The following is a 72,005-nucleotide window of genomic DNA, read 5'->3' as shown; positions in this document are numbered from 1 at the left end:
TGCCTGAGATCTCTTTTCTAAGTCCAGACCTTTTCTGCTAACATCTCCTTTCCCTATAGCCAATACCAAGGGAGTCTATCATGTGAATCTGATGACCTCTCAGGTCCTTTCCTCCTTTGAGACTCTCAAAGTCTTTGTTGGGGCTGGTAGAGAGACTGAAGAAGCACTCCTGCCCCCCCCTAAAACAACGAGGCCGGTGAAGGCACTCCAAGCCCCCGGCTCTTATCAATAATATAAAAGACTCACAATATAAACAAACAGCTAAAAGCAAACATTCCTTTGATTTCCATTTCTTGGCTACCACAAAAAGAGCCGCTATAAATATCCTTGTACATATGGGTCCTTTTCCCGCTTGTGTGATTTCTTTGGGATACAACCCTAGAAGTGGTATTGCTGGGTCAAAGGGTATGAACATTTTTATAGCCCTTTGGGCATAGTTCCAAATTGCTCTCCAAAATGGCTGGATCAGCTCACAACTCCACCAGCAATGTAACAATGTTCCAATTTTCCCACATCCTCTCCAGCATTTGTCATCCTCCTGTTTTGTTATTTTAGCCAATCTGACAGGAGAGATGTGGCATCTAAGAGTTGTTTTGATTTGCATTTCTCTAATCAATAGAGATCCAGATCATTTTTTCATATGCCTATAGATAGCTTTAATTTCTTCCTATGAAAACTGCCTGTTCATATCCTTTGACCATTTCTCAACTGGGGAATGGCTTGTATTCCTATATATTTGGCTCAGTTCCCTGTATATTTTAGAAATGAGGCCTTTATCAGAGAAACTAGTTGCAAAGATTTTCTCCCAATTTTCTGCTTCCCTCCTAATTCTTGTTGCATTGGCTTTTTTGTATAAAAACCTTTCAATTTAACATAATCAAAATTATCTATTTTGCATTTTGTAATGCTCTCTATCTCTTGTTGGGTCATGAATTCTTTACTTTTCCGTAAATCTGATAAGTAAACTATTCCTTGCTTTCCCAAATTACTTATAGTATCAGATTTTACTCCTAAATCATGAACCCATTTTGACTCTATTTTGGTGTATGGTGTGAGATATTGGTCTATGCCCAGTTTCTGCCCTACCATTTTCCAACTTTCCCAACAGTTTTTGTGAAATAGTGAATTATTAGCCCAGAAGCTGGCCTCTTTGGGTTTATCAAACAGTAGATTGCTAAACTTGTTGATTTCTCCTACTTGTGTACCTATCATATTCCACTGATCCACACCCCTATTTCTTAACCAGTACCAGGCAGTTTTGATGACTGCTGCTCTGTAGTACAGTTTAATATCTGGTATGGCAAGGCCACCTTCTCTAGCATTTCTTTTCATTACTACCCTAGATATTCTAGACCTCTTGTTTTTCCAGATGAATTTTGTTATTATTTTATCCAGCTCAGTAAAATAATTTTTTGGTAGTTCGATTGGTATGGCACTGAATAGATAGATTAATTTAGGTAAAATTGTCATTTTTATTATATTAGCTCAGCCTAACCATGAGCAACTCAATGGCTGAACAAGCTGTGATATATGAAGGTAATGGAATACTATTGTGCCATAAGAAATGGGGATGATATGGACTTCATAACAATCTGGAAAAACCTACACGATATAATGCTGAGTAAGCGGAGCAGAGCCAGGAGAACATTGTACACAACCACAGATATATGGATTCTGTGAGGACCAACCCTGACATACTTCGCTCTTCTCAGCAATGTAAGGTGCAAGGACAACTCCAGGGGACTCATGATGGAGAATGCTATCTTCATCCAGAGAAAGAACTGTGAAGTTTGAATGCAGATTGAGGCACACTTCATGCTCGCCTTTTTTCTTCTGTTTTTGTTTTTGTGTTTTTTTTTTTTGGTTCTGTCTCTTCTTTCTCATGATTCAATTCCATTGGTCATAATTCTTCTCCACAACTAGACTAGTGTATAAATTAATTCAATGCGAAGTTATACATGGTAGTTATATGAGAGATTCCGTGCCGTCTTGGGGAGGGAGGGGGAGGGAGGGGGGAAAATCTGGATCTCAAAATTACGTAGAACCGTGTGTTGTAAACTAAAAATTTAAAAAAAAAATTTTAAAAAAAAGCAAACATTCCCATTTCCTTACCCTCCCAACTTTTCTGTCCCGTCTCTAAGACATTCTCTAGTTTTCCTTAAGGCTTGAATAGGCCCTGAGACTTCTTTACCTACAGACCATCCCTGTGCCTAGAAAGAGGAAGCTCCCACCACCCCATCCCACCCAGGCTGACTCAGCTCTCTCTCCTCCCAAAAAGTCTCACAACACCTAGAATTCCATCTCCTCTGGAAACCATTTTTAAAATTATAAGAAGAGGTGATAAACCTTCCCTCCCCTAAGTACTCCTTTTTTCTTTCAAATAGGAAATTCAAAAGATTACCTTCCCTCAAACTCTACAACTCTTTGACTACTCTTCCACAATTATTTCCTATGTTTATTCAGCATTAATTCACTACAGCATTCTGGCTATGTGTCTTTGCATATGTGTCTCCTACTGGCACCCTTGAAGGTAAGCCTTGGGCATGTTTCTGTCAGACAGAGAACCTCTTGTTATCAAGTCTAGGCAGCTCTATCAGACTAGGCAATCCTGAGGACAGTCTTGTTCAGGCAGGGATTGCCTGCAATCAGGGTCTGGTGGACTGGATGGTCAACAGTCTGTAGCATTCTTGTCTTACAGGGGGCCCTAAGTGCAGGTTCTGGAGTCTGCCAAGGTCTCTTTGTCAAATTTATAGTACTTTAAACAATATATAATTTTAGTTCAAGCCCCTCATTTAGGGGAAATTGAGACCCAGAGAGGAGAACGTACTTGCTTAAGTTCACCTATTTAAGCCCATGCTAGAGCCAAGACTAGAATCATAACTGACATTTATATATTGCTGTAAAGTTTTCAAAAAACCTAATATAAATTTTGTCATCCCCCCACAATCTTGTGATGATGATGCTACAGATGGTATTGGCTACGTTTTTCAGATGAGGAAACCAAGGCTTATAGAGGTTAAGGAACTTGGATAGTTGTGTCATAGGCAGGATTTGAACCCAGGTCTTTCTGATTATCTCTTTCCAATGCTTACTACACAAGGCTACCTTTCCAGGTCTCTGTCTATTGACTCGGTGCTTTTCACTACCTTGCTCTGCCTTTTTAGGGAAACTCTATACTTCTTTCTAGCTTATCTGGGGTACAAAAAAATTCCCTTTCCCCCTTAGTTCTGCCAAATCAAATGTGGAATACTATCAGGGGACTTTTTTGTGGGGTGAGGAAGTGAGGAGAACCAACAGGTTAAAAACAGTATTTACACAGCAGAAACCTTATCACAAAACAGCCAAGTCTTGACACAGGAGTTAGACTAGACTTGGAGAGTCATGGAGATTTATCAGCATCAAACAAAAAAACTTGGTTAAAAAATAAATAAATACAAGGTAATTTCCTGAGGTTGCAGGTGGAAGGGGGAAGGGTAGAGCACTAGGCAATAGCTGGTGAAGTCCAGAAAGGTTTTATAGGAAATGACTCTCAGGCTCAGCTTTGAAGGAAGCTAGGGGATGCTAAGAGACAGAGGTAAATAGTGTTAACTTCCATATACAAACTGCCATATACAAAAGCACAGAGGCAGGAGATGGAACATGGAGGGTGGAAAATAACAAGTAAACAAGTTTGGATGAAAGGTAGAGATCATAAAAGGGAGAAAGGTATAATAAGCCTAGAAAGGTGGATTGAAGACACAGGGTAAAAGGCTGTAAACACCAAATGAAAGAGTTTCTATTTTATCTAAGGGGCAATGTAGCAGCACTAGAATTTTCTGAGTGGGGGAAGGACTAATGATTTGAGAATAGCACTCTGATAGCTGTGCGGATGGTGGGTTGGAATGCGGGTGAAATGAAGCTGCGGAGGCCAGTCAGGAAACTACTGCGATAGTCCGGGTGAGAAGTGATGAAAACACAAAATAACCCTGGGATTAAGTAATGAAGATGAACACACAAAGTAACCCTGAACTATGCCGGTGGTGGTTTGAGCAGAGAGAAATGGGCCAATACCTGAGCATTGGTCATACAACATAAGAAGTCTGAATGGCAGGGGCCCATAGGAGTAGAACTTACAAAATTTGGCAAATGGTTGGATATAAGTTAGGAGGCAAAAGGAAGAGTTAAGCATAATTTCTAGGTTGCAAACTTTAGTGATTAGATATTGGTGCCCTGAGCAGCAGTGAAGCTAGGAAGAGTAGTCAGTTTAAAGGGAAAGATCATGAATTCTCTTCACTCCTTGTGGCAGAAACATTGGCCTCTATATAACTCTCTTAACATTATACCTAGGTTTCTCTTTTGCCCACATCATGTCCTACCTTAAATTATGAGTTTTTGTACTCTTTTCTTGTTCTCCAGGTTTCTTTCCAATGCCCCCCCCATCCCAGGGTTATCTTGTGTCTGCCCTTAATGTGCCTCATATATACTTATGTATGTACGCATTGTTTCCTCTTATGGAAAGTAAGCTCTACTCCTCCCCTGACCCAAGCGACGACCTCCGCCTTTCTTGAAGGAATGAGATATGGTGGGAGTCAGAGGACCTGTGCTGAACTTGTTAACTCTGTTATATTTTGGCCAGTGTGACCTCATATTCCCCATCTGGGTTTTTTTTTCTTTTTCCCTTGTCTGTAAAATGAAGAGATTGGACTCATTTTCCCCTTAGGGCCCTACCAGTTCTGGGATCATGTGATAATCTATCATGGATCCCATTCTGATTTATGGTAGTAATGAGAAGCAAGTTGCTTCTTTTCTCTTTTCTTCTAATTTCCCTTCCCTAATTTCAGTGAGTTCTCTCTGTCACCAGATCTCCCCTGAGTGTATTGTGACATGTTTCTTCAGCACATCCTTCTCCTCAAGTTTTAGTGGACTCAAAAGTCAATACGTATCAATTGTGTTACGTGTATTCCCATCCCACAGCTCCCAACTCCATGTAGGGGGTTAGGTTCCTCTGACTACAGGTGATTCAGATGCCCTGGCATTTGACCTTGAGGAAGACAGAAGGTGAATAGTGAACAGCTGAAGATTATCTGGAGCAAGAGAGAGAGAGAGAGAGAGAGAGAGAGAGAGAGAGAGAGAGTGTGTGTGTGTGTGTGTGTGTGTGTGTACTTGAGAAGATTAGTGTCTTCATTTTCAGTTACATGAAAAGGGGGCAAAGAGAACCTGGTCCTGTGATTACCTCTTTCCTTCCTCTTCATCAGGTTTCTTATTTCTCACCTGGGGATAGGAGCCTCCCTAACTTAATGGAAAAGGCTTCAGAGCTCAGAGACACGAAAGCTCCCAAGCTGCCAGGAGCTGTGTGATAGCAGAGTTAGTGACAAGCTGTGGCATCCAGGGAAAGAGTTCTGTCCTCTTCCTCTGCTCCAGCAAGATCCCTAGAAATACAGAGAGATCTAGTCAGTCTGACAGGGAAAAGCACGGGAGGTCACTCTGTCTTTGTGCAAGAGTCAGGGCTTTGGACTAGGGAATTAACCTTGAGCAGGAGTGGGAAACCTGTAGCCTTGAGGACACATGTGGACCTCTAGGTCCTCAAGTGCAGCCCTTTGACCAAATCCAAACTTTACTGAACAAATCCCCTTAATAAAAGGATTTGTTCTGTAAAGCTTGGACTCAGTCAAAAAGCCATACCCAAGGATCTAGGAGGCCATGTGTGGCCTCCAGGCTACAGGTTCCCCACCCCTGACCTAGGGGTATGAAACAGAGAGGAAACATTAATGCGCCTTCTTAAAACTAAATACTTCCCATCATATTGAGCTGAGGCATTTTACATGTGATGGAAGAATGAAAGTGGGCTTTATTACTAAAGGTGAGGAACAAAAGCTCTTAGTGTTCCAACTGTTACCTATCTAGAATCCATGACTGTTTTTTCCACTTCTATTCAAAAGGGGATTCTCTTGATCACTTATTAGGGCCTTCTGCCTTCTCCTTTCAAGTATTTCCCAGGGCTTCTATCTCCTCTAGGGGGTCCTTATACCTATGCCCTAGGTATTTGATTTTCCCATCTCCCCATTATTTGTTCGCTCTCAAGAATACATGGGCAGGCTAGTTTCAGAAAGACAAATAGTTGAATTAAGAATGCTGAGCTAAAAGTCCTCTATTTATCAAGGGTTGTGTCAGCAGATTGCCAGTACTATTCTGCCCCCTTACAGATTAGAGGTTCTGGAGTTTGATGAGGCCTCAGTAAAAGAGAGCTACCCCTATATCCCTCCAAAAATGCAATGTCTCAAGGTTACTTTCATGCCAAGCATTGCCACTCCAGCCAAAATTTCTGCCAGGTGGCCTGAACCTCAGGAGTGAACTCTTTGCAGTACAATCACCAGCACATTTCCTAGGAATTGTGGAAGAGACAAGAGTGTCACAGGGGCCATGTGAGCAAAGTTCTATAGTCATTCCGAATTTAGGAGGAAAACATTCATATCCCACCCACTTCTCTCAAATCTGCTTACAGCTGTTTGTGTGTGTGTGTGTGTGTGTGTGTGTTTGTTTCATCTCACATTTATAAATCCCAGATGTTAGAGTAGCCATTGGATCACAATCTCTTTTCTTTTTTACATAAGGTATTCCCAGACTTGTACCCTGCCATCATAATCCTGCTGCTTTTCCCTTTCTGCAAACTTCTGCCCTATTTCTCACATAGACTTATAAAATCTTAGAGTTGGATGGAACCTCAGAAATTAGCTAGTCCAACTACCCAGCCATTTGTCATCAGGTTGCTACTTTAAGACTTCAAGTGGTAAGTAACCCAGCTCAACCCATTGCTGGTCAGCCCAGAACTTCAGAATATTCTTCCTGCTGTTGATTCTACATCTGCTTGCCTGTAAATTTCTCCTCTTTGGTTCAAGTCCTGCTATATGGGTCTCCTTTCCTCACAGCCTCCTAGATCTTCCCATATTGATAAGTCTAAGCTCTCTCTCATCTTTGCCTGAAGGCCCCTAAAGAGCTATGATACTGATACCAGGAGCCCCTTAGAAGGGCAGCCATATCTACTTGAGCTTTTTTCCCCCAATAATAAGAAGAAACATCTATAGGCCTCACCCTGAAGTTCTCAGTTTAACAAAGGCACCCTTGAGGTTGTTTGGGTTCTTATTAGAACCCTCTTACCATGGACATTAGGATTGTTTATGATAGCTTTGGTAGTGGACAGATCATTGAACGACTGAAAAAGATTCTGGGTCCAAAGGCAGACAATCAGAAATATGTTATTACTAAACAGTGATTGGACCATGCCCACTTTCCCCTGCTATTTTACCTTTACCTGGGTACTGGTCACAGACACTTATGAGGCCAAGTCATCAGGGCCTAGAATTTCTACACCCAACTTGTCTCAAACATTTTTCATTAAAGATTTCCTAACAACCTAGTTGAAGCATGGTGCAAACTTTGTAAGTTTGTTCTTGAGCAGCAGCGCATCAGTGGCAAAGGGATATAAGTATGAGTAGTGTGTGTGTATGTCTGTGTGTAGAGAGAGAGAGAGATGTACATGTATGAGTGTACATGAGTTTGGACTGCAGAGCCTTATATAATCCTTGAGGGATTATAGGGCTCTTCTTACCTTTTATTTCTGCCCAAGGGTCCTTATCTTCAGGATCCTGAAGACCAATGATTTTGCCTAAGGCATAGGTTATGTGAGATAGGACTAGAGCAAAGCAAGGAAGATGTCTAGGATTGCTTAGAAGGGGCTCTTTAGATGTGTGTCACCATATCAAAACCAGATATTTTTAGTTCAAATAAAAATATTAAAGAAATAAATATTTCTATAAAATCCTTTCCAAACTTATCTGAAAAAGAACACTTGATCAAAATTTTTTTAAAAAATTGGATTTTAGTGGAGGAAGCTGTTTCTAGAGAAATTTGATTAAGGACTGAAACAGTTTCCTTCCTTCAGGTAATTCTTGAAAGGTCTGTATCATAGAGGAAAAAAAATATTTCCTACTATTTTCATTTCTACTAAATAGGAACTCTTAATATCCTTTATATTTCTATGGAAACTCCCAGCTTTATCTGCTATACACCTCCTTCCTCCTCACCTAGAATTTGGGGATGCTTCTTGTGAGCAAATGATACCCTCCCTTCTTATTTCTCATCACTCTTCACATAGTGAGTCATTGATAAAAGCAGCGCTGTGCTGAGGCCCCATCTCTTAAGTGTGACTGAAGTTGATAAACTAATTTCACTTGTGTGCATATAGAATCTATAAAGAACCTTTCATAGGAAAAAGGGAAATAGCTTGCTCTTTCTTTCTTTCTTTCTTTCTTCCTTTGGTTCATCATATTGGTGTCTGGTTTAGTGTGAACACCTGATTGGTCTTAATCCCTACTCAAAACTCACAAACTCAAGCCCACAAACTCACATTTCAGCAATCCACCCACCTCAGCCTCCCCTAAGAGCAAGAATTAAGAGGCGTTCATCAAAACACCTGGTGGAACTAGCCCTAGAAAACCCAGCTCTGTTATGGATGGTTCTTACAATGTGTGTGGTTAACCTAGTGCTGTGTTCTGAAGCAGGCAACAAGGAAAGTGTTGGATGTAGAAGATGTACAAGTTATATTGTGAATACAGATTACCTTTAGAGACAGATCTTGCTAGTTTCTTGCTTTGGTTTGAATAACATAGCTCATTTTCTCCAGCCCAGTCTGTTTGTTCTCATACCAATATCCAATGTGTCTCTTAGGTTTCTCTCTCTCCCTCTCTCTCTCTCTCTCTCTCTCTCTCTCTCTCTCTCTCTCTCTCTCTCTCTCTCTCTCTCTCTCTCTCTCTCCCTTTTTCTCTCTCTCTCTCTCCCCTCCCTCTCTTTGTCTTTTTCTGCCTCACTGTCTATTCCTTGTCTGTCTCTTTCTGCCTATGTCTCGCTGTCTCTTTATCTCTCTCTCAATCTCCTCCCCATCTTCTTTCCTCTTCCCTGCTTCCCATTCCCCTTTTCCTCCTTCTCTGTGGTCTAGTACAATGTGTGTCTACACTTTGATGAAATGAGACCAGCATAAGTGTGTGTGTGTGGATGTGCATGTATAGGTATATATAAATATATATGTGTGTATATATGTATACTCACATATACATATATATATATATACTTTTAATATATATTGCTTTATATTATCGATTTTTCAAAAGCACAAAATCATTTTGCACATAATAGCAATTCTTTTCTTCAATTTAATTGTCAAAAGATCTGATGTTTATATAAATATTTACTCCTCTGGAGGTAATTGCAATCCCTCTATTCATTCTAACTGCTTTTAGGAGTTCCTATGGCCAAAGATATCTTTTACTTTACAGAATCACAAAATGTCACCTCTTGAAGAGAACTCAGAGACCACCAATCCAAAGTATGTTTCATAATCTCCACTATATGTCAGTAAAGAGTCATCCAGGTTCCCCTAGAAGTTTTCTTTCTTCCCTCTTGATGGGGGGGAGGGAGGGAGGGAGAGAGAGAGAGAAGGAAAGAGGTCTCCTCTATCTCCAAATTCTGTCTTCAGGGGTTTTTAATCTTTTTGTGTGTCATGGACACTTTAGATGTCTGGTGAAGTCTATGGACCCTTTCTCAGAATAATGTTTTTAAATGAATAACATAAAATGCATAAGATTACAAAGAAAACTAATTTTATTGAATACAATTATCAAGATATTTTTTTTAAAAAACTAATTCAGGGACCCCAGATTAGGAATTCCTAATCTGTTTTACTTTGAGACAATTGTAATTATTAGCTGAAATTTTTTCCTTATATTTAGCTGAAATATTTCTCTCTGCTACTTTTGTACTTTTCCTTATAGAACCAAAGAGACAAAGGCTGAATCCTTTTGCATAGAAAAGCCCTTTTACATTAGAAAGCAATTGTCATATTCTCTGAACAATTCTCTTATCCAGCTTAAACATCTCCAGAGAATTCCACTGATCCTCAGGAGGTCGCTGCTATTCTAACTCTCTTGGTTTTCCACTAATGAATATAATCTAATTGGTATATGAATTGGTATATGAATATAATCTAATCTTAGCAGCAAAACCCTAAAATGTATCCTCTCCATTTTCACTACCCAGATTTGTACACTGACTCCCAGAAAGCAAGCTCCCTCACTATGAATACTTACCTCTGTCAAAACAAAACAAAAACTGCAGGTTACTTATTTTTCAGGTTGAACAGAAATTGCCTAAGGAGATAGTGAACTGGAAAATGATGACTGATAGCTAATATCTTCTGACATCCATCACCATCAAACTACTGGTGAAAAGATGAAGCCTTTATAACCAAACCACCTCATTAAATTACTGTAGGGATGGTGTGAACAGAGGAGTTTTACTCAGCAGGAAAGAAACAGGACTGAATAGAATGAGAGGACAAATTGTCCAAAGCATTTTGTCTAGTTATCTTCCCATTAACCCATGCAACCAACCTTTATTAAGTGCCTCCTATTAACAAGGAACAGCAGAATTTCCTTGGGATAAATGCTCAAAATAAACATTGTCCCTGCCCTCAAGGATACTGAGGAAATGAATAACCAGTAGGTAAGTACAGAAATGAAAATTTGTGGAGGAGTAAACAAACAGATAATGAGAAGACGATGTCCAGTTTGGGGAACCATAGTTAATGATGGATTATTGTTTGTGGCCCCTGTTTTGAGCCACAGTATTAGAGAGGAGTCTGATTAGCTTCCTCCCTTCTCCTCATTCCCTTTCTCTAGTGTTACTGAGCCTTCCTCCTGATCTCCTCCTATCTACAGGTCTTCCCTCTCTTAACACTGTTTATCTTGAGGTCCTTTAGGCTCCCTACTCCCTTGTAAAGATTTAAATGGTTAACAGAATTAGAAGGAGTCAACAGTGTGTCATAGACTTTCACTGCATAGTTCTCAGCTTTTGTTAAGGTTAGGGCATCAGGCCTGGCAGATATTAAGACACTGATAGTACCTGTGTGCATAGCTTGTTCCCATGGACCACAGTCATGGAGTGAATAGGGGCAAGTTGTGGAGGCTTCTCTGGGCTGAGTGAATTTGTGTGTAAGTGTGTGTGTGTATGTGTGTATGTGTGTGTGTGTTTGTCTTTAACAAAAACTTGACACTTTACAGGATCAAAGAATTATGCAATATCCAAGTTGGAAGGGGCCTCAGAGGTCACCTAATCCAACCTCTACCTGAACATGGATCCCTTCCAGAGCAAGTGGTCAACTAGCCTTCAGTTACAGAGTTTCTTCAAGGAGAATCCCCTATCTGCCGAGGCAGGCCACTCTACCTTGGACTGATCTCCTTGTTAATTGTTACCCAAATCTCATTGTCATTCCTTCAAATGAACCAGAATCTTCTCTGTAATTTGTACCCATTGCTTCTTTCTGTATTTTCTGAGACCAAGCATAAAACATAATCCTTTTCCTTTAATGGCCCTTCAGAATACTTGTAGACAGTAATCTTATCTGTACTGAGTCTTCCCTTCTCCTAAGTTCTCCCCAGTTCTTTCAACCAATCTTCAGACAGCATGCTCTCCCATCCCTTCATTATTTTGTTAAGCCTCCCCTCCAGTTGCTCCAAATTGTCCTCTTCAGATGCTTCAGACTCCCACTGTTCTCCCTAAAATGTGGCAAACTCTTATCTAAACACAATCTTCCAACTGTATACATTCGTAGCTCTAGAGGTAGTGTAATCGAATCTGAGAACTACAGAATTTCCTAGTTAGAAGAGTCTTCAACCCATAGTGAAATAAAAGAAAATCCCTGCCCCAGAATCCCTGAGAAGTCCAACTTCTGCTTGAAGAACTCTAATGAATGGTGACTCCCCTACTGCCAGAAGTAATTCATTCTACTTATGGACAGATCTCCTTGTTAGGAAAAAAAATGTTTTCACATCAAGACAGAAATTTCATTTTTGAAACTTCCACCCATTTTTCTGAGTCTTCCGCTTGGAATCACCCAGAACAAGACTAATGTCTCTTCCACATGATAGCCTTTCAAATACAGGAAGACAATTACCCTTCCTTCACCTACTTCTGGTCCAGTTTTCTTTGGAAGACCTAAGTTCAAATCTGGCCTCAGACGCTTGATAATTGTGTGTCCCTGGGCAATTCACTTAACCTCTATGCTTCAGTTTCTTCAACTGTAAAATGAGGATAATAATATTAGCACCTCCCTCACAGGGTTGTTGTGAGTATTAAATGAGATAAGATTTGTAAAATGTTTAGCACAGTACCTGTTTTATTAATCCAAGTTTAAGACTTTAAATTTATCTCTATTATATTTCATCTTATTAGATTCAACTCAGTTCTCTAGGGTCTTAAGACTTTTTAATCCCCACTCTGTCATCCTTTGAGTTGTCTCTACCAAGTTATAAACCAGTGTCAAGCATAGCTCACTGGGACATTCCACTGGATTCTTCCTCCCAAGGTGACTTTAAACCATTGATGTTTGCCCTTGGGATCCAAGCATTTTTCCAGGTCTGAATTCATCTATTTGTTCTAATAGACATTTCTCTATCTTTTCCATACAAATCACATGAAATTATTTGTTAAATCCTTAGCTAAGATCTAGGTACCAATCTCTACAGCATTCTGCTGGTCTAAGACTTTAGCAACCCTGTCAAAAAAGGAAATAGGAAATGAGGAAACTTTGCAATGAACTTTTCTAGATGAAATTGTGCTTGCTCTCTGTGATGAACTCTTCCATTTCTCTATTTTGACTGACCATTTATTTAATCCATAATACAATTTTCCCAAGCAGGAAATGAAGTGAAATTTACTGACATTTAGGTCATTTCCCTCTTTCGGATGTCAAAACAGTATTTACCATTCTCCAGTCTGTTGGTACTTCTGTTCTCAGTTATCTTTGAAGTATCACTGATATTAGCTCAGTACTTACATTCTAGATCTTTAAGCAGTGGAAAATATGATTCATGTGGACCTGAATTCAATAAGAAGTGATAAGAAAGAAGTAAAAAGATCTTAAAGGTATAAGGTGACCCCAAGCAGCATCAGGAGATTGGAAAGTAGGAGAAAGTCATAGAAAGGAAGCAGTAAAGAAGACCCATTTTTAAAAATAGGCCAAAAAAAGACATTTGACATATTTCTTGAAGAGGAAATAGTTGTATGCTCTGTGGAAAAGCAGTTCCTTATTCCCGAAGGAATGAGAAAGTGGATACATGTGTGGTTTAAGCTGAAAGATACTCAAGTAAAAGGCTGAAGAAGAAAAGAGTAGTTTCCTGCTGAAGCTACTGAGGCAACTATTTGTCCACATGATGACAATATTAAAATAGTCTGTTACCTTCCCAGAACATGATCCAGGGCATCAGGGCTGTCCAACCTTAGATTTTATTGAAACAATAGACTATGTATTTTGATTGGCCATTTTAGTGAGAGCTCTGTGGTAACTGGGTTTCATTTACTAAAGCATATATGTAAATTTCTATGCTTCTAGGCGGATGCATAAATCACGCTGTGGCAGCGTGCGGCGCACAGGTTGCATTTTGGACAGCCCCACAATACATGTTAGAAAATTGATGATTACTACTCATGTCAGTGTTCCCTGGGTTTACAACATACTCCAGAATGAACCTAGAAAATATCACTAAAATTTGTGAGATCTTGGAAAACAAAATGAAACTGAAAGATAAAGAATGTGCATTTTCATCAGTTTTGCACATAACAGGCAAGGGATACAAAAAAGTATATTTAAGAACTGAACATCTATTTAAGAAGGCAGTATCTGAAAATGACCTTTGAATTCTGCACCACAGTTTAGATTAATAGTTATTCTTTTCTTAACCTAATGAAGGTGTCTTTCCTCATAGGCCACAATCTCCTGTAGCTTAAATCCTTGCCCCAGGAACAAGAGGCCAATTAGATCAACTTTGGAAAGAAATAGTGAACATTTGCTTAACCCAACAATTCCACTTTCATCCCATTCTCCTCTTTCAGGAGATAAAAAGAGATATAAATGAACCCTGGCATACTTAAAAAAAGAATATATTAATAGGCTCCTGGCTAGGGGTGGAATTTTCATAATGAAGGCTGGTAAAAATGTATTTTCCTAATGTCAAAAATTTAATCAAACTAATTTTAAACTGAAAATAGAGGATACAAATTATGAATATACAGCAATCTATGTAGAATTTAGTTTCTACAATACAAGAAGATCAATTGAGATACCCAGAAATCAACAGAAGACAAGATGCAAAGAAAAAGACAGCAATAAAAGTCATGGTCTCAAAAGTCTAAATATTAATATATAAAATTATGCAACAAATATGATGAACTAGAAGCCCTAATGCAAGAAATTATCACTGAGAGTTGGTGGGATGTAACTCATGACTGAACTATGATTTGAGTTAATCTGTTTTATTAAAAAAATTCAGTATAGTTAAAAATGAGGCATGGTTATATTTCTATATTAGAAGATATACCCATGTGACAAGTCAAGAAAAGGTGGAGGGAGCATGATGAGAAACATTTAGATGAAGAGCAATGGAGGCAAAAACTGAAGGGTTTTTTTATGAAAACATATTAGAGAATACCTAAACACAAAGAAAAAACTTTAGGAAACAGCACAAAGTAGGGGTGGTGGATTTCAATTATTGAGATATCTCCTGGAACTCTCTCTTTGCCAAAAGCAATTCAATTTCTTAAACTACTTTAATAAAAATTTCCTACTTCAAAAAGTGTAGGAACTGTGAAGGAGGCAATCTTTTCTGATTCATACCCTTAGAGAGCAAAAAAAATGCTTATGTTAAAATTACAGAAAGTGGGAGAAGTGATCACTCCTCTGGACTTTGTGAAATAAACAAATAAAGCAGGCCACAGTCCAACAAGAACCCTAGATTTTCAGAGAACAGATTTCAAAGGGTTCTGGGAGAAAGTTAATAGGATAATATCAGTTGAGATAGAATAAAATGACCTAAAAAATGAAATGTCTCTCTCATCTAAAGACACAAAGAAAATTCTGATATGGGAGAAATTGGGGGAGGTGCCTAAAGAAATGGTATTCAGAGATCTCAAATTTAAAGTTGGAAGAGATATGCAGAGAAGGTGAAAGGAAAGGGATTAGAGTATAGAAGGAAAGTAATAGAAGTGGGTATAGTACAATTAGCAGTCAAGACTGCTGATAATTGGAATAAGCTGAGGAAAAGAAAGGGAAGGGAAGGGAAGGGAAGGGGAGGGGAGGGGAGGGGAGGGGAGGGGAGGGGAGGAGAAGTAAGGGAAAGGAAGAGAAGGCAAGGATGATTGAAGTTATACTAGGGAAATGTTGATTAACAATGAAAGGAACCATTGACCATGGTGCATCAGTTGATGATAATTGACAACAGAGAGAAATCAGAGCTTCTGAATTATTTTCCCTTTCTATTTTCTTTTACAAAAAGAATGGGGATGTGAACTAAAAAAGACAGAAGAAAAAAAGTTTCAATAGAGTTTTTGTTGCTTTTTTTCCCCCTGTAATGCCAAATAAACTACAACCTCAGATACTGAAAGAATGGGCAGATATGATGATCAGTGATAATTATAAGATTGTGGAGAAAGAATGCATGACCAACAAGATGACTAAACAGCTGGTTTTAACAGCCCTCAGAAATAAAAAAAGAACTTCAGAAAAAGATACAGAGTAGTTAACAGTTGAATCCACAAAACTAGAAGGAAGAAACTCCATACAATGTAAAATTCTAATAGAATAACACTGGATAAGTAAAGAGAGCTCCCTCTAAGCATTGACCCCTTCTTTCATACTCCCCATCCTGCTAATTACAAGTAAACAAACATGTTTATGACTCAGGATCTGCGTATTGGGAATCAAAATGGGCTCTTAGCACTTATTCAACCAAGTGCCCTTGAAGATTTTGGCATTTGTTTCCTTGATTAAATTAGGAGTCCTTGATGACCTCAAGGAATGGGTTTGAGTGACCTGTTTGTGACATCAGAGGTTTTTAGACCATGTGAGTTTAAGTCGCATTTTTGTGACGATTTTAGGTCACGTGGGTCCTAAGGGGAGTTGCTAACTCTGGAGCCAATAGTAAGAGCCTAAATTCTGATTGCTCAGATGACGTTTGATGATGACTAAAGAGTGCATAAAAGGGATAGACAGAGCTATTTCCTTAGGGCTCTCGCTCTTGGTGGTACGCTGATGTGGAGACTCCAGGCAGCTGTAGTTAAGAGCCCTCTAGCTTGTAAACCCAGATGTTCGGACTTTGTTAAACTCTGGTAACTATGAATCGAGATTTGACTCAGACGAGGACTGTCTGTTGATGTTTGTATTTTGTATTTGCTCTGAAGTTCATGGTGCTGGCTTTTTCCCCTGAATTAAGTGAATGATATTTGTATACTGGATTAAAGTAAGATTGTTAACCCCTTAACGTTGCTTTCCTTAGTAAAGCAGATCAAAAGAACTTGGGCTTGCAGCATTCTGTGAGCTGGTTGCTGTTGGTTTTACACCCCCACAGCAGCGACTAGGTGGATTGTTGAAACAATCTGCCACAGCCATCTCTGCCCAGTCCCCCATGATGAATGTGGAACTTATTCATCCTGAAACACCACTCCACACATGCATGTGACAAATATTGATTCTACTTCTTCAAGAAAAGAAAGGGAAAAAACAACTGGAAGAGAGAGAGGGATAATGGGAATGTGAATTCAGGTGAAAGGTGTGGATGCTGCAGAACTACTGAATAGAAAAATAATTTTTGCAGTCAAAGGAATGAGCACTGCAAATCCTTGGCAGGGCAGTCCTCCATTCTACCCAGGGTTGACCACAGATGAGGGCTCCACAGACTGATTTTCAGATTACCAAAAGCCAGGAAGTTGATAACAACAAGAAAATCCAGTCTTTGGGAAATGGGGTAGCAGTGAAAGAAAGATAAGAAGGAAATCAGTGGAAGATAGTAAGGAGGGAAACCAGAGACAAGGGGCTAGAAATAAGAAATACTGCAAAATAAAGATTTCAAAAGAAAAAATGAATAAAAACATAGATCACAATCAGAAAAAAATAACAGAAAATATGAAAAAGCCAAAAGGAAAAAAGGAAAAAATTAAGTCCTAGCACAGTGAAAGAATATTAAGATGTGAAAAAAATTGAACTAAGATCACTTGTTGAAAAAGACAATTCAGCAGACTCACCAGAGATCTTGGAATAGTAGCTAGAAACTCCATTAAGATTCCCAGGAGAAATAAAGCTTCTCAAAGAGGAAATTAGAAATGAATTTAGGCCAGAAACTAGAACTCTCAATGCACAAAAAAAATACACCAACAGAACAGTAGGAAAAATTGAATACAAAATGGTTAGTCTCACCAAAGTATCTTTGGTCAATAGTGTAATGGGAGACAGAGACAAAGACAAAGAAAAACAGAAACAGAGAGAAAGAGAGTAACAAATTTGAAATTTAAATATACAAGAGTAGAAGAAATTTTTGCAGAAAAAAAGCAAAAGGCAAAAGATTAAAACAAACAAATTCTATACAAACCAAAAGAGTTGATATTGAAGATAGGATGCGTAATAACATAAGGATAAGTCTCCAAGAAGAAAATGACAAATCAAAAAAACTTTAATGGCATACTACAATAAATAATTATGTTGAGAAAACTTCCCATTATTTCTGAATACTAACAATGTAGCTATTATCAACAGAGCCAGTACTTAGTACAGTGTCTGTCATATCGTAGATACTTTAAAAAAAAGTTTATTGATTGATCATTTGCATAGAATACAAAAATTACCGTTAGAAGAAACAAAAGAACACACTCCAAATTTGAATGTATAATTGGTTAAGTTCTACAATTAATCACAGATATTCATATATGAATGAAAACCTATTTAATAACCCATGATTTTTCAAATCACAAAAAATCTGAGAAAATAAAGGTATGATATACTCCCAAGGAGTCGAAGCTATAACACAAAATAATATATTCTAAAAACCTAAACTTATTCATAAACAAAATCAGATGACAAAGGAAAGGAATTTGAGACATTCCTCCAAGTTCCCCAGCCAGCAAAACATAAGAAAACTAAATATATTCCTTTAACAAGAAAATACTAGGTAATGAAATTAGTTTTCTTATATTTATATGCTATTGATTTTTTAAAGGACTGACATAGAGTATGAAAGAAAGAAGACAAAGGGATCATCAAGGAGAAAATGGAACCCAAGGGAGTAAAAAATTAAAGAGAATTTAAAGAACCTGGAAAAAGAAAGGTTGAACAATTGAAGAGAATTTAAAGAACTTGGAGAGAGAATGGTTGAACTGTTGATTTAAAACCCGTGGACCAAATGCTCTAGTCCCCATAACTGAACAAACGTCTTTTGTGGGAAGGGATAACAGAGTGGGAAATTGCTTGAACAGAATGTGGGAGCAGGTAAGTGACAGAAGGGAATGGGTGATAGACTCCCAAAAGGCCAAAGGTGAATAGTGAAGGAATGGTGATTTCTAATGTTTCCATGAATAATGGAAGCTGTGATCATACAGGATAAAAGCAATGGAAGGAAGTACTGGAAACTGAGAGTGGAGGAAAAGGAGATTCTTACCCAAAAATAAAAAGAAAAAAGGTCCTATAAAAGGACATTCCCATGGGACAGTGAACACACTGTGCATATGTAGGGAATAGGGAGATCAAATGAAACCGTAAGTGGCAAGAAACTCATTGAAGTCAGGTACTGTGTCTGAATTACCCTCAATGCCAATGACAAATGAACAAATGAGTTACCATATTGTCTTGGGAAGCTTTTCTCCTGATCTTCTTGTTCTCTAATTTCTCGCACTGTAAAATGATGTGAGGATGATGGTGAAGGAGAGCTCTTTAGGGAAGCAGGAAGAACAGAACTTTCAAGAGCTGTTTGGAGAGGACAGCTCAGACCAGCTATTGTTATATGATTCCTAGAGCCTAGTCTCTGCCTCTTCCTGGTACCGCCCCCCTCCTCTCCCAACCTCTTTATACCCTTCATTTCCTCCCTTCCGGTTACAGATTTCTGTAGAATATTTACTTACACCATAAACCAATTAAGAAAAAAGTAGGCATAATTTAGAGAGAGGACTCAGTCTCTGGCACAGGACAGATTGAAAGTGGAGGGTCCATTCTTTCTGGATGTCCTAAGAGTGTCTGCTCCCTTATTTCTGGACCTGATTTGTCCTCATATATGTCATTCTTCACCCCAACAAACTGATTCTCTCTTCTTCCCCATCCCAAACTATCTTCCTCAAGAAAGCACCCCTACCTGTATATTCCATAAATCCTAGGATCATGGCATTTTAAAATAGAAATAAATTTGAAATTATTAACCCCCCCCATCAGACACATTTTACAGATGAGAAAACTGAGGCCCAGAATCTGGAAATGACATGTCCAAGTTCACATAGGTAGGGCTTAGGTAGCAAAGCTAGGATTCAACCAAAGTCCTCTGAATGAAAATTAGTGCTTTCTAGTACACTATAGCCTATCTCCCCCTTTTCCGTACAACCATATAGTCAGGTCATTCTGCCCATTTTGCCTTCAAATTATCTTTAAAAACTTTTCCTTCATTTCCATTTCTGTAGTCACCACCTTCCTTACCTCTCACCTGATGTATTGTAACAGTTACCAGTAACATCCCATTACCATGGAAATAATGGCAGAATTAGACTCAAACAATCTCAGTCCAAGTCCTAGCTTTTCCACTCAATTCCTATCTGTGTGACTCTGAGCCTGTTTCCTTCCTGTAACATTAAGGTGTTGAACTTTTAAGGTCATTTCCAATTTTAGATCCCATGATCCTATGCTAGAAAGCATTTGCATTAGATCTCAAGGGTCTCCTCCGCTAATCTTTCATAAGATTCCAAAAACAACATTCTTGTTGCATCATAACCCCTACTCAACCACCTTGCTTGGTTCTTCATTCATCTGCAGTGAAACACAAACAAGATACCCCATCTCTTGGTTCTAGGCATTTATTCTACCTGTCCCTCACAAATACTCTCACTTTTCAACTCTATCTACTGACTTCCCTGGCTTCCTTTAAGTCCCAACTATAATCTCATCTTTTACAGGAAGCCTTTCCCAACAGCTCTAAATTCTAATTCCTTCCCTCTGTAAATTATTGTCATTTTATCCTGTATATAGCTTGCTCTGTATATTTTTTTTTGCATATTGTCTCCCTCCCCTCCCAATTAGGTTGTAAGCTCTTCAAGGGAAAGGACTGTCTTTTGCCTCTTTTTGTATCCCCAGCACTTAGTACAGTGCCTGACACATAGTAGATGCTTAACAAATGTTTACTGATTGATTAATTTGCAAATTCTTCCTCCTAGCATTAAAAATCTCTCACAATTTGCCCACATCCAATTTGCCCAACCTTATTTCCCAGTACTTCCAAGGTCTCTCTTCCAAACAGACCTTTGTCCCCTGTATCCCTTAGATACAACAGATTTGTTTCTCACCTTTGAATAGGTATGAAGGAAGGGGTAAGACAAAGGACTTTTCAGATTACTGTCTTCTCCTCCCATCCCCATCTATGTCACCATCTGCTAGTAAAGATGACTAAGAATAAGAGACAATGACAATGGATTGCCATGCTAAAAGCACTTTATTGGTCAAGGGCTGGGACTACAAGGCAGTATGTACACCATTGCTCCCCTCCCCACATTTGCCCACAGACCCCCATCACAGACATGTCTATCTTTAGTGGTACTTGTGGGCCAAGGCACTGGCCACGCCAGCCACCAGCTTTTGCCAAGCAGCATGCACTTCAGGGGTAAACTCCTTGCCAAAATGAACGGCCATAACAACAACCAGTACATTCCCAAGGAGCTGTAGGAGAGAGAGAGAAAGAGGAAATCAGGGACCTTGTAAGGAGAAAGCTGTAGCCAGAACACCTGGGAAATCTACCCATGTTCTCCTCCCCATGTCCAGAACTGTCCCTAGGTCACCTGTCATGGAGTAGGATATCATAGTTCTTCCCCTCTAAAGGAACCTACCTCTTCCTCTCCAGCTCCTCCTGTCCCCAGGCTCACATAAGTATCCCATGATCCTCATGCCCAGCTCCATTTCTGCCCTAGTCTATTTTCTTGGGATTCTCTTGTCTTCCTCTTCCTACTTCAAAACATTTTCTCTCTGCCCCCACACCCTGCCTCCTAACCCTAAACCTGCTTCTCATAGCACAGAGTTCATAACACTAAGATAAGGCCCCTGGCAAGTCTAACTCACAGACTTGAAAAAAGCTAATTGAGAGTTGGAGGGGGAGGTTGGAATGGAAAGGAAAAGAGACAATGGTCAGTGAGAAGAAAAAGATAAGGAAAGTGAGAAGAGGAAGGGGTGAAAAAAATGAGAATGAAGATAAAAGAAGAAAAACAATAATACTATATTCACAACACTCCACAGAAACAAATAGAATTCCAGATTTATACAAGGGATATAGAGGAAGTCTAGTCCAACCCCCTGTTTTATAGCTGAGGAAAATGAAACTCAGAGGCGTTGAATGACTTTCATAAGATCACGGAGCTAGTGAAGAGAGACTGCATTTGAACCCAACACTCCTCGCTCCAAAATCAAAGCTTAGTTGTTAATGCAAACAATATGACTCCCGATTTCAAAAGGGCATAAACTGAGTCTTAGCAATGTCTTAGCAAGCTTAAGAGATGGTGAGGGTGCCATTGGGACTGACCAGAGTTGGGGCATAGAGTAAGGATGGAAGATTATGACAGAGAAGCCAAGATCCACAAAAAGCAAAAACTAAAAGAAAAGCAATTAAATCAGAACCCCAAGTCACCCCACTTTGCAAAAGCAAAAAGGCTAGTTGGGAACTAGGTATCCACTGAAGAGTATGAATGTGTGGAAGCAAAGATGGTTATAGGGAGAGAGAAAAGGGGGGAGCTGAAGACAAAATGAAAAAGAATTATCAATAGAGAGAAAGTTGAAAGGAGGGCAAGAGAAGTATTGGGAGAGGGAGAGAAAAAGGAGAGAAAGAAAGACTGAAAAAGAAACAAGGGCAAGAAAAAGGAGTGTGTGAACAAAGGAGGGGTGCAGAGAGCTGTTAAGGTATAGAAAGGAAAGGAAGTAAAGCTATAGATGGAAAACAGATCCCCTGAAATATTTGAGGTCATCAATGACAAACTTAGAAGTATCCTGCTTTATTCTGGCCCTGGCCCTTTTGAGCACTCAGTCACTTCAGGACCCTTTATAAGGCTTAGTCCAACTATCACTAGCTTGCTAAACCATGGAGCCCATGACTTACCCTGAAGTTCTCAGGGTCCACATGCAATTTGTCACAGTGCAGCTCACTTAGCTTGGAGAAGGTAGCCTTGAGGTTGTCCAGGTTCTTAACAGCCTCACCCAAGGAGGTCAGCACCTTCTTGCCATGGGCCTTGACCTTGGGGTTCCCCAGGATAGCAGACGGAGAAGACAGGTTGCCAAAGGAATCAAAGAATCTCTGGGTCCAGGGGTAGACAACCAGCAGCCTGTAGAAGAAGGGGGAAATGAGTCCAAATGTGTAGGAGAGCCATCCAGAAGCTATCAGATTCCCTTAGGGCCGGTCTGTGGCCCTTAGGCTTAACTTCAATTCTTGTCCCTGGTACTTACCTGCCTAAAGCTTCCCCACCAATCTCTTCCACATTGACCTTGCCCCACAGGCTGGTGATGGCGGTCTTCTCCTCAGCTGTGAAATGCACCATGATGTTGGTCTTTGTGAGTTTGCTTGTTAACACTGATGTGTGTCAAAAGCAGGTTGATGTGGCAACAGGTCCTCTGCTGCCTTTTATTTCCAGTCCTTGGCCCCCTGGCCTCTTGCTCTCCCCCAGACCTCTGAAGCTATTGGTCAGAATCCATGGGGGTGGAGCAAATGACAAGAGTGGTCGTTATCAGTACTGGACACTTGGTCAGTTTCTTTGTCTTTGCAGACCTGTAGGGGTCTCCTCTCCACCTCGGACACTAATTCTTTAATGGAAATAATAGTGTCCTCATATCAGTGGAATAGATTAGGTACACAAGACACAATAGTAAATGATGATAGTAATCTACTATTTGATAAACCCAAAGACTCCAGCTTCTGGATTAAGAATTCACTATTTGACAAAAACATCTGGGAAAACTGGGAAATAGTATGGCAGAAACTTTGCATAGACCAACATCTCACACAGTATACCAAGATAAGGTCAAAATGGGAACATGATTAAGACATAAAGGGTGATACCATAAGCAAATTAGGAGAGCAAGGAATAGTTTACCTGTCAGATCTACAGAGAAGGAAAGAATTTATGACCAAACAAGAGATAGAGAACATCATGAAATGAGAAATAGATAATTTTGATTCCATCAAATTAAAAGGTTTTACACAAATAAAACCAACACAACCAAGATTAGAAAGAAAGCAGAAAGAGGGGAAACAACTTGTACAGCAAGTGTTTCTGATAAAGCCCTCATTTCTCAAATATATAGAGAGCTGAGTCTCTGAGAATACAAGTCATTCCCCAATGTGTAAATGGTCAAAGAATATGAACAGGTGGTTTTCAGATGAAGGAATTAAAGCTATCTATAGTCATATAAAATGCTCTAAATCACTATTGATTAGAGAAATGCAAATTAAAACAACTCTGAGCCACATCATACCTATCAGATTGGCTAATATGAAAGAAAATGAAATGATAAAAAGATGTGGGAAAATTGGGACACTAATGCATTGTTGGTGCAGTTATGAACTGATCCAACCATTCTGGAGAGCAATTTGGACTTATGTCCAAAGAGCTATAAAACCTTTTGATCCAGCAATAACACCACTAGGTCTGTATCTCAAAGAGATCATAAAAAAGGAAAAGGATCCGCATGTACAAAAATAATTATAGCAGCTCTTTTTGTGGTGGCAAAGTGTTGGAAATTAAGGAGATGCTCATCATTTGGGGAGTAGCTAAACAAGTTGTGGTGTATGCGGTATATGAATGTAAAGTGCTATAAGAAATGATAAGCTGGCAGATTTCAGAAAAACCCTGAAAAGTCTTACATGAACTGATGCTGAGTGAAGTGAGCAGAATCCGGTGAATATTATACACAGTAACAGCAACATTGAGCAATGATCAAATTATGACTGATTTAGTTCTCAGCAATACAGTGATCCAAGAAAATTGCAAAAGAGTCATAAGGAAAATGCTACCCACATTCAGAGAAAGAACTATGGAATCTGAATGCAAATCAAAGTACACTCTTTTCCCCTTTTTTGGATGGGGGAGGGGGCTTTTGTTTTTTGTGGCTTTTCCCTTTTCTTCTGTTTCTTCTTTTGCAACATGACTAATGTGGAAATATGCTTTCATAACTACACTTATATAACCTATATCAAGTTGCTTGCAGTCTTAGGGAAGGAGAAAGCGAGGGAGGAAGGGAGAGAGGGAGAAAAAATTTGAAACTCAAAATCTTTTAAAAAATGAAAGTTGAAAACTAGCTTTACATGTAATTGAAAAAAAAATACTATTTACAAAGAAAAAAAATAGCGTCCCTCATGTTCACCCCTATTGACTAGATTTCCTCCTCCACCTAAAGGTCAGCAGGTTTCAGTAAGACTGAGGCCCTCTGGGCAAATTAAGGTAAAAGTGAAAGGAAGGGAACCAAATGAAAAGGGAAAGTGCTAAAGCTAGAGAAAAGTGTGAAGGTCAATCAACTCACCTGCGACGGATATGGTGACAGTAGAACACATTTTAAAAAGTGAAATTAACTCTTTATCAACAGAAAGGAAACAACTGTTACAGAGGTAGTGGTCATTTCTGAGCTATACAGTCCGATTACCGATTTTTCAGAGCAAAGGTCAAAGTAAATACCAAATACCAAAGAGTAAAGGTAAAGATGGAAAGATGAAAAGTATGTGAAATTGTAACAGCTCCAAAGGGACCTCTTTAAGTAGGATGTATACTCTGACAAATAGGAACTAGGTAGAAATTAACTATAATTACTAATATCTCTTAGAGAAATGCAGTCACAGTGATAAGTATGTTAAAGAAGTTCAGAAATAATCTCAGTCATCATTGGTATGAACACTCAATTTGGAGTCAGAGATCTGGGTTCAAAACCTGTTTCTTACTACCTATGTGACTAGTAATGCTAATAAAAACCTAGTGAATATTGGATATTTAGATTCCCTCGTGACTCTAAATTCTATCATCCTTTGGTTAATCAGTGTTTCTGAGGGCCAGTGCTTAGCTCTAGTGTCTTTTCCATTCCCAGTTTTTGCGCTGAAAGGCTCCGTATCTTCTTCATTTCCTATTTCCAGACACAGAACTATCCCATAATCCTCACACTCACATCTATCCTCACCCTAATTTCTTAGAGTCCCCAAAGGACCCCTTGTGATCTTCCTTCTGCCCTGAGAACTTCCCTTTCTCCTCCCTCCATATCTTTTAGCCTCACTTTTTCCTTCTACAGTCAAGGGATCGCTTGCTTCAATTAAGAGACAAAGAAAAAGAATAAATCCCTACAATGAAAAACATCACTTGACAGTTGGAGAAACAATATTCAAGCTCACAAAATACTTAAAAATAACAGAATACATTTTTTTAAGTATTAGGGTTTGGGGCTCAAATTCCAGAGTTTAAAGGAAGAAAGAGATCCCAGGGAGAATTGAGGTAGGCTACAAGTAAACTCCAGGGTAAGCCTGCTTGTATTTTATTTTGTTTGCTGAACTTGGGGCTCCTTCCTGGTGGCTCTAGTCTCTCTGTCTGTCCCTCTCTTTCCATCTCTCTGTCTCTGTCTCTCTCTGTCTCTCTCTGTCTGTCTGCTTCTCTGTCTCTGTCTCTGTCTCTCTGTCTGTCTCTGTCTCTCTCTCTCTCTCTCTCTCTCTGTCTCTCTCTCTCTCTCTCCCTCTTTCTCTCTCCCCACCTCTCTCGATCTTCCTCCCTCCATCTTTCTTTTTCCACTCCCTCATCTCCCTATGTCTGCATCTGCATGGCTTTGTCTCTGCATATCTCTTTCCCTGTCCGTATGTCTAAAAATTTAAGAGATGTTTTTATTTTTATATTTTGATATCTTATACATACATTATAATTTACATATAATGATATAAATTATGCATATAAATGTATTATCAATGTATCTTATATTTATTCCACACAGAATACCTCTGTGTGGAGAGCCTTCTGAATGCACAGAAGATGACAAGAAGCCCCAGCCATGTCTAACTCACAGATCTGTCACCTTAGGGAGCCCTCTACCCAGACCCTTATAAGAACGGGCTTTTGGGCTTTTATTTACCTAACTCTTTTGTTTCCCCTGTGCCCCTCCCCCCCACACACACTTTCCTTCTCCAAACTCCAAGCCAAGACTTTTTTTTCCTTCCTAATCTCTTCAGATTAAGGAAGAAACAGGTGTTTTTCGATCTGAGAAGTCCCTTCCCACCCACCCCCAAACCCCAGTAAACAAAACCATCCCCTGGAGCCCTGGGATTAGATCAGTCCTTGACTGGCAGTTTCCCAGGAGGAAATTCTTTGACAAAACAAACACCAGCCACAAACAGCACTTTTACAGTGATTGGAGGTTTATGGTCTTTCCTATACAACAGCCCTGTGAGATAGATGCAAGTTTGTTTTTTTTTAATTTTAGGTTGTTTTTTGTTTGTTTTGTTTTTTTACCCTCCTTTTACAGATCTGAGTCTCATAGAAGTCAAATGACTTGTTCTATGTCAAATTACCAATCAGTGTTGGACACAGGATTCAAACCCAGGTCTCTCCTGGTCTCTTTCTATTGCAAATTCATGTCTTCCAGATCATGCTGCCTCTTCCTACTCTTGCCTACCCTGGCTCCCTCTTTCCTACTCTCTCCCCTTTCTCAATGGATATAGACCCCCAGCTTATAGCAAAAGTCCCTACTGACCTGTATTTACCCTTCTAAAATGATTTTGCATTAATCTCCTTCTTCCACTCTTTGTTTCATACAAATCTTTCTCCTATTTGTTCCCTGCATTCAAAATTCCATCTCCCATCTCAAAGCCATTTTCTAAGCACAGAATGCATTTGCTCTCTGTTTCTGTCTCTTAGAATCCTTATCTTCCTTCAAGGCTCAGATCAAGCGCCTTCTCCATGAAGCCTGTCCTGATACCTCCCAGAGATTAGTCCCCTCTCCCTCCTCAAATTTCCTTATTTAACGAGATGAATATTATTGTCTCCAGTGGAATGTAAGCTCCTTTTGGACAGATTGATTTAGAACTGAAAGGAATCTTAGAGATCAATACAACCTTTCCCTTTATTCTAAAAATGGGGAAACTGAGGCCCACAGAGTTGTCAGACAAATAGTAAATGCTAGATCTGAGACTCAAACCCAGGTTCTCCAACTCCAAACCCACTGTGTTTTCTTTTGTGCCATGTTACATCCTCATCTTCAATGCCTAAAAGAGTGCTTTATATAGTGTGGTATTGATTAAATGCTTATTAAATTGATTTTTTTTTCTTGGATACTTGGATCTCACTTTGTTTTACTTGTTTTGTGTAGTTGATACCCTCAGGTTCCTGGTTTAATCTATTTCTTTTCAGCCTGAGTCATTTGGAAATCCTTCTTTCCCTCCAGCTCTACACTCCTTAGGGACCACTGAAGAGCTAAGTCATTCCCTCATATCTCTCTAAATGGCCATCCATTGGTAAATGAAGCCTCTCTTTGGGCCACCTTTAACCTTCTTAAAGGAACAGAAAATAACCCCATGCTCATTCACATTTGAGTGTTTGGCAGTTAAGTTTCTTCAATTGTTCAGGTGAAGGTCCATCAGATGGAGACTGAACTTGAAATCCCCTAATGGTCCATGATATAAGGACTAAGGACAATAGGGTGTCAACCTCTGAAACTCTGATCAGGCTCTTCTGTGGTCTCAGGAGGATTTAACTAATTTCTCCCAGGAATCTCCTGGGGACTGTGGCTAATACTATATTCGGGGATGGTTAGAGACCATAAGGACACAGCTTCAAGGATAGGATATTTGAAAAGTAAGAATGAGTCTAGAGAAGTGGAAATCTTACCTTTGGAAATGGGGTGTAGAAGCAATGAGTTACATAAAAAGAAGGATTGGGTTTTTCCTATTTGGACCCAGTGGGCAAAAATAGAAGCAGTGGACCAAAGTTGCAAAGAGGCAGATTTCTGTTTTATATATGAGGAAATTTCCTAATAGTTAGATCTATCATTCTCTCATCTGTTCAAAAGAAGAATGGGTTGTCTTGGGAGACAGTGAGTTCCCCAACACTAGAAGTCTTAAAATTAGAGATTCAATGACCATTTTGGGGGGATCTTACAGAAGCAGTTTCTGACCTCTTGAGATCCCATCTCTCTATATGAGGCTATGATTCTAAGGGAAGCAGGAAGGGAGGAGGGGAAGAGGGGTACATGGTGAGTTATTCACATGTTAATAAGACTAATGATGTAAATAGTAATAATACAGCTTCATATGTACATATAACCTCCCATGTTTTAATATTTTATTTGATCTTCACAACTAGTAGCATTTAGAATTAGAGATTTGGCTGGAAGAAAACTTGAAGTTTCCTTGTGGTTCATCTTTCCTCTACACTCAGGAATGCTCTCTATAGAGGCCCTGAGAAGGAGTCATTCTGCCTCTGTTTAAACACCACAAATGGATCTTGTTTAATACGTTCTGGAACAATCTATTCCAAAATGCTATTCTTGATCTTGAACCAAAATCTAGTTCTCTATGTCCTGCCCTTTACTCTTGGTTCTTTCTTCTGAGGCTAAGCAGAAGTGTAATTAATCAATCAATCAACATATATTAATTGAGTGCTTATTATGTGCCAGAACTACGCTGGGTGCTAGGGATACAAAGACAAAGAATGAAACAATCCCTACTCTCAGGGAGTTTATATTTTATTGGAGGAGACTGACTTTGCAAGTACATACAGAATAAATGCAGTGTAGCTAAATGTAAGGTAGTTTGTCTTGTTATGAGAATGGAGAAAACAAATAAATAAATACAAATTAAAATAATTAAATACAAGATAATTTGGGAGGGAGCATGGAAGTTAGTAGGTGGGGGAATCAGGAAACGCTTCATGTAGAGGAAGATGGAGCTTGAGCTGCATTTTGAGGGAAGAAAGAGATTCCATTAGAAAAAGATGAAAAGTGAAAGCATTCCAGACATGGGAAATGACCAATGCAAAGTCAGGGAGATGAGAGATTGACTGTTGTGGATAACAGAGAAAAGAAGAGTTAGAATGGTTTATCAAGGGTATTAATGGGAAAGGACTATACAGTGAGGTTAAAGAAATTAGATTGGGACCAGGTTGTCAAGGGCTTTGAGAGCTAAATGAAGGGATCAATATTGTATCCTAGAGGAAGTAGAAAGCCATTGAAGTTTATTGACTAGGGGAATGACATGGTCAGATCTGTGCTTGAGGAAAATCATTTTTGCAGTAGGGTGGAGAAGACTTCAAGCAGGGAGACCAAGTAGTAGAGCACTGCATGTGAGAGGTGATCATGGCATGCACTAAGGTGGTAGCTAATGCCTTTTGCCAAGAAATCCCTTCAAAAACTTAAATACAGCTATGAAGGTTTGAAACAAGCAATGGGGATGGAGCTGCTGCTCCACTGGGGAATCTGACCAACCCGGGCATCTTTGGATAAAAGAGAGGTTCTGCTTATTCCCCACTCTTACCCTCCATATACCCACCAAAACCATGAAGCAGGTAGAGGAAGAAGTGGGGGTGAGGGTCAGTCTTTTCTATCTTCAACCCAGTAGGCATCATCGTAGGGCCCATTTTTCTCTCAGCCCTGCCCTGTTATCAATAGCCCCACCCGGTGGTCTCCTATCATCAGAGCCTGCTGTGTTTTCCTCCTCCAGGAAGGATCTGGGTCAGAGATAACAGGCGTGGATGAACACACAGCTGGAGTATGCAGATATGGCAGACCACTGCTTAGGGCTGAGGATTAGGAAAGGGCCTGGGCAGGCCCCACCAATTACTCAGAGGGGACAGTGTAAAACATTGCTCTTTGCCCCAGCCCCAAACCTATAGCTAGAAGGGTGTGTGTGTGTGCGTGTGTGTGTGTGTGTGTGTGTGTGTGTGTGTGTGTGTGTGTGTGTGTGTATGTTTGGTGGGCAAGGTAACTATGCCAAGTTTATATGTTTTATAGAGTAGCTGTTCATAACAGCATATGTGCATGTGTGCGTTGTTTGGGTGTATAACAATAAATCAATCAACACCATTCTGTTAAGCATCTATTGTGTACCAGGCTGTCTCTCTTTCTCTGTCTCTCCATCTGTCTCTGTCTCTGTCTCTCTGTCTGTCTCTCTCTGTCTCTCCCTCTGTCTCTGTCTGTCTCTCTCTTTGTCTCTGTCTGTCTCTCTTTGTCTCTGTCTCTGTCTCTGTCTCTCTCTCTCCCCTTCTCATGATTTTTGTCAAAGTGCATGTTTTCAGCACATAGAATAACATAATACCACATGAAAGATAAATACTTAGAGGTTATCTAGTCTAACTCCTTCATTTTACAGAAATGGAGAAATTGAGGAACGCAAAGTGAAAGTGACTTGCCTAAGTCACACATTGAGGGTAGATTAAACTATTCCATCCCATTGCCCCTGACTTGGGTCCAGATGCCATACACAAGTTAATATTTTCTGGCCTTGTCTTCTCCACTGCTAAGACTTTGCTGGTTGACCCAGATGGTGGATTCATCCCTGACAGCAGAAAAGCATCTGGTTTCACATCCCTCATGTCCCAGCACCTCCCATCTCCCCTCCATGAACCCCCCCAGTAAGATTCAGCACAGCTGATCTGAGGCTCAGGGTTTATGCTGGAGTGTTTTGAACCCTTCAGAGTAGGGGCTTCCCACTGAGCATTGCCAAGACCCTTAGCCCAGGTCTTCCTCCAACCTCATTACACAAATGTGCCACTGGAATAATTGGTGCCAGGAGATTCGGGAGACAGAATGAAGAAAAACCTCAGGAAAGTACTAGAATCTTAAAAAGGGACAGAGTCCAAGAGAGGAAAGATGATGGTCACTCAAGCAGACCGATTTAGGTGCAGACAAGACTGAGCCACATACTTTGTGTATGACCTTCCTTGCCTTTTCACAAGTTGATCCCATGCCGGGAATGCACTCCCTCCTCATCTCCCCTTCTTAGCATCCCAAGCTTCTTTCAAGGCTCAATATGGGAGAATTATCTTGATCTTATCACATTATACCCCTGCTTCCTTACTAGCGCCCTCATCCCTGAAAATCCCATTGTATTTACTTTTCTGTTGTATATGTTGCTTCCTCAGGATAGAATTCAGGCTTTCAGAAAGTAGGGAGTAACTGTGTTGTCCTTGCATCCTTAATGCCTGACACATAGTAGGTACTTAAATGTTGAATGAATGAATATGAAGCACAACTCTGTTTCCCATCTTCCCTCTATGATAGCAAAGGTAATTAGCCAATAACAATAACTGATATTTCTATAGAGATATAAAAATGTTTTAGAGGCATTGTGTCTTAGGGAATAGAGCAGCTAGGTGGTGCAGTAGATAGAATAATGGGCCTGAAGTCAGGAACACTCATCCTCCTGAGTTCAAATCCAGACTCAAACACTTGCTGGCTGTGTGACCTTGGGCAGGTCACTTAAACATTATTTGCCTCAGTTCCCATATTGTTATGAAAATCAAATAAGATAATAATCGTAAGGCACTTAGCACAGTGCCTAGAACATATGCTGTATAGATGTTAGCTACTATTATTACTTGGGGACAGCTAGGTGGTGCAGTGGATAGAGTTCCAGGCATGAAGTCAGGAAGACTCTTCCTGAGTTCAAATTTGACCTCAGACTCTTACTAGCTATGTAACCTGGGGCAAGTCATTTAACCCTGTTTGTCTCAGTTTCCTCATCTGTAAAATGAGGTAGGGAAGGAACTGGCAGACCACTCCAGTACCTTTGCCAAGAAAACCCCAAATGGGGTCACAAAGGATTAGACATGACTGAAATAAATGAAAAAACAACAACAAGAATCTCAGAGAATAAATTATTAGCCTAAAAGTCTTCAAGACCAGGGTTCAATTCCAGCTCTTACACATATTGGCTGTGTGACCCTGGGGAAGTCATTGAATTTCCCAGTGCTGTAGACAACTTTCCAATGCCTTAAGTTCCAAAGAATGTACCAATTTGCATCAATAATCACACAACCATGATCAGTAGGTACATAACAAATTCATGTTATCCAATTTCAAATGGGCATTATTGTTGCCAGGTAATCCTTGTATTTTTCCAGAATCCCTCATCTCATTTCCCATTAAATCTTTTTTTCCCCAAACTTGCTCTTTTCAAACCTCCCATTCCTCCTTTGGTCTCTCTTCTCTTTGAAATGAGAACCTCACCTCTTACTTTACCAAGAAAATTAGGACTATTTATCATGAGCTCCCCCTTATCCTCTTCTTTTCATTGAAACATCACTTGACACTATTCTCCATTCTCTCTGTCATTCTTCTGGTCTCAAATAATGGGGTAGCCCTTCTCCTTGCCAAGTCTAGCACCCTGAGAGATACCCTTGATTCCATCTCTTATTCTCTTTTCCAGCAAATTCCAAAACCAATCATCTCCCCTCTCTGATCTTCAGACTTGCCCTACCTAAAAATTCCTTCCCCACTTCCTTCAAACTTCCCCATCTCTCCCACACTTAAATAATTCACTATATCCTATCATTCTCTCAAGCTGCCATCCTATATCTTTCCTCCTCTTCTCAGTCATATTCCTAGAAAAAGCTCTCTGTGCTTTCTGCCTCCACTTCTCCTTAAACTCCTCAACCATTTGTAATTTGGCCTTCACCTTCATCACTAATGAAACTTCTCTCTCCAGAGTTACCACTGAGCTCTTATTTGCCATATATGATTATCTTTTCTCAGTATTCATCCTTCTTATCTATCTATTGCATCTGACAGTGCTGACCACCCTCTTCTCCTACATATTTTCTCCTCTCTGAGTTTTTGGGACATTACTTTCTCCTGGTTCTCCTCCTACCTCTCCCTGATGGCTCCTCAATCTTTTTTCACTGGTCTATCTCCTTAGCTGTAGATATTCCTCAAGACTCTAACCTATGCCCTTTTAACTCCTCTCTTCTCTTTTCTTTGTATGCTCAGCCCTTAACAAGGTTCCTGGCACAAATTTAATGCTTAATAAATGCTTATCTTTTGGTGACTTCATCTTTTCTTGTGGGTTTAATGATCTCTGTACCAATAACTGTATCCAGCCCCAATTTCTACCCAAAGCACCAATCCTACATCACCAATTGCCTATTAGATGTTTCAGACTTTATGTCCCAGAGATATATCTACATTCAACATCTCCAAAGAAGAATTCATTATCTTTCTCTTTCTTTTGAACACCACCATTGTTCTAGTCTCCAAGGTCTATAACCTTGGTATTGTCCTCGACTCCTCAATCTTCCTCATCTCACAAATATAATCTATTGCTAACTCTTGCTGTTTCTGCCTCCACAATATTTCTCTCATCTCCCCTCTTCTCTCTATTTGTACAGCTATCACCTTACATAAGGCCCTCATTATCCTCACTTAAGAGTATTGCAGTGACCTAATTGGCCTCTCTGCTTCAAGTCTCTTTCCACTCTAGCCTACCTCCACACTGATTGCCAAAGTGATTTTCTGTAAGCGGGGATCTGATTATGTTGCTCTCTTACTCAACCAATTCCAATTGTTTCCTTTTCCCTCTAGGATCAGATACGGATGTTTAACTTTTTAAAGCCCTCCACAGCCTGGCCCTAATCTAGCTTTCTAGCCTCATTTATACATGACTTCCCCTCCTACACTCATGACCCAGCTAAAATAGCCTTGCTTCTGTTCCTCATAAATGACTCTCTATCTCTCTTTTTCAGTCAGTCGGTGGAAAAACATTTATAGGGTACCTACTATGTGTGAGGCATGTATGCTAAGCACTGTGGATACCAAGAGAGAGGAAAAAGACATTACTTGCCCTCAATGAGTTCACAATCAATTAGGGACAATAAAAAAGCAAATATATATGTACAAACAACTTATGTATGGGACAAAGAGGAAATAATTAACAGAAGGAAGGAAATAGAATTAAGAGGGATCGGGAAAGACTTCCAGTATAAGATGTGATTTTAGCTGGGACTTGAAGGAAGGCAGGGAAGCCAGGAGGCTGAGATGATAAGGGAGAGTATTTTAAGCATGGGGGACAGCCAGAGGAAATGCCTAGGGGTGGGGATGGAGGCCTGGTTTATGAAGGGCTTTGAACACCAAACAAGGATGATAGGGAACCTTTGGAGTTTATTGAGTATTTGGGTGATGTGCTCAGTCCTGCACTTTAGGGAAATCACTTTGGTGGCTGAATGGAGGATAGACTGGAGTAGGGAGAGACTTAAGGCAGGCAGATCCACCAGCAGGCTATTGCAGTAATCCAGGCATGAGATGATGAGGGCCTGCACCAAGGTGGTAGCAGTCACCCTTCTCTATTCTCTTGCACTACTTGTCCCCCATGACTGGAATGCACTTTTCACTTTCAACTTATAAAATCCCCCTCTTTCTTTAAGAATCAGTTCAAATGCTACCTTCTAAATGAAGCCTTTCAAGATCGCCAACTACTAGTGAATTCACTTTCAAACTACCTTTAATTTAACTCCTTTCTATTTAGTTGTGCTTATTTTCTTTATATGAATTTTGTATAGACATTATATATGTGTGTGTGTGCACACACACACACATCTTTGTTGTAACCCCCATTAGAATATACCTTCCGTGAGAGTAGAGATTGTTTCATTCACTGTATCGGTATCCGCTGTACAGTCTCTTGACACATAGCAGGGACTTATTAAATACTTGCTAATTGGTTGATTGATTGGTAGAGGTTAATAGACTGACTAAAGGAAGTTTCTTCACCAGTGAAGTCACAGGTCCAGTTCCAATCACTATGGCTATCCCAATTTTTATCCTTATCATTATCCTTATAAAACACTTTCTTCAAGACAATCCTAGTAAATAAGTGTAAGTGCTATTTACTCATTTTATAGAGGAAGAAGTTAAGGTTTAGACAGTTTAAGTGGTATGCAAGGTCATGTGTTTATTAATTTTTAGAACTAGAATTCATAACCAAGTGTCATGGAGAGAAGCCTACTACATGTCATTCACTATACCACATTGGATAAACTATAGCTACAGGAAGCTCAGTCAGATCAGTCAGAAGTAAACAGGTTGTGGTTGTCCAATATATAGCTTACTCCACCATATGTACTTTCTCATAAGTTATTCTTCTCTCCTCCCTTTTCTTCTCCTACTATTCCCTTCCCTCTTCTCTGCTTCCCTCCCTCCCTCCTTCCCTCCCTCCGTCCCTCTCTCCCTTCCTCTCTCCTTTCCTTCCTTCCTTCCTTCCTTACTCCCCTCCTTCCTCCCTCCCTCCCTCTTTCCCTGCCTTCTTAACTCCTCCCTTCCTTTATGCCTCCCTCTCTTCCTTTCTACCTCCTTTCCTCCTTCCTGCTTCCCTTCCTTCTCTCCTTTGCCATTTTATTTCTTCACTTCCTCCTTCTTTCTCTCCTTTCCTTCCTGCTTTCATGCCTTCTTTTTCTTTTTCCCTCCCTTCAATTCCTCTTTTTTTCCTATTTGCTTTTCTTTCCCACCTGCTCCCATCTCTTTCCTCTCTTTTTTTGTATAGCTCTATTTCCTCTTATTTCTCTTTCCCATAGCTTCAGATGCTTTAGAAATGCCATAATTCTTCCCAAGACATTGTGGGGCATTTAATCATGAAGGTGTTACTAACATCCTAGTTACAGAGATGAGGTAACGAAATATTTAATTCAATTCAGTAAATATATATGCAAATCATAAATGCCCCTGGCATGAATTTGTAGAGACAGAAGGGTACAGGACAAGATCATAAAATCAGCATTAGTCCTACTTGTCTGGATCAGAGAGTAGATGAAGAAAAGTTGTATTAAATTACACTAGAAAGGTAGGTTGGAGACAGATTGTGGAGGACCTTCAAACCCTGGAGAAGAAGTTTGTCCTTTATCCTATAGCTAACAGGAGGCCACTGAAGGTTTTTGTACAAGGAAATGACATACTCCAGTGTGTTTGTTAGGAATATTTGGCAGCCTTGTGAAAGAGGGATTGGGTCAAGGAGGAGGGCAGAAAACAGGGAGCAGAGTTTGGAGATTATTATAATGGTCTAGGTAAGAGGTGATGAGGTACAGAAATAGGGCAGCGGCCACCTAAGTGAAGGAGAAAAGAAATGCAAGAGATGTGATGGAGGCAGAATTAATTGAAGGTAAAATGGACACCAGACTTTTTATTAATTCAGTCCAATAATGTGTCAGTCATGCTATATGGCCACATGATTCACTGTCAGCAGCTATACAACACTTCTGGTTAATGTCTTCAATAAACAATGTACAGTGATTCCAGATCCTTGAGTTCTGACTCAGACTTCATCACCCTTCTCTAACTAAGAAGTAGCTTTTAGGTCAAGTTCTTGAATTCTGCCCTGTGACCCTTCTCCTAAGTAAAGATTGTTGCCAACTACATGGGCTCCTAGTCTGCCCTCACAGTCCAGCCTGGGGCAAAGGGCTGGGGTGGGGTTGGGGGGTTGAGAATGAGAGTAGTGCCATATTCTGTTGGGGACAATCACCATAACTAGGCACTTGAATGGTAGGTGCTGCTTCTCAGAGTCTACACTGCCTCACACCCTCCTTTTCCCCCTACACCCACAACCATGGCCTATGTGTGTCCTCTATCTCCCTGGAGGGCTGAGAGCCCCGCCCTGACCTTGCTTTCCTGACTCATCTTCCTATCTCATAGCCTGGATCTGGGGAGGCCTCCCACCACCACATGTAGGACCTTGATAGCTTGGCCCGGCCCTGCCTTGGCTGGGTACTCTGATAGACAAGGGCACACTTGGCTTCCCTGCTCAGAGGGCCTCAGGTTTGCTGAGTCAGGCTCAGTGTAGTTAGATCCTGGAGGTTAGAGGTCCAGCCTTATCCTACCTTTTTCCTAGCTCTGCCTGTTGAGCCCCATTCTTAACCCTAGCTATAGTCTTTGTTCTTCCTATTTGCCCTTTCTAAGTAAAAACTAACTACAATTATCCAGGGCACTGTGGGGTGAAAAAAATCAAATGGGGTGGTGGAGAGCAAACAAGATTGTTTTTTTTTTCAAATGAGACTTCTTCAGTCTGGAGAAATAGAGATGAAAAGAAAACAGGATTTGTCTCTAAGTTCTGAAAGGCACAAAGCAGGGGTAGACACATGGTTCTTAAATCCCAGAGACTCAAGTCAGGACTGGTAGGCAAGTGGAAGGAAGTGGTTTGAGACAGAGTCCCAAGCCTTGCTGCTTCCTCAACAGGCAGACCTTGTAGAGACCACATTTCCCCAAGTAGGCATGTGCTAAAATTAGGAACATGATCCAGATATAGTTGTGAAATCACATAAACACTCTGAGCCTCAGTTTCCTCATCTTTAAAATGATGATAATACAGCCATCTAGGCTTATACAATTGTGAGAAAAACTTTTTATAAATATTTAGATGTTGTAGAAATGGGAATTACTATCGTCATTGTTATCTAAATAGGATTAGAACTCCTTTGCCTAAAAGACTTGGGGAATGTGTGTGTGGGGGGTGTATCTTCCAAGGTTCTGCATGGATGCCATTAAGAAAGGCCATCACAGCCCTGATATTCTAGAGCCACAGGGCAAAATAGAAATTGAAAGAATCCATCGATCGCCTTCTCAAATAGATCCCAAAAAGAAATCTCCTAGCAATATTGTCGCCAAATTCCAGAGCTCCCAGATCAAGGAGAAAATACTGCAAGCAGCCAGAAAGAAACAATTTGAGTATTGTGGAAACCCAATCAGAATAACTCGAGATCTGGCAGCTTCTACATTAAGAGATCAAAGGGCTTAGAATGCGATATTCCGGAGGTCAATGGAGCTAGGATTAAAACCTAGAATCACCTACCCAGCAAAACTGAGTATCATGTTCCAAGGCAAAATATGGATTTTCAATAAAATAGAGGACTTTCAAGCTTTCTCAGTGAAAAGACCAGAACTGAATAGAAAATTTGACTTTCAAACACAAGAATCAAGAGAAGGATGAAAAGGTAATCAAGAAACGGAAATTGCAAGGGACTTACTAACGTTGAACTGTTGTGTTTACATTCCTACATGGAAAGATGATGTGTATGATTCATGAGACCTCAGTATTAGGGTAGTTGAAGGGAATATGCATATATATATATGTTTATGTATATATATAAGTGAATGTGTATGTATGTATATATCTATGTGTATATGTATGTATGTGTGTATATATATATATATATGTTTATATATATATATATATATATATGTAAAAGAGAGAGAGCAGACACAGGGTGAGTTGAAGATGAAAGGAAGATATCTAAAAGAAATAAAATGAAATTAAGGGATGAGAGAGCAACATACTGAGAGAGGGAGATAGGGAGAGATAGAATGGGGTGCATTATCTCGCATAAAGGTGGCAAGAGGAAGCAGTTCTGTGGGAGGAGGGGAGAGGGCAGGTGAGGGGTGAATGAGTGAACCTTGCTCTCATCAGATTTGGCCTGAGGAGGGAATACCATACATACTCAGTTGGGTATCTTACCCCACAGGAAAGAAGAGGGAGGAAGATTAAAAAAAATAAAACGGGAGGGATGATGGAGGGGAGGGCAGATGGGGGTGTATATATCACTTTGGAAAGGGGACAGGGTCAAGGGAGAAAATTCAATAAAGCGGGATGGGTTGGGAAGGAGCAAAATGTAGTTAGCCTTTCACAACATGAGTATTGTGGAAGGGTTATACATGATGATACATGTGTGGCCTAGGTTGAATTGCTTGACTTCTTAGGGAGGGTGGGTGGGAAGGGAAGAGTGGAGAGAATTTGGAACTCAAAGTTTTAAAAACAGATGTTCAAAAACAAAAAAAAAAGTTGTTGCATGCAACTAAAAAATAAGTTACGCAGGCAATGGGGCATAGAAATTTATCTTGCCCTACAAGAAAGGAAGGGAAAAGGGGATGAGAGGGGAGGAGGGTGATAGAGGGGAGGGCTGACTGGGGAACAGGGCAACCAGAATATATGCCATCTTGGAGTGGGGGGGAGGGTAGAAATGGGGAGAAATTTTGTAATTCAAACTGTTGTGAAAATCAATGCTGAAAACCAAATATGTTAAATAATTTTATTTAAATTAAATTTATTTAATTTATTATTATTATTTTTTTTATTATTATTTATTTATTTATTTATTTTTTATTATTATTATTATAAATTAAATTTATTTAAATTAAATAAATAAATTTAAAAAAAAAAGAAAGGCCATCACAGATCACAGCCCCATGCCCTCCTCTAGACCTTGGTTTCGGTACCAATAGATCCTTGTAATAATGAAGACTCTGCAGTCTCTTCACTAATAATGGCTATTCTCAGGTTCATGCAGCACTTTGCATTCATTATATCATTTGATTCCCACAATTATTCAGAGGAGTAAGTAGCATATACAACATTATCCCCAGTTACAAGGAAGGCAAACTACTGAGAGGTTATTTGACTTCTGGGTCATCACACAACTAGCAAGTGGCCACCCTTCCAACTTAAATCCCAACAGTCTTTCAGAAAATATCGAAGAGAAGTTGGATTTGGTGGATGTGAGAGGAAGAGAGGAGAGTATTTGCCAAACTTAGCCTATGAGAGCCCAGGATTAGAAAGGGAGAGCATGGATTTGGCTACATTGGTGTTAGAATCAGAGGCAACCTTTGGGGATGTCCTTGGGTACATGATGTACATAAGGGACTGTAAAGCAAGTGGTAGCATTTATTATAGTGACTTCTGAAGTTACACATAAGAGCACAGAATGATATAATTATTGGGTTAGAACTGAAAAGGACCCCAGAGGGTATCTATTCCAACTTCTTCATTTTAGAGATGAGGAAAGTGAGGCCCAGGGACAAGGACCTGAACCCAGACCCAGCAATGACTATAACTCACTCTCTTTTCACTACCCTCCATTCTCTTTTCTTCCCCAAGGCTTGTCCCTGCCCTGCCTATGCTTTACTGTCAGCCAGAGCATCCCACACCATTTAGGGCTCTGTGCCAACTCCATTATCTGTTTCAAGGCTCATCATCATCATCATCATCATCATAAATGTTAACAATTGAACCACCAAGTCTGAATTGAGCATTTATGCATCCAACCCTGTGGTAAGCTTTGTAGAGGGGATGGGAGGAGATACAATTATGGAATCAGAGCATTTCTACGCTAGATAGGACTTAGAAGAACATTGAGTCCAACCCTACCTCACCTCACATAGCAGTCCCTTGTACAGTATATCTGACTGATGGCTTTCTCACATCTACTTTAATTGACACTTACAGCAACAGGAATTTCCCTAACTCATTTGGCATCCCTGAAGTCTAGGAAAGTCATATTGATGTTGACCCGAATCTGCTTCATAATATCGTAGAATTTCAGAGTTAGAAAGAATTTGAGAAAGCATTTAATATGAACCATACCTGAATAGGAATTCCCTCTACAATTTCCCCAACAAATTGCCATCCAGACTTTGAGTGTTTCCAGGAACAAGGAATTCACTACCAGGAACAAGGAACAAGGCAGCCCATTTCCCTTCTGAACAGCTTTAATTGTTAAGTTTCTCCATTTAGTGAGACTAATTATGCTGCTTTGCAGCTTTCATCCATTATTTCTAGTTCTGCAGCTGAAGTCAGGTAAAACTAATGTCTCTTCTCTTGAGAGGCCTGCAACTGTTAGAAGACAATCATCTTACACTTCCCTGTCATTTCTAAATATGAACAATTCTTCAATTCATCCTCATGGAGACAATTTTCTGGCCTCTTTGCCATTATTTTTCCCTTCTCAATATGTTCTGGCTTTGCTATTATTTCCACTTCCTGATCTAAGTTCTTCCCTCTGAAACCAACACACAGCAAGGCCGCATAACAGTCACTGATATTCTGGAATCAGGGATGAGCCTCAGAAAGGGTACATGATTAAGTGAACTTCTGTGGGACCTTGAACCCTCGTCAGGAAGAAAAAGATTTGCCTCTATTTTGAGAGGTTTGCTCAAGTTATTCAGAGCAGATCCTTCCCTGTACAAACCTATTGGATTAGATCTCAGGGAGCACTCTCTAAAGAAATAAGAGCTGCCCCTCACACAGAAGCAATGTGGAACACTGGAAAAGGGGCTGGATTTGAAGTCAGAAGGCTTGGGTTTGAATCTTGAGTGTCATTTATTAACTGTATAATCTTGGGAGAGTCACTCAACATCTTTGGGCCTCACATAAAATGAGGGGCTTAGATCAGATGACCTTGGATCAGCTGTCCAACTCTGAATCTATGATCTTATGATCTCATCAGGATGAGCTGTCTTCAATGTCCATTACCCAGCAGGAGGAGCAGGGAAGGAAATAAGACTCAGCTTTAGCAGGAGAATATCAGGTTAAATGTAAAAAAGGGGTTTTTGTTTCTGTTTCTGTCTTGTTTTCTTCCTGCAATGAAGGTCATTAGAATTGTTGAGGGTGAGTGGAGAAGTGGGATGGGTTATCCTTCATTGGAAGTCCTTTAAAAACAGTAGAAAGTAAAATGGGGAAATACTTCCACACCCCACTGGGGACCCAGTTCTTCTTAAGTGGATAATAGGCTCACAGACTGAGAAATGGAAGGGATCTTAGAGTCTAAGCTTATCATTTTACACATGAGTAAACTGAAATACTGAGAAGTTAAATAATAAAGATAATAGTTAAAATTTCTATAGCTCTTTAAGGTTTGCAAAGCACTTTAGGACTGTTATTTGATTTTATCATCACAAAAACCCTGGGAGATATGTGATAGTATTATCATTCTCATTTTACAGCTGAGGAAATTGAGGCAGACAGTGATTTGCACAGGGTCACACAACTAATGTGTTTAAAAACAGGATTTGAACCCAGGGCTTCCTGACCCCAAATCCAATACCGTATCCACTATATCATACTTCTTTGAAAGTTACTCATGCATAGTCATGGGGAGTGGTGTGGGGGAATGTTGAATGGGATGCTTTAGGGAGGGATATTCCAAATCAAGAAGTTTTTAGCTCAGTAGCTCCTGTCTAATTAGGCACTGAGGATATGGGTAAGCTTTAATCAGGAAGATCTCCAAGGAAAACACAGAACCAGTCTAAAAATACCACAGATGGTGGCCAAATAACAGCCAGGTAACTAGAACAAAACAGCAGGAGGCATAGGAAAGGGTGCCTTGGAGTATATTTTCCCTCCTTTACCCTCCTCCTCCCCTTGCTCTGCCTTTACCCTGCCCTTCTCCTGGCCTTGAAGATAGTCCTATCATTACCCTAACAGGGATCTGTCTCCTATGGCCAGGCTGTGGAGTGAGTCAGCCAAGAGATGGGCTCTTTCTGATACTGACAAGCCTGTGCCTAGGAGCTTAGGCCATGGACCAAAGTCAAAGGCGTTACCCCAAAAATATAAAATATGTAAATATAAAAATATATAAAAGGCCCACCAAATAATTCCCTCCATCCCTCCTAAGATTTTTTATACTTTCCTCTTATTCTAGGTGGAGGAAAATCTTTTTCCCCAAATCCTATGTTTAGTTTTGCGGTTTTTTGTTTCTATTTTTGTTTTTATTTTTTGTACAAATCACTCAGAAAGATTTTCCTACTCTAGGTTAAACTGATCTCTTTGGATTCTACTCTGAAGTTCCCTTCTTACATTCTGTATAAAAACCACAGTCATCCTATTGGCCCATCTGGCTCTCCAAGATAAATACTTGGAAAAGAAACAAAATCAACTCATGAGGGTTCAAATCTCTTTTCTGCTAGTTATGTGACCTTAAACAATTCACTTAACTTCTGTTTGCTCATTTGTGAAAATTAGGTTGGACAAAATTATCTCTGAAGTTGGTTTCCTAACAGTCTAAACCTTGTGGAGTCAAGAAAGAGACAAATACGTTTTTCAAATGTCAGACACTAGGTTTCATCCCTCTTGGAGCCAGAAAAAGAAATGGCTTGAGCTCCAAGTCTATGCCTCACCCATTGGGGTTCTCATCCCAATTAGACAAGGATAGACTGGATATGAAAGAAGTTCCACATAGGGTTAAATTGTTTTCCTTCTTCCTGGTGGTTGAGTCCTGGATATGCCCCTGTGGGATTCTATAAGGTTTTTTAAAGTGGAAATATGGTAAAGGAGAGCACCTACCCCACCCCAACCAGAGAGGTTCTGCACAGACAGTACCTGGATCTGGAATGACCTAGAGTCTGATCCTAGAGGGGTGGGTGCTGAAGGCCTCTGTTCTCATTTACTCCCTAGCCTCGCTGGCCTTTGTTGTATAAGATCATAGGTTTTCAGAATTAGAGCTGGAAGGAATCTCAGAGTTCTATCAAGTGTATTCCCTCCCTTTTAAAGATGAGGAAAATGGGATCATAGGTGCATAGATTTAAAACTAAAAAAGCTCTTGAAGGCCATCCAGTCCAATCTCTTCATTTTATAGAAGAGGAAACTGAGCCTTGAGAATTTAAATGACTTTCCTAGGATCACACAGCTCAGGGTGAGGCAGAATTAAAACTTAGGTTTTCTCCTGATTCCAAGTCCAATGTTCTATCCTCTATGCTGAACCTAGGTCCCAAGAGGTTGAGACTTACCCAACAGTTCACACTCGGGCTCCTCATTTTAAATTCTTTCTCTACATCATATTGCATTTCTCTTGGAGCCCCATGTGAAATAGTATTCTCAGTCCTCTGAGAGATGGTATAGAAGCAAAATGCTAGGGGTTTTGGAGATCATCCTATGCCCCCTTCCCATCTCACAGCACAACTCTTACTGGATACCTCAGGGAATGAAATAATAAAGACAAGATCCAGGGTCAGTCATTTCATGAATGTTCCCAAAGCAGTAGGAAGTATGTGGAGTATGTAGGGGAAAAGAAGAGGGGCTAGCTTCCCAAGACAGTAGGGCAGATACCCTGAAGCTGCAGCATTGGAAGAGACTGTGGAAGTTAGAGCTTAGGTAGCCCTGGGAATCTAGTCCATGGGACCTAGAGATGTGTTTGTGTTTGGAGGGGGAGTAGGATTTGATGGGCACAGAATGTGCAGATGAGGAAAGGACTGAGAAAGTGTGGGAAAGAGAGAGTTTTTGTTGTCGATGTCATAATTTCTTGCTGGTTTTTTTTCTTTATTTCTTTTGTTTGGGGGCATGAAGAGTTGAGGAATTGCCTGGGGTATAGGGAAGGAAGAAATTGGTGGGCCAAGGAGGAAGGATGTGAGGAGAAAAAAAATGGAAGAGACTACGGTATAGACATTCACTGAGTCAGTACTCAAAAAATAATTGCTCAATGGATGATAGAGTGAGAGCTGACCTGGAGGGAGGCATTGAGGGAAGAGGAAAAGCAAAAGGAAGAACACTGGGGAGAGAAGGGCAGACAGTGGTGCGTGTGCAGAGACAGTTGTGGTTAGAGTGACTTGCTAGGTGTTTGGAAATAGATATCCAGCTGATAGTTTGTGGAGAGTACCATGTGCAAATCACCTCTTACTAATTTTGAGGGCTCTTTTGGGAAAGGTATTAATGTCTATGCCCATCTCTGGGACTGCTGGATTTTAGTGGAACTGAATGTCATAAATGGAAAGGATCTCAGTGACTACCTGATCCAACATCCTCATTTTAGAGGGGAGAAAAAAAGGCTGGTGGGGGAGGTTAAAGTGCTTCCCCAAAGCCAGAGAGAGTGAATGAGCAACAGGCCAAGATTCTAGGAAACCCTAAAGCTAGGGCTCTAATAGTACTTCCTTCCTACCCCATCTCTCTTTCCTATAGCCCCACCTGCTTATCTGGGCCTTGCAGAAACATAGCAAAAGAACATGGAGCAGGAATTTAGGGCTTCATAGCCCCTCTTTCCCACTCCCTTTTCTGCATCTTAACATTGGTCTCTGAGAGTATGGGGATATCGAAAGGGGGAAAGAAGGGAAGATTGAAAAGTATAGAGAAAATTCAAGACGTATAACTCTTTCTTGGGCTAGGATTTAAGTAAAGCATAAAAAAACAGCCCAGCCATTGTCCCCCAATATAGACTACTGTCACTAGGGCCTAAGCCTGACTAGTAGTAATGATAATAATAGCCCCAGTGCAATAAAAATTTAAGATTTATAAAGCACTTTCCTTATAACAACCCAGTGAGTCAATTCTGTAAGCATTTTCCCCCATTTTACCAAATAGGAAATTGAGGTTCAGATAGTTGAAGAGACTCTTTCTAAGATCATGCTGCTAGCACGAGTCAGATCTCTTTTCTCTACTACACTAGACTGTCTCCTAGGGCACCCAGACATTGCCATGTCCAGGCTCTGTTTGGTTCTCTTGTACCTATCCTGGCTTTCCAGAGATTGGGATGATTCTAGGAAGTTAAATGTTTGACTCCACTGCCAGTTCACTTTGACAAGTGTCAAACCCTATCCTTTTTTCCTTCTCTTGAATTTTGCACCCTCTCAAGTCTCATGGTCCCTATCCTAGTCCTGGCTTCTTCACTTCTCACTTAAATATTATAACAGCCACTTAATGGTTCTCATTATATCTAGCCTGATCCCTCCAGTCCATGCTCAACTTGTTGCCGGACTAATCTTCCTAAACAACCACTTTGTACCATGACTCTACTATTCCAGAATCACTGAGAGATCCCCATGCCTCCAGGATTAAAGTTCTTGCCTGATGTGAATATCATGGAGTAATCTAAGCATATCCCACATATCTTTATTTCCCCCAGCCCCACAAAATCATCAATAGCTACTTCCGCTGTGGTTGGTCTCCCTCCTGTCTCCCTTTCTATTATTTCAGACTCAGTCTTTCCTCTACATCTTCTAGTAACAGCCTCCTTTCACTTTTAATGGATTCTATTCCACCTTCTCAAATCCTAGCCATTCATCAGGGCCCAGCTCAAATATTTAGTACTGCCAGCTCTGACAGAGTCCTCAGAATTCTCTGAACTCCCACAGCCCTGACTTTTCTTCAAAGACACAAAGCTTAGCTTTGATCCCATGCCAAAAAAAATGGGGAAAAATTTTTAAAAAGGAAAAGGCCCAAGAGTTTGCTGAAAGACTTCATTCTGTTGTGATGTCTGTAGAAAAAGAAATTGCAGTTTTAAAAGATAAACTGAGAAAAGCTAAAGACAAGATTAAAGAATGGGAGATTTCAAAAGTTCGGAAGTTTTTCTGCTCATGTAGCATGATATGCGCTGGCAGGAATGCAAGACTTAGAGTCAGCAGACTAGGGCTCAGTTTCTCTCAATATAACATTAATGAATTGTCTGTACTTTTAGCTTTGCCAGTTAGTAGGTGTGAGATTTCAAATTTTTGCTACGGTATGATAGAAAAAGTAGTGACTTAGAAGGTAGATGAGCTTGGTTCTAAATCCTCTGTATTACTCAAGCAATTAACCTACCTTAGTCCATAAAATCCATAAAATAAGAAGAATTAGACTAGATAGACCCCTTGACCTTCCCTTCATATATCCATCATCTTATTAATTTCTCCTGGCCTCTGTTTCTCCTTTACTAAAAAAAATCAGATTGACTAGGTGATCTCTAAAGTCCCTTTTATCTCTGATAGCCGGTGATTTTGTTTGTTGTTGATGCAATCCATGACTGCAATTCGGGGACTAACTTTTCTATTCAGCACGGAGCTGAGTGAACGCAATAGGAGCTCTGGACTTTTTTAGAAAAATATAGACTGTTAGAGCTAGAGAGAATCTTCACAGATCATTCATCCAGCCTCATTTCCTCATTTTCCATCATGTACTAGACACTACAACCAAATCATACACATCGATCCCCTGCTCTTATCTTGTCCTCACCCACCCCACCATTTTTCTTAAGTAGATCTCAAGGGGTTTCAAAACCTACGATGAACTCTTCATCCTGAAACCCTGTCTCTTTCCATTGAAACCCCCATATTTCTTCAAATCCTAGCTCAGGGACTTCCTCACTTTGAAAAGGCTACCTTGACTCTTTCCAAAACTGTAAGCCGTTACTGTATTGGAAGGGATTTTTTCTTCCTAAAATTTACATGGTACTTTCTTTTGACCCTATTACATTCTCCTTTGTATAGTGTTTATCTGGGTACATGTTATATCATTCTCTTAGCTTGTAACTTTTTAAGGGAAAGCTTTTGACATTTTTTCATTTTTGTGTTCCCAGTGCAAATCATAGGGCCTAGTGCACATTCGATTAAATTCAACAAGCTTTTATTAAGGACCTACTATGTGACAGGCATTGTGCTAGGGACTAACAACATAGCAGTTCCTACAATTGAGGAATTTATATTCTACATAGTAGGTGCTCAGTGCTTGTCAAATTGAATACAAAAACTGATGCCCAGAAAGAAGTAACTTGTCCAGGACCATACAAAAAATTAGTGGCATAGAAATTATTAGAGCCTATACATCAACTCAGCTCACTATTTCTTTTCTTATACTATTTGATTAATTAGTAGCTTGGCCCTAGGCTATTTCTCTGACCACTATAGGCAATTAATATATTTATTCAAATATGAATTGAATTGAATCGAGCAGAAAGGTATTGGATTTCTAGGACAGAAGAGTGTGTACAGTGCTGAAGATGGTTTCCATAGTAGACTTGAGCTATACTTGTTTGTTTGTTTTGTAACAAAAGAAGATTGGAAATGACTGATATAAAGAAGAATATCATAAATAAAATGCGCTTAAAAAAGAAATACAATTAAGCTTTTGGGACCTGAGTTTCTCCATCTTCAACTTGGAGAGAATAATTGCTTTATGGTTTAAACTCAGAGTTATAGTGAGCACTGAATGAGAACTGAAATGAGAATAATCTGGAAGGTTTGGGGAAACAATACACTTTTCAATCCAAGATGCTTTTATTGTCCTTACTTTCTGCTACTACTCTTGGTCCAGAGAGGAAAGGGATCTTGTCTAAGGTTACCTAGCGAGACATGTGACATTGGGAATCAGAAGCCCAGATTTCCTGCCCAGGAATAGTTTTCTTCAGACGAAAGACTATGGCTTCAGATGGACCTTCTTCTAGGTAGCCCTACCATGGATTGGTTTTGATTATCGTCAGTGAAGGAAACACATGCCCCCTGGTGGTAATAGACTTGGTTGCAGGCTGCTTCCATCCTGGGGAAAAGAAGGAGGAAGAGAGAAAGGAAGAAAGGAATGAGAAAAAAAAGTGAAAGGGAAGAGGATGGAGTGAAAGGAGAGAGAAAGGTGTGGGAGACCAAAAGGGATGGAAGGAAGTGGTTTCTTTACAAGAGCTATATAAAGGATGTAGCAGCACAAACATTATTTGTTTACAGATGAGGAAAGTAAGTCTAATAATTTTTCTAATGAGGAAAGGAGGGCAATGAGAATAGAAATGACAGATGACGGTTATGGAACATTTCATGTTTTACAAAGTACTTCAAATATGCATGAGGTTAACTCTGTTATATCATGCAAATTGCACCTATATTATTGTGATTACTTATAACCATCTCGAAAATAAGCATAAACATAAGCATGATTAATCCCATTTAACAAAGGAGGAAACAGAGTCAGAGAGATGAAGTGAATTGACACATAGCTGGTTAGCACAATTATAGTCCTGGTGAATGTCAGTACCAACATTTAAATTCAGGTCTTCTGACTCCAAATCTACTTTCCACTATGTCAGGCTGAGAATAGCTGCTTAACACGCAACCCAAACCCATCCACATCTGCCTGGTTGGAGAGGACTCCCCAGACAACTTTACCTCTATTATTTTGTTTACTTCTGAGGGTTCTATCTTGGGAAGAATATTGACAAGCTGAAGCAAACTCACAGAAAGCCTGTTTGCTAAGGAACTGCAGGTCATGTTATACAAAGATTGATTGGTGGAACCACTGAAAATTTATCCAGGAAAAGAGAAAACTTGACGTGGGTATGGTAGCTATTTTAAAGAATCTGGCAGGCTGTCATGCCCAAGTCAGTTAGTGACAGCATAGAGAGAAACATGTGCATGGGCTGGTTGAATGAAGGCTCTGTCCAGATTACAGCCAGAATGGTGGTGTTGTCAATCATGGAAATCATGTATAAGCATGATTAGACTTTTTTAACTTGTTAGGAGTAATGGGAATAATTTTTTCATCTTTTTGTTTCTTTGTTTTCATTCATGTCCGACAATTTTTTTAACCGCATTTGGTGTTTTCTTGGCAAAGATATTGGAGTGATTTGCCATTTCCTTCTCAAGCTCAATTTATAGATGAGGAAACTGAGGCAAACAGTTAAGTAACTTGCCCATGGTCACACAGTTAGTAAGTATCTGAGGCCCAATTTGAACACAGGAAAATGAGTCTTCCAATTCCAAGCAGTTAGAGCTACCCAAAAAAGGAACAGATTGTCTTGAAATTAACATGTTTTCTACATCTGAAAGTCTTTATGTAGAGTCTAAATAATGACTTATTGGAAATATTGTAGAAGAAATTCAGGTTTGGGCATGGTTGGTGTAGGCATCTATGGATCCTTCCAACTCTATGATTTTGTTTGGTTTTGTTTGCCAGCAGATTGTGATGGGGGCCTATTTTCCCTTCATGTAGTAATTTCCTTTTTTCCCCTCCCAGACCCATCTCCATGCCTCCTTCCTGTATCCAAGTGTTCTGCTGATGAGATTCTCTTGCTACAAGCTCCTTTGTATTCCTTGCTCCAGATCCTTTAGAATTTACCAATATCCTTTGAAAATGTGATTCCTAGAACTGAACATAATATCCTCAATGTGCCAGATTTTCATTAAATGATCTTACATATAAGTAGTTAAAAAAAATCTCTTGGCACTTTTTCTCTTTTCCTGGCCTGCTATGATTCAACTGACCATAATCTCTACTCCATTCTTAATACACCTTTCTCTGAGAGAGAAGATGAAGGATACTCTGGCGGATCTGCTTGGTCTTTACAGTGTAGATGATGGGGTTCATCACAGGGGGTGACAGCAGATAGACATTGGCCATCACCACATGGACCAGTGGGGGCGCATGCCGAGCAAAGCGATGGACCATTGACAGCCCTATCATAGGCACATAGAGGACAAGAACAGCCAGAATGTGGGAAAGACAGTTATTGAAGGCCCGAAGACGCTCAGTTGGGGAAGCAGCATGTAAAACACTGAACAGGATCAGTGCATACGAGAAAACAATTAGGAGAGGGTCAAGCACGTAGATGACAATGACCAGCCCAAAGCCATACCAGCTGTTGATTGTGGTGTCACCACAGACCAGGCGGATCATGTCCTGGTGGAGGCAATAGGAGTGAGTAAGTACGTGGGAGTGGCAAAAGGGCAGCCGCTTGAGCAGGAAGAGAGGGGGCAGGACTGCCACAACGCAGCGGATAATGATGGCCATTCCAATTCTCCTGACAACTGTGTCTGTGAGGATAGAGGCATAGCGGAGAGGGCGGCAGATGGCAACATAGCGATCAAAGGCCATGGCCAGAAGAACTGAAGACTCCATGAAGGAGAAGCCATGGAGGAAGAAAAACTGGACAAAACAGGCTTCCAAACTGATCTTGCGGGCATTGAACCAGAGGAGGCGCATGACTGTGGGCAGTGTAGTGAGGGTCAGACCAAGGTCAGTTACAGTCAGCATAGACAAAAACATGTACATGGGCTGGTGGAGTGAGGGCTCTGTCCAAATAACAGCCAGGATCGTGGTGTTGCCAATCATGGAAATCATGTATAAGCAGAAGAAGGGGATAGAGATCCAGATGTGCACTGTCTCAAACCCTGGGATGCCCGTAAGGATGAAATAGAAGGATTCTTCAGTGGTGTTAGCGATAGCTGACATGACAGTTGAATGTAGCTCGAGGACAGGTGTCTTTCTACAAGGAAATAGACTGTCTTATTTTGAAGTGAATTTTTGAGTGCTAAATTTTTTTCTGTTTACAAAATAATATACTCCATGTACATAATTATAAGGCTTTGAGAAATATTCGATTATTTCTCTTTCTACTGCTTCCCTTATAATATCTGAGTGACACGTTGACACAGAGAATCTGTGGAGTGGGGCTGAGCTGATAAAGTAAGTAAGATAACTTATCATTGGGTTCGGGGCATATCAGGCATCTCACCATTGCATGGGACCCAAGAGCAAGGAGGATCATATAAAAACATAAAAGGAATATAAAAAAACACCCAAAGCAGACCTTAGACTATGAAAAAAGATGAGACAGGGACACCAGAGAAGGCTGTTCAGATGGAGCTGAGTTGATACAGGCATCACATGAGAAAAGGATTATGGAAGGTTTCTTGTTTTTTTTTTTCTTAATGTGAGGATCGCAGGATTATTTTTAGGGAAATGAGAAGTTGACAACAATATAGTGACTGAAGAGACATGAGAGAAGGTTTATGGGGGCAGCTGGATAGCAGAGTGGAGAGAAGACTGTTCTTAGTGTTAGAATAGAGCTGAGTTCAGGTCCTGCCTCAGATACTAGTTGTATGATCTTGGGCAAGTCATTTAATCTCTCAGCTTCAGTTTCTTCATCTGTAAAATTGAGATAATAGGACCTAATTCACAGGGTTGTTGGAGGCCTCAGTGAGATAACCTGTTTAAAGCACTTAGCAAAACTCAGTAGACAATATAATGCAAAATAGCTATTATGATGAAACATTCTTTCCTTTTGCCAAAGGTGATGTACTACTGGGTAGAATATTGCCTACATAGACTCGAATTCTTTGCTTGTTTCTTTTACTTTGCTTTTGTTGTTTTCTTTTATTGTTACAATAATGTGGGGTTGCGGTTTATTGGGAAATGACTAGAGTTTTGTTGTATATTGTGATTCTCAGATTCTATTTCTTCATTGGAAAAAAACAGCAATAAAAACTTGAACTAAATGGAAAAGAGATTTTTCAGCACCTTACACAGAAGAGAAGGGGAAAACCAGGACCCAATCCAGGGCGAGAGGTAGAACCACTGGAGCCCAGGAATATTGGAGAAGCTAGGACCATCTGTAAGTGGGAACACAGGAGGAATAGAGAGTGAATGATCTGTGGACATTGCCTTCCCTGCCTGTCCTTCTACCCACAGTATAGATCCGACAAAATTTACCTTTGGAGGATCAGACTAATTCTGGGTGATCTCTTGTTCTCTGTGCTGTGAAGGGGTAGGTGTTTGTCTAAATGGTCACCGAGATCTCTTCCAACTCCAAAATTCTGTAAGTTGGTGATTTATGTGTGACAAAAAATGGGAGCAGTGTGGTAGAATGAGGTGTACTCTGGCTCTGGGGTGAGAGGACCCTTGTTTATAGTGTCACTGTGTTACTTGCTAGCTTTGTGACTTTGGGTAAAGAACTTAACCCACTGGCACTCAGTTTTCTCATCTATGAGGGAATTGGATAAAGAAGGCCTCTGAGTTCCCTTGCAACTCTAGATCTACGATCCTACGAGGCTAAGAAAAGCTCCTGAAGGCAACTCCACATCTTCTTAGACTAGTAGATCAGCCTCTGTAGCTCTGGAGTTCTTAGAGTCTCTTATTCGGCCTGAAATACTATCATCAACAGGCAGTATGGGGAAGGCCAGAGTGACTTTCCTTGAGCTCATTCCAAAAACATTCCAAAGGCCAGTCCCCTGAGAGCACACCATCCTCCCAGTGCCACAGGCTCACAACCTAGTTGCCATACTTGACCCCTTCAGTTATCAAATCCCGTAATTTACCTTCATAACATTTCTCCAATCCATCCCTTTTGATAAGGCCACCACCCTGGTTCAGGCCCTCATCACCTCATGCCTGGTCCATTACAATGGTCTGCTGGTTGCTCTCTGCCTCCAGTCTCTCTTCATTCCAGTCCATCCTCCACTTAGCAGTCAAATTAATGTTCCCAAAACACATCTGACCATATTACCCACTTTTCAATAAACCCCAGTGGCTCCCTATTACTTTTGAGATCAAATATAAAATCTTCTGTGGCTTTTACAGCCTACCATAACCTAGCCCCTTCATACCTCCCTAAGTCTTCTTATACCTCACCCCTCTCCATGTACTCTGTGATTGAGTGCCACTGGTCTCCTTATTCTTCCTTGAACACAACGCTCCATCTCCCCGCTCAACATTTTCACTAGCTCTCCCTCATACCTACAACACTTCCTCTGTTCATCTTCCCTCCTATCTTCCTTGGCCTTCTTCACATCTCACTGTCTGCAAGAAGTCTTTCCCATGCCTCCTCAATCTTAATGACTTCCTTCCCAGATAACCCCCAATTTACCCTACAGGTATCTTGTTTGTGCATAGTTGTTTGTATGTCATTCTCCTTCTTCCTCCCCCTACCATTGAACTGAGAGCTTCTTTGGAGTAGGGACTGTTTGTTCTTGTTTTTGCCTTTATTTTATCCCCAGCATTTCCTGCAGTGCCTGAAAATAGTAGATCCTTAATAAATTTTAGGTAAATGTCTGATAGTTATGAATTATATGGATAGCCATCTAAGAATACATTTAATTCTTTCCAGATGGTAGTTCTGTTTCTGACCTGAGTTACCTCTTAGGAAATTAGTTACTTGTGCTTTAGCCCAGAAGTTCTTGACCTGGGATCTGTGATATTTTTAAAAATATATTGACAATTGCATTTTTGGCAAAGCAATCAGGCTTAAGTGACTTGCTCAGGGTCACACAGCTAGTAAATGTCAAGTGTCTGAGACAAAATTTGAACTCAGGTCCTCCTGACTCCAGGGCCTGTGCTCTACGGGACCACCTAGCTGCCCTGATAATTGCGTTTCAATATAATTGATTGCCTTTTTAATCCTAAGTATTTTATTTTATACATTTAAAAACATTATTCCAAAAAGGGGTCCATAGGTTGTACCAGACTGCCAAAGGGATGATCCATGACACAAAAACAGTCAAGAACCCCTTTTTCAGTCCACACTAAATTTAACCATTTCTAATCCAGATGAGATCATAGTTGATAGTTGATCTGTATTCGACATTTCCAACCCCCTCAGAAGAGTTTGTATATTTACTCTGTCCCTCACCCAAACCATTTTTAATGGAGAAGTGTCTTCATAGTTTGTCTTCACACACTATTCCCATTTCATGAATCTTCCTTCAGATACGTTAGCTGTTAGGTTCTCCCTTTTCTGCCTCAAACAGGCTCTCCCCAACAAAGAACAATAATGGCTGCTGAGAGGAAGATAGGTGGCTTTCCCTTCTCCTAGCGTGGTTTGGTCTGACAGAACCAAGTGTTCTTTTAGCTTCTAGATGCCACTTTAAAACTAAGGAAGTGATCAGATGGAAAAGGAAAGGAAATAAGCATTTATATAGAGTTTACTATGTACTAGGCATTGTGCTAAATGCTGTTATAGATATTACCTCAATTGATTCTCCCAATATCTCTACAAGGTAGGGCTATAATTATCCCCATTTTACAGTTGAGGAAATTGAGGCAAACAGAGGTCTAGTAACTTGTTTAGGATTATGCAACTAGTAAGTGTCTGAGACTGCATTTGAACTAAGACTTTCCTATGTCCAGGCCACTTGCTGCCTCTAAAAAAAGACTCACAGATTATCAGAGAAGATAAGTGAAGCATCTGTAATTAGGGTTGAGGGAAGTCTGCTTTCCAATTTGTCTAATGGTTTCTTTGATCCATGAGCTAATGAATCTTGCTTCCTTGATTTCATCATTCAGGGCAAAGTGCTTTTGGCTGCCTTGCCCAGTTAGTCTAGGACATGGTGACAGTGATCTGGACAAAGTATGTGCTGGTAATTAGGGGTGGGAGTTTTTGAACCACAGAAAAGTGAAGTGTTAATATTCACTAACAGTGATTCTTTATCCGTGGTCCATGAGCGGATTTCAGAAGGTCTGTGAACTTGGGTGGAAAAACAAACAAACAACTTTATTTCAATATAAAGTTTCCTTTGCTGTTCCTTTGGCTTCCTTTTTGATCCTATGTATTTTTTTTTAATTTAAAAACAATATTTTGAGAAGGGGTCAGAAGGCTGTAGGGCAACCAAACTGCTGCTGCAGCCTATACCAATGTAATCTCTTTTCAGCTCCCCTTTCTTCCCATGTCTCTATAAACTTAGCTACTTCTCTCCCCACTTCTCCACTTCTCTCCCTCTACTGAGGATTCCCCTCCTGCTTCATCTCCCTGTTTATGCAGAGGAGTGACTCACCTGTATTCTTAGAGATTCAAGACGCCCTGTGCCCATGTAACTGCCATCTCTTGCAGATCTCTGAGCTTCACTGTGTGGTGAGTAGAGCTGGGGCACTGGTATAAGGTATTCATGGGTCCCTGGAGGGTAGAAATCCAGGTTCTATATTTTAAAGATTCAAGAGGGTAGAGGCATAGGTATCATCATTTGTGGACACAGGATCTCCCTTGAGTCTATTCATTTAGACACCTAGGTTATGTTTACTCCCTCCTGCTTGAGAATTCATTGAAAAAGTATAAAATAATGGATGGGCTGTGATTTTCCTCAGCCCATGGAGCACACACACACAAAGTAATTAATTCATCTCTATGTGTCTTTTCACTCCTGCCTTCCATCCCCTACCTATGGTACAATGCTCTTCATTTTCCTGTATATCCAGTTGTATTTAGAGCCTGGAAGAAATACATGCTTGATAAATATTCACTGTTCACAAAATGAAACAATGGCATGTGGGTGATTACAAGATTGTACAATGCTAGTGTCTTCCCTCTGAGATTCCCTCCAATTTACCCTGTACAAACCTTGAATGTACATAGTTGATCGTATATTAGAATGTGAGCTCCATGAAAGGCAGGTAATTTATTTACCTTCTTGTATTAGCACAATTTAAACATTTAATAAGTGCTTTTTGAATTAATGTAGCTCTAAAACTCTTTAAGAGGATGAAAATTATTCTTACTTTCAGCATTACCATTTTCTTTCACCATAAATCAAATATGACATACACACATGTTTATATAATTGTTTAGATTAAAATATTTTATAAAATATATACTATTTTTATTATCTATATTATATATAATATGTTTTATTTTATCAACTCATATAATTTTTATCTGGAATTCACCAGAACTAACACTTTCTAAACTTGACCTTTCCTCCTGCTTTTTGTCATTCTTTTTCAGGAGGAAGCTGTGCGATCTACATCAAATAGAAAAAAAATATGGAAAATATGTTCCTTCTGTTTTGGTTTAAATAAGACTTGGACCTTAAGTATCTATCTGACACCATTAATTTCACAGAAATACACCTCTGCCAAATACACAATTAATCAAGTATTCAGAATGGGGAAGACATTTGTTCCATTATACTCTGCTTTGGCCACACCTAGTCTCTAACATGGGACATTTCTGTCTATCCCATTTTGGGGACCATATTGGTGGACTAGAAAGCTTACAAAGGAGGGCAAGTGGGATAATGAAGGTCCTTGTGATCATATGATCATAGCTCTATAAATGCCTCCAAAGGCAGTCTTCATTTCGAAAATGAGGAATATGAGGCTGAGAGTAGATAAATGATTTGCCCAAAGTCTCACAGGTAATGGGTCAAATGGAGGATTTGAACCCGCATCCTCCTCCACAGAGAGTACGCTTTCCCCTTTACCATGCTTCCTTCATCAACTCATAAGATGATTAATTGAAGGAACTGGGGATATCAAGTGTAGAGAAGAGAAGACTTGGGGGGAAACGTGATTGTTGTCTTTAGCTATATGAAGATTATTCACGTAAAAGAGGTAATAGACCTGCCCAGAGGACAGAACTTGGAGAGTGGAAGGAATAAAGTTTATTAACTGCCTACTATGTGTCAGATACTACACTAAGCATCTTACACATATTATCTCATTTGATATTCACAGCAGTCCTGGGATACAGGAGGTACTATTACCCGCATTTCACTTGAGGAAGTTGAGACAGACAGAGATTAAATGACTTGCCAGAGTCACACAGCTAGTAAGCATCTGAGGCCAAATTTGAACTCAGCTCCTTCTGACTCCAGACCCAGGACTATCGACCTGTACCACCTAGCTGTCCTATGTGGAATAGTGGAGAAAAATTATCGGGGAGCAGGCATATCATAGCTAGACAGAAATTCTTGATGATTCCAGCTGTTGGAAAATGACATCAGCCTCAGGGAGGTAGTGAATTCCCCAGCACTGGAGATTTTTCAACAGAAGATGGTGGTTCATTTATTTGTTTTATTGGAGGGGGGAAGATGAGGGAGTAGGGGAGGTAGGGGAAAGGGAAGGGAGAAGGTTGCTGCAGCAAGAGTTTCTTAGAAGTCACACATTGGACTAGATGACCTCATAGCTCATTTTCCACCAACTGATCTACTTGGTTTCACCATTATTTTCATCATGCCCCTGTGCATTGTACTTTCTGGCATTTCCCTCTGGTTTTTCATCTTCCTTTTGTATATTGTCTTCCTCCATTAGATTGTAAGGTTGTTGAGTGCAGGGACTGTTTTTCTTTTTCTTATTTATATCCTCAACACTTAACACAATGCCTAGTACATAGTAAGCACTTAATAAATGTTTATCTTACCATAAACAATGGCCCTAATCATCTTTTAAAGATTAAGCATCCTGAGGGGAATGCATGAGATCTTAAAGACAGTCCCAGGATGAGATTAAAAAAACGACCCCTCTTCCCTTTATGGGCATCCAAAAGAATGCTACTTATATGTTAGTTTTACATGGCTTGCAAAAGAATGCCATGCTGAATTTGCTTAGTCTTAATTTTGTGTGGATGGTGGGATTAGCTGGTGGAGGGAAAAGGAAGTAGACATATAGACATAGCTCATGACAATATGAGACCCACATGCCGTTACTTTCAAAAATGGCATATGACAGACAAGCCAATCACTGACAGACCAGAACACAGCAGACTTGGGAGATATGGGTATGAAGGACATTGGCTCTCTCATCTCTAGAGTATTAGTATAGAAAGGAAAAGGATGATTATGCCCAAAAAGAAAGTAAAAGACAAGACAACAAGGTAGATGCAATTGAAGGCGAGATCAGCACAGGCCCGTGTAATGACATATTGGTGGAGGCAGAAGGCATGAAAGAGAACACAGGAATGGCAGTAAGGGCACTATAGGTAGAACCACAGACACAGCCCCTTGGTAGTGCCTCCACCCTATCTTCACCACTCTGGAGTTAGAGAGTCTAAAGATATATCTCAATGAGTTATAATTGCCTGTACCCTGAACCATTGGGGCTCTCTCCACAATGCCATAGAAACCTCTTAACTCTGGAAACTTATTACACCCTTCAACTTCCACATTGGAAGTACCCTGCACCCCTGCAGCCTCTCTCTCATTGGCTAGTTAAGAAGCTCCATTTTAAGTAGTACACGCAAGCCAACTATGGCTTCATTCTTCTCCAGGCTGCACTCCTAACTTCCCACACTTTCCCTTCTATGCCCCTTTGCCAGATACCCTTACCTTTCCTCTTCTTTCCCACAGCTACTCCCTATTTCCTTTTTTCAGGTTTCTTTAACGTACTGCCTTCCCCCATTAGAATGTCAGCTCCTTGAAGACAGGGAAAGTCTTTCTTTCTGCCTGTACTTGTTTCCCCAGAACTTAACACAGTACCTGGAACATAGAAAGTGCTTAATAAATGCTTCTTGACAGATTGACTGGTGTTAGGTCCTGGCAAGTAAGACACTTGAACCTGATTCTGTTGTGGAGAATGAGTGAATAAAGTAAACCTAGGAGAAGCAAATTTAGTAGAACCAAGGAGAAGGCCATTGTTTCTCTGTGATAAGACCACAGGACCTACTTCGCAGTGGGCATTGTGGTCCTAGTCACTACTTAGATTTTGGCCATCAGCATGACCAGAAAGTAGGACATGGGTTCATGGAGGTTATCCCCAATGAGGAAGAGGACAGTTCCATTGCCAAGGACCACAGAGGACATATAGCAAAGAAGGGGAAGGAGATTTAGTGATGAGCTTGATCAGACCTGGAAGGCTAGTCAGCAAGAAAGGGCCTGGGCTGATATGGGGGTACATAGTAGTACCTTTGCAGATGGAAGAAAGGAGTCCAGGGTAGTTATGGTCTCTAAAACACAGATCCTTTTTTTATTTTAATTAACCTGCCTTTTTGAAGGCAGTTATTAGGCTACCAACATTCTCTTGGATCTTTTTTAAGGAAATTTGTATGCAGACTGTATAGGTCATTAATATTGTGCCTCCCCAATAACATATGGCTAGTTGTCTTACAGTTAATACATGTTAAAGCTAAGAATCTATATTCTAATCCTAATGCTGTGCTTACTGATGTCCAATACTTTCCCATTCATTGCCCTTTGAGTCTGTACTCTTCGTCTCTCCTGTGGTCTGTAACTTTGCAGTAATACCTTAATTTAACCTCAGCCATCTTTGACACTCATTTTTTGTCTCAGCCTCTCTGCTATACAAAAAGGACAAGCCTTATTCTCAGGACATTGGGTGAGCTCTCTCTGATTTTACTTGTGGCTCTAGATCTAGATTAATCTATTTGCCTCTGGTCCTCCATGGCTGTTGTCAAGCTCCCACCCCTCTTCACTTTTTCTCAGTGATCCCAAAGATAACTCTATAACAGAATGTATATTTTCCACTAGATTAAGATAGAACACCAGCTCTATAAAAGATTTTTTTTTGCCTTCACTTTTTTTCTTTTGCAATTTACTTGGATCCATTTTGTTCTCATACCACTTTTCCTGTTCAGTTCCTTTTATTTGTTTTCTCTCTGGATATAGTTCTACTTCCTTTGCCTGGGAATGTCCCATTTCTCTAGTCAGAGAATCTAAGATGTCTCTTTTTTCTTGAAAGAAAAGAAGGAATATTTCCTTTTAACCTTGACATTTTCTATTTGCCCAAAATAAATCCCAATATGGAACTAGTATTGCTGCATCCCACTGAATTGTGGTGCTACAAACTTCTAATGCTCAGTCCTTCAGTAGCTCCAAGGAAGTAGAATGTCTTACCTATAAGGATGGAATCTATACCCAAATAGTATCACTTTCAGTAAAGAGAAGCATAGCACTGGACAGCATAGATGATTTTCCCCTTCCTGGGACACTTAGATATGGAAAACCAAAACAGCAAACACACAAACAAACAAAATCACCCAGAGCCTTCGACCAATATACCTTAGATCAGAAGATGCTGTGACAAACGAATGAAGAATATAGTGAGATTCCTGAGGATAGCAACTATTTCCTTCATATTTCTAACCCTTACCTCACCAAGAACAAAGTCCTTTCCATGGGAACCTGGTGAGATCACCATGAGATCTTTGTCTGCTATCTTCTGACCCTATCCTCCCTTCAGCCCAAGCATCCAAAACAATGTCCCCTCTCCATCCTTCTCCCTCACGTAACAGAGCTTTACCAAGGAAATGACCAGGACTTGGATTCAGATCTGTCTTAATTCTAGTTCTATTACTTAGTACCTCTATGACTTTGGGCAACTTCCTTAACATCTCTGTGGCTTGTTTTTCACATGTATAAAATGAAAGGGCTTAAATTAGATGACCTCTAAGGCCCTTACTAGCTTGGAATCTACATCCATATGATCTTGCATTCCTTATCTTCTCATTCTCCTCTTCTTCTTCCTCCTCCACTTTGTTTCTGTAATTCATACCTTCCCTTCTCTCCATCATCTGCTCTACTTATACTCTCCAGATAGACAAAGAATAGCTCTGTTTCAGTGATGGAAAGGCTTCCCATGGATGTTATTGCTGTCTTCATGTAATTGGAGGACTATCATTTGGAAGAGTGGTTAGTCTTGCTGTACTCAGACTCAGAAGCCAAAACTAGGAGTAATACATGTACTGCCTAGGAGGGAAAGCTAGGTTTTATGTAAGAAACTACTTTGTAGCTATTAGAGCTACCAAAAAGTACAATGTATTGCTCCAGTAGGTACTGGATTTTCCATAGTTGAGACCTCCAGGCAAATATGAGATAATCCCCTTGTTAAGTTTATAGTGGAGTAGATTCTTGTCCAAGTGAGAACCTGAGGTCCCTTTCAGCTCTGAGATTCTCTGATCCTGTGGATTCCTTTGCACTCTGCCCAAGGTGACACATCCAGAGGATACTATAAATGCGATCTACCAGCTTGGTACTTGTGGCCTAGCAGTATCTGGCAACACCTTCCCTGTATACCGCCATCTCACACTACCCTGACTCACGTGGCTAATATTCCATCCAATCTAGATTATTCACCATCTCCCATATGGGACCTGCACTTTCCCATGTTGATGCTTCTTCACAACTTTCCCTATGCCTAGAAAGCATTTTCCCTATATGCATTTAAATCATACCTGTGTGATTGTACCCAGCTCAAATACTTCATGTTATATAGTTTTCTTTCCAACCATACCCACATACTATTTGATTTCTATAATGAAGCATGTAGTATGTGTTATTTTGGATTATCATTGGTTTTGTGTTACAGAGCCTAAAAGAGCACATAAAAAGATGAAAGATGACACTTTCCTTAAATATAAGGGTTTCCAATAGATTATGTAGATAAGGACATGCTGAGGATATAAGGACAAGGGATAACACAATAGGGACAAAAGAAGAGACAAGTGATCTAAGAAATTAAGCCTGTTGACACTGCCCTACACACTATACTGCACCATACCAACTGAAAATAGGCAACAGAAATCATGACAGGTACCTAAAAGCCAGACCTTCTTTTAATAAAGTGCATGGATGTGCTTTATAGGAATATGTTGAATCCTTTCTGCAAGCAGATTTAGTTTCTACCACGGGTCACATGTCCAGGGAATGAGTCACCTGTGCTTTGGACTGTTATGATTATTTTTTTTCCGGTGCACTATGAAGCACTAGAATTTACTGAGTATATCTGTGTTCTCTATTACCAACTCCCTCAGGGATCTAAAGATTAATCCTGTTTCCTTGCTCTTCCCATCTGTATAGAGAAGAGGTTTCTTTTCAGTGTGTTTTCATGTAATACATAAATTTCTTGTGTCTTTCTGATCTTTCCTCTTGGAGACTTCTGCAGTGCCTCTGTCCATCTGACCCTCCCCTCACTCATAGCATCTGCCCCAAACAGCTTGTGTGTTGGTAAGAAGATAAGAGGGGGCTGCTCATCTCCCTTTACTCTCACCTATGCCTAGCATGTCAGAGTAAGATTTTTCAGGGGCTTGTATCTGTCACTTTGGACTTGATGGAAGGGAGAGCTGTAGAGAAACTGTAGCACAGGGAAAATGAGAGTGGAGCTAAATATGAAGAAAATTAGAGGGAGATCTGTTCTCCAACCATATTCTATGGTCAAGGGCATTAGTCTGCCCTAATTTTTATGATTCTTAAGAAATCCATTTAGCTGAAATGTCCATGAAAACCAACAGTGAAAGGAGGGGGTCAGTGATCAGGACAATAAGACTTGTGGTGAGAATTTCGGAAGCACATTCTAAGCTCAGAGGAGAGCACTGAGACCTTTGCCTTATTTCACTAATTTCTGGACCTACTAACTATGTCTCTATGACTTTATCAACATTTTTAACCAGCTCTGAAAAAAAATTCTCTGCTAGGGCATCTACTTCTCCTTTATTTTCCTAAGTATCCATGGGTTGATTTTCCTTGTGTTATTGCCAGCTATAAACCAACATTACGACTGATCCTTTCATATCTCTGAACTCTGCTCATTATCCAGGGCATCGGGGATAAGGATGTGGATTTGGATAAAATTTATATTTCAAGGATCCAAATGGGAAGAGTAATAGATACAATCATTTAGGGACAATACTTCTTCCCTGAATCTTTCCCCCATATTCCCCACTATGAAGTTAAGTGTACACAGATTCATATGATAGCTATTCTCTCTCCTTCCAGTGGAAAAACATTAGAATCCCTTCTCAAAGCCAGTGGACAATACAGAAATGTTTTGGGAAGATAGACCTATATGATGAAGCCAGAGTGGAGAGATCTCAGGTTCTTCATCTGTAAAATGAAGGTGGTAGACATGATGGCTCCAGGTTTCATTCCAGTTCTAGATCTATGAGCTTATGGGCACATGGAATGGGGTAAGGAGGATCCTGGAGACAGAGAACAAAAGGCCAGTCTTATAGAACCGATGGACAATGAGAGGGTGTTTTAAGCAGAATGGGAGCATCAAGATTCCCAGCAGCCTTGGTGGTGGGGGTGGAGATAGATTAGGGGAGCAGGGAGTATTCAGAAAAGGGCAGGAGGCGCGAGCTCGAGCCCCTGGGGCCTCGGTCCCGAGCCGGGTCCGCTCTGGGACCGGCCCAGGTGTGGAGGCGGAGCCTCGTTTGTCCCGGCTCCTCAGGGATCCCGCGGACATCCGAGCCCCTCTCCAACGGGATCCGTCGTGCTGATCCCGGACCCCTCCCTCCTCTCAATTGATCCCGGGCCCCTCCTCCTCTCTCCTCTATAGATCCCAGACTCCTCCTCCTTTTCGCTCTATTGATCCCGAACCCCTCCCTCCTGTCTCTTCATTGATCCCGGACCCTCCTCCTCTTTCCTCATCTGATCTTGGCTCTCTCCTCGCGCCCCCGGGCCTCTCCTCGCTTGTCTTCGCCAGTCCCCCAGGACATCCTCTATCCTGCCTCTCGGGTCGGACCATGCGTCGTGCGGGTGCCCGGGGGCAGAGCCTCCGGCGCCTGCTCCAGCCCCTCCTCGGGCTCCTGCTCCTGCTGTCGGAAGCCTCCCTGTCCTCCTCCTCCTCCTCCTCCTCCTCTTCCTCGCAGAGCCACAAGCCGTGCACGGTCTGCAAGAACATCGTGGATCAGTTCAACAAGGGATTGGCAAATACAGAAAAGAAACACAGTGGTGGAAACACAGCTTGGGAAGAGAAGACGCTATCCAAATACGAGTCTAGTGAAATTCGTCTCCTAGAAATTGTTGAAAACCTATGCGAGAGTGATGCTTTTGATTGTAACAATATGGTGGAGAATAATGAAGAGCACCTGGAGAATTGGTGGTTCAAAGAGAGAAAGAAACATCCCGACTTATTTAGGTGGTTTTGTGTGGAAACGCTGGAAGTGTGCTGCCTTTCCGGAACCTACGGACCAGACTGCCTCGAGTGTCCCGGGGGGTCCAAGCAGCCGTGCCGGGGGAATGGTTATTGCAACGGTGACGGGAGTCGTGGTGGGGACGGCAAGTGCATGTGTCACCTTGGTTACATGGGGCCGCTCTGCATGGACTGTGTCGAGGGCTATTTCAGCACCTGGAGGAACGATACCCACTCTGTCTGCACAGTATGTAACCCAGCCTGTAAGACCTGCTCTGGCCCGACCCACAGAGACTGTGGTGAATGTGAAGTTGGGTGGCTCCAGGAGGAAGACGCTTGCATAGATATAGATGAGTGTGCAGCAGAGACCCCTGCTTGTGACGAGGGCTTCTACTGTCTCAACAACAACGGCTCATTCTCCTGTAAAGAGTGTGACTCCAGCTGTTCAGGGTGTGTGGGAGAGGGTCCAGGACACTGTGTAAGCTGCACAGCCGGTTACGCACAAGAAGACGGTGCATGTCGAGATGTAGATGAGTGCTCCCTCTCAGAGAAGGTGTGTACACAAGAGCACCAGAAATGCTTCAACACCCCAGGCAGCTACGTCTGTGCCTGTGCTGAAGGCTTCCAGGAGAAAGACGGCATCTGTGTGCCCACTGAGGAGGCCCAAGAAGTGGAAGAAACAAAGGAAACTCAGAAACCCTCGCCACATGAAGACTTGTGATCTACCTCCCCAAAGGTCCCGCTATCTGATCGTTCACTTAAATTATTCAGATGGAAACTGCCCTGAGTGGGAATCCCATGGAAGTCTTAACAACCAGCCGAGCCCGGGCTGCCGAGACGTGCCAAGTGACCACAACCACCTGCCCACGTTGGGAGAGAAAAACTGTTCCTAGCCCATGGGCCCTTTCAAAAGCTGCATTTCTCTCTTGTTCATAAACTATATTGTCATATATTTTGATACTGTTCTTTGTAATAAAACTGACTATGGAAGGTGGACCAGAAAAAAAAAAAAGAAAAGGGCAGGAGTATCTAGCCTATGGGCATATCTCTGGCTGTGGCTTTTAGGCAGGTCTGAGCAGAAGAAACTGCTTGAATATTTATGTATCTGTATCTTTGTAAGCCTATTTGATTTGAACTCTTATCTCAATTACCTTCTATATATGTTTAATAGTCATTGAACCACTGTGAGCTACAATTTCTTTATCTTAAAGTTGTAATAAACTTGTATCTCTCAATGGCTTATTGCAAAGCTATAGGTGTCAAAGACCCTTCCTTCTTAAAAACTCTCATAGCACTTAACCCGTAGTTCTTAGTAATGCCAACAGTAATGTTTGTAGTAATGAAACTTATTTTTTAAATTAATAAGAATTTATTCTCTCTCACTCCCACCTACCCCAACTGAAAAACAAAATAAACAATTATAACAGTTATACACAATGAAACAAAACAAGTTCTCATATCAAAAAAATGTGTTTTTTTCTGCCATGGACTCTATCATATCTCTATCAGGAAGTGAGTAGCTTTCTTCATTGTTAGTCCTCTGAAATCATGGTTATGTCTTCTAAGGTCTTTCTTCAATGCTTGTTCATCAATGGGATGGCACAGGGAGGGGCAATCATTAACAGGAGACTGGGGGCAGGACTTGTCCCTGAATTCTCACATGTTGTTAGTGGAGAACTTCTTAGGTTTGAATGTCCCAACCTTGAAAATATTCAACTATGGATCCAGAGACAGATGATGTATCTATTATTAGAAGAACGTTCAAACCAAGTTTTAAAAGACTCATTTTACCAGAAGTTTGGCTGCTAGATGAATTAATATACTTTGCCCCAGCATCTTTTTGATAGTGAATACTAAATTAGATAGGGACCACTACAAGGAGCACACAGATTGTTTTAGAATAATAAAGCATTTCTTAGTGGTCAAATGTCTTTAGGAGGAGAAACTGAGTGCTTCTAAGATCACAGGGAGCTTGTATTGGCAAAAAAATATTAACTGCACTTCCCTGTATGGTGGATGCTAAGGAGCACTGGTTAGATCTTGGATTTGCATAGAGAGAAAATGCGAAGAATATCACACTGAATCTGCTTGGTTTTGATGCTATAGATGATGGGGTTCATTAATGGAGGGAAGAGAAAGTGGACATAGCTCATTACAATGTGAACCACGCGTGGCACATGCTTTCCAAAATGGTGAATGACAGATAAGCCAATCCCTGTAACACAGAAGACCATAACACAGTAGATGTGGGAGACACAGGTGTTAAGGGCTTTGGTCCTCTCCTCTCCTGAGGCAATGCCCATGACTGTCTTTAGGATTAGTATATAAGACAAAAGGATGATCAGGCAATCCAGGAATACAATAAATGAAACCAGAACTACTAGGTAGAGGCGATTGAAGGTGATGTCTGCACAGGCCAGTTTGATGACATCCTGGTGGAGGCAGAAGGCATGGGAGAGAACATGAGAACGGCAGTAAGGGAACCAATGGAGGGGCACTATTGGGGGAACTATAACCACACAGCCTCTTAGTAGTACCCCCACCCCAATCTTTACCACTTTGGTGTTGGTGAGGATAGATGAGTATCTCAAGGGATTGCAAATGGCAATGAATCGATCATAAGCCATGGCAAGCAAGACACCTGATTCCACTATGGCAAGTGAATGGATAAAGTAGGCTTGGGAGAAGCAGAGGCCATGGCCAATCTCCCTGTGATCTAACCACAGGACCCCTAGTATAGTCGGCATTGTGGTCATAGTCACCCCAAGGTCAGTGGTTGCCAGCATGGCTAGGAAATAGTACATGGGTTCATGAAGGCTGTGGTCATCCCAGATGAGGAAGAGGAGGGTACCATTGCCCAGAATCACAGAGGTGTATACAGCAAAGAAAGGGATGGAGATCCAATGGTGGGCTTCCTCCAGGACTGGAAAGCCAGTTAGAAGGAAGGAGGCTGCGCTGGAATTGGGCCACATAGTGGGACCCTGCAGATCGAGAAGAGATTCCCTTGTTGCTATGGCCACAGGAATATAGGTCTCTTCTTTGACCAATCACTTTGTTTTTCACCAATTTATCATGTAAGCAATATACCTGGTCCTGTTTTTTTTAATTGAAGGAAAATAACCATATTAGTATAGAACTTAAGGATAAGCAATGTGTTCCCTATAAGACAGACCCTATCTTTAAGTACTGGCAACATTTTTGCTTTTTATTTAGCCTATTCAATTCCTGCCCAGGCATGGGGAACCCACCAGCATCCAGGACATATGTGGCTCTCTAGGTCCTCAAGTATAGTCTTTTGACTGAATCCAAACTTCACAGAACAAACCCCCTTAATAAAAGGATTTATTCTGTAAAACCTGGACTCTGTAAAACCCAAGGACCTAGAAGGCCACAGGTGGCGTCAAGGCTGCAGGTTCCCCACTCCTGCTACACCCTTCTATTTCAAAGGTAAACAATCACAACTCAAAAGGGTAGTAGTTGAGGATTTAACTAACTATGCAACAACAGCCAGAGCTTCTTTTATCAGACTGTACTTGCCAGCCTTGTTTTATAATCATAGTAACAGTAGCTGGAGTAAATGTGCAAGTCTGTGTTTTTAAATCAGTTTACGTACATTATGTCCTTTATTGTTTGTATTATCTAGGCCTTATATATTAAAGTTTATATTTATGCATATAAAAAATCATTAATGTTACCATTACTTGGGAATTTAGCAATATCCCTGCAGGGAGTTAATGACACAAATTGTTTAACTGCTCATCCTCTTATGTGGTAGTGAACAAAATATTGCTCAAATTGACCATGTATAGAAACTTTGCTGTAAATTTGGGCCTTCAAGAGATTGTTGTTTTTTTTTTCCTTCTGTGTGGATTACTCTCTGTAATAGTTCAGCAAATCCAGAGTTCTCCCATCTCTCATCCTCTGGGTCTTTGACATGACCTGCATAAGGCTGACTGGCCAAATGAACAAGAGAGGTAGGTCTTCTTGTATACCCAGTCATTACATGACTTAAACACTATATTTTACCTTCTTAAGTTCAGGGTCAATGATGGTAGTGTTAATATATCAAACATATAGCAAATTAAAATTTTCAGTGAGATTTCTTTACACTTGTAATGTGGAACAGCTAATTAAAGTATCTGGAATAGGGGTCAGGCCTTTGATTTCATTGGTCTAGGGAACTCCTAGGTGAGGAGACTCTATTTGCTAATGTAGATCAGCATCCTTCCTCAAAATTATTGTCTTGGAGTAAAAAAAATTTGCCTACAGAACATAGATGTTTAATTACAAGGATCAGGGTCATATAGAGAATTATGCTTCAGACCCTAAGTTTTCTTGCTGACTCTCTAGTCACTATTCCATACAACATCTTCATAATTTGAGAAAATTGAAACTCCTTTAGGTTAAATGGTTTATTGATCATCGCATAGATACTAAATGTGGATCTCGAGTTCTATATTTTAATGCTAGTGTTCTTTGCTCTACACTCTAATCCTTTTCAAATGATGGCTCTTTGAGCCTGGACTTTCTCTATCTTCACTGGCCTTTAACTACACTTGGTTCCTTGATATAGCCTAAGCCATGGAAAATTGTGTTTGACTTTTGTCTCTTTGCTGCACAGAATGAAAAACCTTCCCTTAGTTCCTTCTCCTTCATAAGATTCTGGATATTCTTTCATTCTTTTGATTCACGGACCCATGTCTAGTCTATCATTCTTGCCTCAGTTCTTTGGGCATTATGAATAAGTTCCCACTCGTCTCTTTGAAGAACTCAAGGATGACCCTGGCATAGAGCACTTTCCATTTTCATTTCCTGGGTTTAGACAAAAATTCAAAACAAACAAACAACAACAATAACAACAAAATACAACTAACCCCCAATGAAGCCTTTTTTTTCTTCTTAGCCTTTATCTTTTGTCACTTACTTGTATTTCTTTTCTTCTCATAACTTTCTTTCTAGCCCCTTCCCCTTTTTCTTCTTCTTTGTACAACCAATGTTTTGAAATTTGAATGAGCAGGTCACATGTCCATAGATAGACAATCATCCAGATGAATATTTATCTTAATGAAGGAGATATACTATTCTCTTTTAAGTATAGACTGTACTGTTTATCCAAATTATGATAATGGACTGTCCCACTGGATCCATTGGAGATCTGTTCCTGAAGACTCTTAGTAGCCCCGATGAGATGGAACTTCTTACCAGTCTGGGTAGTTTCTATGCCCTAAAAAAGATGATTAATAATAAAGGAAGTCTGAACACTTGGTGAAGAGATTATTATTATTCTCATCCTGAAAGATAAGAATAGTAACAGAAAAGAGATAAAGTCTTCCAGAGATACTGATCAATGTATCTTGAATCAAGACCTGCCTGTGTAATGTGGATGGACAATAATGTGAGATCCTGAAGGACAGAATTTGTGTCTCCTTCATTTTTCAACCCCTCCCTCCCCTCCACCTCACCAGAGAAAAGGCCCTGAATGTGGTAAGGAGTCAATAAAAACTGAAAGAACAAGGGACTTTGATAAAAGAATGAACCTCCCTAGACTCTCTCCTTTTTTAATGCCTCCATTGCTTTTTCCCTGGCCACTTCCCTCATAACACAGTATATTAGAGGAGAATGGATTTGAAATTAGAAGACATTTCAAATACTAACTCCAAAATTTCCTGTTTCCATGACCTTGATAAAGTCAATTACATTATCTGGGATTTTGTTTTCTCATGTGTAAAGTGAATCAATAGAAACAGATGACTTCCCTAGTCCCTTTCAGCTCTGACTCTATATTCCTATCAGCTTACAATGCTTCATTCCCAGCTCTTCTTCTTCCACCATGCTTCTCAGACCACTTTCTTTCTTTAATGTATATACTTTGCATTTCGATAGGATATTAATGTATTTTGTATATGTTGAAAAACAGTGTGGTATAGTATATAGAGGGACAGTCTTGAAACCAGCAAGAGCCTAGTTCATGGCTTCCCTCTGAACTGACTAGCTATTTAACCCTGGATAAAATTCCTTAGCTTATCAGTGCTTTGCACAATGCTCTAAGAATGAAATTTTCAGGGAATGTGATGACTTGCATTAGTAGAGAGAATTCTCTTATCTGAGAATACCAATGAAAACGCAGGTCCAGTCCCTATCCCTTTATATTTGTTGTAGAGAACAAATGTTCAATTCATCCAACATTTGTTAAGTGCCTCCCTTGTGTATAGGAGGGTGCTCAGTTGCCAAGGATGTGAATAAGAAAAACAATACATTTCTTGCATTCAAGTGTCTTGCCATCAGTCAGAGGAAAAATTATAGTTTCCTTTGCTGTATATTGATCCATATAAGGTTCCTTGATTGTGGTTATCCCTGAGTCTCTATCTCAGGCACCATCAGTCTACCAGGCCAACTATGACACATACACAAGGAAGTAGGCTATACTAGCTAGTGTGTTAGCCAGGAGGGAAGAAAAAGAATAATTGTTTATAAAGTGTCACTGTGCTAAGCATGTTAAAAATATTACCATCTCATTTGATCCTCACAACAACCCTAGGAGGTAGATGCTATTATCGTTCTCATTTTACTGTTGAAGAAACTGAGGAAAACAGAAATTAAGTGACTTGCCCAGGATCACACAGTGAATAAATGTCTGAGGTCACATCTGAACTGAGAACTTCCTGACTCTGGACCCAGGGATTCACCCCTGTGCCAGGTAGCTGTCTGAGCAACTGACTAGCAGAGAAGCCCTGACAAAATATCTAGGAAAATGTTCTTTGAATTCGATGGGGCTAGTGACATGGTCTGACAGACTGACCGAGTGCAAGCTCCTTGACCCACTAGTTGGATAGCCTAATAGCTTTTTTGATGACTCATAAAGTGAGAAACTGACTAGATGATTAAGACTTTAACTAAATTCCAAAATGGTGATACCTGAAGGAATGACTCAGTTTGTGGGGATTTCTCTGATGACCTGTCCCACATTTCTCACATCAACTCCAATCCTATGAGTACCTATGTTGATCGGCACACCAGGAGGGAAAACCATGAGAGAGAGGATAGAAAATATGTGTGTGTGTGTGTGTGTGTGTGTGTGTGTGTCTGTGTCTGTGTCTGTCTGTCTGTCTATGTGTGTGTGTGACCTAGGGAAAGTCACTTAAACACTGTGTCTATTTCCTCATTTGCTAAATGAGAATGGCCAATGATCTTCAAATTCTCTTCCAGCTCTAAATCTCTTATCTTATATTTCTCTTAGCTTATTTTATCCTAGGTTCCTCTTAAGGTGCTTTTTCCTCATTGTATTTTGGGCTATCAGAGTCATTCTCAGAACCACCTTCTTCTTGAGTCCTGGACACCCCAAAGGTCATCCTCGATAATGGATCCACTTAGGCATTTATTCCTTCAAAAAACATTTTTGATGAACCATATATGTCTTTGTGCTAGATGGTGTAGGAGCAGAGACCAAATTGGATGTGATACAGGGAATATGGTGTGTGTGCTTTGAAGGACCTGAGCAGTATAGTGGGAAAGATAATGGGATGGATGAGGAGGGAATTGACAGGCATTGAAATTCTCTTTTGGAGACTTACAACCTATTCCCTCTTTTAAACAAGTCATGACTATGCTCCACTGTTCTACTTCCAGATCTAGGTACTTCTTTGAGTCTCTATCTCAGGCACCATCAGTGCTATGCCCTAAGAATGAAGAGGTAATCTTGCTCTAAGAAGACAGTTCCAGGCACTGAGATGCATTACAAGTGAATAGGAAATCCTAAGTACATCCCAATGAACTGAAATTACATGTTCCTACTTTACCCCTTACCAGTCCTCCCTGCTCTGAGTCCTGCCCCTCAGTCCCATGAGCTACCCACACACTAAATTGAGCCATCAGTTAAAACAAAATCATCACAGAGACAGTTTTTAACTTGCCACCTCAGTGATCTCCCTCTCTCCCCTAAGGGAGATTCTGGGGAATATCTAGTCCTCAGCCACTACCCTTTTCCCTTCATTTCATTGGCATTTCCATATGCTTTCCTCACCCAAGTTACAGAGGTGCCTCTTCCATGAACCAAGTGTCCAGCTAAATACTTAATCTTCCGAGCCTGCAAAGAATTCCTGCCCTCAACACGTTATTTGTGGAGGACTGTAGTTCCCTAGAGACTCTTCATCTTTC

General features: G+C 40.5%; 4 protein-coding genes across 4 annotated transcripts; 1 reads left to right on the top strand and 3 right to left on the bottom strand.

The window, feature by feature from the left end:
- Window positions 1–20,632: 20,632 nt before the first annotated feature.
- Window positions 20,633–22,620, bottom strand: LOC118838241 (hemoglobin subunit epsilon). The gene is made up of 3 exons (XM_036745477.1): window positions 22,529–22,620; window positions 22,185–22,407; window positions 20,633–20,761 (listed from the first exon to the last, which is right to left on the bottom strand). Exons 1-3 carry the CDS (start codon window positions 22,618–22,620, stop codon window positions 20,633–20,635), a joined length of 444 nt encoding a protein of 147 aa, XP_036601372.1.
- Window positions 22,621–49,784: 27,164 nt separating this feature from the next.
- Window positions 49,785–50,741, bottom strand: LOC118840076 (olfactory receptor 51Q1-like). Its single transcript, XM_036747580.1, has one exon. It carries the CDS (start codon window positions 50,730–50,732, stop codon window positions 49,785–49,787), a length of 948 nt encoding a protein of 315 aa, XP_036603475.1. The 5' UTR covers window positions 50,733–50,741.
- A 12,380-nt stretch (window positions 50,742–63,121) lies between these two features.
- On the top strand, window positions 63,122–64,684 carry LOC118838374 (protein disulfide isomerase CRELD2-like). The gene has a single exon (XM_036745647.1). It carries the CDS (start codon window positions 63,463–63,465, stop codon window positions 64,570–64,572), a length of 1,110 nt encoding a protein of 369 aa, XP_036601542.1. The 5' UTR covers window positions 63,122–63,462; the 3' UTR covers window positions 64,573–64,684.
- A 1,200-nt stretch (window positions 64,685–65,884) lies between these two features.
- On the bottom strand, window positions 65,885–66,823 carry LOC118839293 (olfactory receptor 51B6-like). Its single transcript, XM_036746756.1, has one exon. The coding sequence runs from the start codon at window positions 66,821–66,823 to the stop codon at window positions 65,885–65,887; it is 939 nt and encodes a 312-aa protein (XP_036602651.1).
- Between the last annotated feature and the right edge of the window lie 5,182 nt (window positions 66,824–72,005).

The sequence above is a fragment of the Trichosurus vulpecula genome, chromosome 2, assembly GCF_011100635.1.
Source record: "Trichosurus vulpecula isolate mTriVul1 chromosome 2, mTriVul1.pri, whole genome shotgun sequence".
NCBI lineage: Eukaryota > Metazoa > Chordata > Mammalia > Diprotodontia > Phalangeridae > Trichosurus > Trichosurus vulpecula.
The sequence above is the reverse complement of the archived record's forward strand: the minus strand, read 5'-3'. Positions and strand labels throughout refer to the sequence as shown.

Bases quoted from the DNA above. Each gene is read 5' to 3' on its own strand.
- LOC118838241 (XM_036745477.1), bottom strand. From the start codon at position 22,620: ATGGTGCATTTCACAGCTGAGGAGAAGACCGCCATCACCAGCCTGTGG. The intron at 22,408-22,528 runs GTAAGTACCAGG...CTTCTTCTACAG, and splicing joins GGTGGGGAAGCTTTAGGCAG to GCTGCTGGTTGTCTACCCCT. The intron at 20,762-22,184 runs GTAAGTCATGGG...TCTCTCCTACAG, and splicing joins TGGACCCTGAGAACTTCAGG to CTCCTTGGGAATGTACTGGT.
- LOC118840076 (XM_036747580.1), bottom strand. From the start codon at position 50,732: ATGTCAGCTATCGCTAACACCACTGAAGAATCCTTCTATTTCATCCTT.
- LOC118838374 (XM_036745647.1), top strand. From the start codon at position 63,463: ATGCGTCGTGCGGGTGCCCGGGGGCAGAGCCTCCGGCGCCTGCTCCAG.
- LOC118839293 (XM_036746756.1), bottom strand. From the start codon at position 66,823: ATGTGGCCCAATTCCAGCGCAGCCTCCTTCCTTCTAACTGGCTTTCCA.